The sequence below is a fragment of the Caretta caretta genome, chromosome 1 (assembly GCF_965140235.1).
Source record: "Caretta caretta isolate rCarCar2 chromosome 1, rCarCar1.hap1, whole genome shotgun sequence".
Taxonomy (NCBI): Eukaryota; Metazoa; Chordata; order Testudines; family Cheloniidae; genus Caretta; species Caretta caretta.
The window spans coordinates 284,463,678-284,535,766 of NC_134206.1; positions in this window are offsets into that span (position 1 = coordinate 284,463,678).

Here is a 72,089-nt window from a genome sequence, read left to right on the forward strand (position 1 = left end):
ACATAGGGTAGTTAAAGGGCTAATCACAATGGTTTGAGCCAGTCACTCTGTTCATGCTTTCTACAGCTCTGCCAAAACTCCTCCAGCCTAACATACAAAATATCTTATGCATGTTGTGGTCCTGTACTGGCCAGATTTCAGTACTCGTGCCAACCCATGGCCTTGTTGCTTATACATCTTCTTTACTGTTGGTTATGTTTGCACTACAAAAACATCTCTCCTTTTTTGGAACCTTGTCATGTTCCTTAAAAAAAGGTACGTTTTCATGAATAATTCATGCATAGAAGCTGGACTCATTTGAAAATTGCCTACAGGTGTGTATTCTTGATTTATGTATGTGTGTGGGTTTATGTATTTAATAAACATAAAACTTTGTAAAGATTATGGTCCAGCAGGCCATAAATTCTATTCATCCTGCAAGACAGGAAATCTCCTGCAGGATAAACAGCACATTCTAAACTTGTTTTTTACAAAGCCAACTTTAAATTAGAAGTTTTCCTACCTGAAATATATGATAACAAGCTATAATACTTGAAATGCATCCACTCTCTTCCTAGTTCCATACATCCAAACTGAAAACTTTTGGAGATACTTGTCAGATTTGATTACCAGTGGTTAATTTAAGGGCCTGGTCCAAAGGGAGACTTCCATTGACTTCAGTGGACATTGAATCAGTCCCTAATATACTTGCTAATCTATAGTAACTTCACCCTTTACATGTGCTGGAAACTTTTGAAATTTTGAGTAGAATTGCTCCACTTGCCCCCACAGGACCCACAGCCTCTCTTCTTCCCCCCCGAGGCCTCGCCCCCACAGCCAGGCCAGCAGCTGGAGCCCGGCCAGGGAGCCCAGGAAGCAGATGGCTCCCGCACCCTGGGCAAGTGGAGGATCCTCGAGAGCAGTCCCCAGCCCATGTCCCCGCCCCTGGGCCCCCAGGGCAGGTGAAGGGTCCATGGCTCCTAACAGCTGCCTGGCTGTCCAGCTCCTATCAGGCTTGGGTTGCACAGGCAGCCGTTGGAAGCCATGAACCCTCCACCTGCCCTGTGCAGGGGGCCCACGGGGTAGGGACACAAGCCTGGGGCTGCTCTCAGCCCCCCACCCCGGGCAGGTGGAGTGTCCACGGCTCTTGGCCCTCTCCAGCTTCTGTCTTGGCCGGGAGCGGGGCCTTGAGTGGAAAGGGTGGGGCAGGGCCACAAAGGGGTTGGGGGCCCCTGCTCCTGCCCCACCCACAGACTTTTGGGAAGGCTTCGCTAGGGCTGTTCCACATTCCAGGTGAGTACCCTCATCATTGGACTAAAAGTTATGAGGGAGCTCCTCCTCAGCCCTCTCCCAAAAACGGTGTCAGTTCCCCTCTCCAAAAGAGGGTTTACAGCTGAAAATCCCAACAGAGGGAGGCACTCCCTGCAGCCTGAATTTAGGCACTGAACTTCCTGAGAGAGGTGAACTTAGGACCCCGCCCTCACCTCTTATTGTCTAACTTAGGTGGAGAGCTACCTAGGGTCCTGGCTTTTGTGAATCCCATTCTTAGGTACCTTCAGTCACTACATAAGGACCCTGAGCACTTAACTCAGGTTTTGTGAATTCTGGTGATTTTTCTAGGTGCCTAAATTTCTTTGTGACGCCAGCCCTCAATTTCTGTTCCTAATCATAGAATCATAGAATATCAGGGTTGGAAGGGACCTCAGGAGGTCATCTAGTCCAACCCCCTGCTCAAAGCAGGACCAATCCCCAACTAAATCATCCCAGCCAGGGCTTTGTCTAGCCTGACCTTAAAAACTTCTAAGGAAGGAGATTCCACCACCTCCCTAGGTAACCCATTCCAATGTTTCACCACCCTCCTAGTGAAAATTTTTTCTAATATCCAACCTAAACCTCCCCCACTGCAACTTGAGACCATTACTCCTTGTTCTGTCATCTGCTACCACTGAGAACAGTCTAGATCCATCCTCTTTGGAACCCCCTTTCAGGTAGTTGAAAGCAGCTATCAAATCCCCCTCATTCTTCTCTTCCGCAGACTAAACAATCCCAGTTCCCTCAGCCTCTCCTCATAAGTCATGTGTTCCAGTCTCCTAATCATTTTTGTTGCCCTCTGCTGGACGTTTTCCAATTTTTCCACATCCTTCTTGTAGTGTGGGGCCCAAAACTGGACACAGAACTCCAGATGAGGCCTTACCAATGTCGAATAGAGGGGAATGATCACGTCCCTCAGTCTGCTGGCAATGCCCCTACATATACATCCCAAAATGCCATTGGCCTTCTTGGCAACAACGGCACACTGTTGACTCATAATCCAGCTTCTCGTCCACTGTAACCCCTAGGTCCTTTTCTGCAGAACTGCTGCCTAGCCATTCGGTCCCTAGTCTGTAGCGGTGCATGAGATTCTTCCATTCTAAGTGCAGGACTCTGCACTTGTCCTTGTTGAACCTCATCAGATTTCTTTTGGCCCAATCCACTGATTTGTCTACGTCCCTCTGTGTCTTATCGCTACCCTCCAGTGTATCTGCCTCTCCTCCCAGTTTAATGTCATCTGCAAACTTGCTGAGGGTGCAATGCACACCATCCTCCAGATCATTTATGAAGATATTGAACAAAACTCACCCGAGGATTGACCCTTGAGGCACTCCACTTGATACCGGCTGCCAACTAGACATGGAGCCATTGATCACTACCCGTTGAGCCCAACAATCTAGCCAGCTTTCTATCCACCTTATCATCTATTCATCCAGCCCATACTTCTTTAACTTACTGGCAAGAATACTGTGGGAGACCATGTCAAAAGCTTTGCTAAAGTCAAGGAACAACACGACTACTGCTTTCACCTCATCCACAGAGCCAGTTATCTCGTCATAGAAAGCAATTAGATTAGTCAGGCATGACTTGCCCTTGGTAAATCCATGCTGACTGTTCCTGATCACTTTCCTCTAAGTGCTTCAGAACTGATTCCTTGAGGACTTGCTCCATGATTTTTCCAGGGACTGAGGTGAGGCTGACTGGCCTGTGGTTCCCAGTATCCTCATTCTTCCCTTTTTTAAAGATGGGCACTACATTAGCCTTTTTCCAGTCATCCGGGACCTCCCCCGATTGCCATGAGTTTTCAAAGATAATGGCCAATGGCTCTGCAGCCACATCTGCCAACTCCTTTAGCGCTCTCGGATGCAGTGCATGGCCCCATGGACTTGTGCTCCTCCAGCTTTTCTAAATAGTCCTGAGCCACTTCTTTCTTCACCTCCTCCCCATGCTGTGCTGCCCAGTGCAGCAGTCTGGGAGCTGACCTTGTTCGTGAAGACAGAGACAAAAAAAAGCATTGAGTACTAATAGATGTATGTCTCAATCCTGTCATCTAATATATGACTTTATACAATGCCTGGCCCTACAAACAAAACATGTGCTCACCTTTTCCCAGGGCACTACACCCATGTGTAAAATTCAGCACATTGATGTTTGCAGTGTCCGGGCCATAGTTTGGTACAAACAGCTACTTGTTCATGAACGGATGTCAAAGTAACTGTTTTTGCAAGGTACTGTACACAGTTAAGTGCAGCCCAATATCAGATGGCGTGATATGAGCCCTTATGGTTAAAATTTCTACTTGGAGTACAGAAGACCAGTTTGGAATTGATGTAATGACCATCGGTTTTCTCCATTTAAATAACCTCCAAATTTTGTGAAACAAAACTTCGTAGAATCCAACCATATTAGTTCATCAGTATGAATCCATTGCATTTATTTTTTTCCTGCTTATGCATGTATGCTGCTCTCTGGGGAGTTTGCTAACAAAAATTTTTGCAATGCAGATTCATTTTCTTAGCAGCCATAATATTCAAAGCAACCAGCTGTTAGTCGTGGTCATGCCTTCATGCACAAAATCAATCTTTATGTAATTAACTATCCAACCTAAAGCTTTGAGAATACACTTAAACCTTTGAAATTAAAGCTAAGCCCACGTCTTGTGTGGAGAATAGGGTGTACAAGACCAAACTTGCAGCATGTGAAAATCAATCTTCATTCAAAACACCATATACTACTAAAAGCAGTGGAAATCACTCATAATCCATGTACTCCAAACACAGCATCTTATTGATCAAGTATTTTCATAGTTACATTGGATTTCTGCCACTATGTAATAGACACATTTTTTGCAAGGTGAGGGCTATATGCTATTAATTTTTTTAAAACATATATTGGATGAGAAACAAAATCCAGCTCAAACAGTTTATTTTTGCCTTTGCTATGTACATTTTAAGACAATGCTATTATCTGTGAATTAACTATACATTCAAAAAACAGACAAGGAAAGAAAAGAAAATGGCCAAATTTACCTTTCCTGGGGAAATGGTGACGCTTTTCAAATCTCTGGTTTCTGTTTTGTTTGGCTGGTTTTTTTCCTCTATTTCTTCTCCACTTTCTTCTTCTTATCTATCTTTTATTCCCTGTTCCATAACTTTGTGCAGACTCAGTTTACCAAACTATCTCATCTGTGTACTTATCTATCCATATGTATTCCGTTCTAAACCCCTAATTAAAACATTCTCATGCATCAATCACAATAACGAACATAAATTAATACACTTCTGACTCTTATCTGTCCAGTTCCCAGCATATCTTTTCCTTGCTCTTGCTTTTTCATCCAGCTGTTCTTATCTTACAACAAAAAGAAAAGGAGTACTTGTGGCACCTTTGAGACTAACCAATTTATTTGAGCATGAGCTTTCGTGAGCTACAGCTCACTTCATCGGATGCATACTGTGGAAACTACAGAAGACATTATATACACAGAGACCATGAAACAATACCTCCTCCCACCCCACTCTCCTGCTGGTAATAGCTTATCTAAAGTGATCATCAAGTTGGGCCATTTCCAGCACAAATCCAGGTTTTGGGAAATAAGGTAAGGAAATAAGGAAAAAAACAAGGGGAAATTGCATAAGGTAGCCTATTTCCCCATGTTTTTTTCTACCCCCCCCCCCCCCCCCCCGACGTTCTGGTTAAACTTGGATTTGTGCTGGAATTGGCCCACCTTGATTATCATGCACATTGTAGGGAGAGTGGTCACTTTGGATGAGCTATTACCAGCAGGAGAGTGAGTTTGTGTGTGTATGGGGGTGGGGGGGTGAGAAAACCTGTATTTGTGCTGGAAATGGCCCACCTTGATTATCATGCACATTGTAGGGAGAGTGGTCGCTTTGGATGAGCTATTACCAGCAGGAGAGTGAGTTTGTGTGTGTGGTTTTTGGAGGGGGGGGGGGTGAGAAAACCTGGATTTGTGCTGGAAATGGCCCACCTTGATTATCATACACATTTTAAAGAGAGTGGTCACTTTGGATGGGCTATCACCAGCAGGAGAGTGAGTTTGTGTGTGTGTGGGGGGGGGGCGCGGAGGGTGAGAAAACCTGGATTTGTGCTGGAAATGGCCCAACTTGATGATCACTTTAGATAAGCTATTACCAGCAGGAGAGTGGGGTGGGAGGAGGTATTGTTTCATGGTCTCTGTGTATATAATGTCTTCTGTAGTTTCCACAGTATGCATCCGATGAAGTGAGCTGTAGCTCACGAAAGCTCATGCTCAAATAAATTGGTTAGTCTCAAAGGTGCCACAAGTACTCCTTTTCTTTTTGCGAATACAGACTAACACGGCTGTTGCTCTGAAACCTGTCTTACAACAGTTGTTCTTCTTCTTACTCGTCTGTTTTTGTGGCCTTGCATTTTAACCTGTTAGCTAGCTCTTGGCTGATTAATATATCTTTTCTTTATTTAGATTACACCTGGCCATTACTTACTGGAGAAATAACTCCCTCTTGACTCTCTGTCCCCCAGGTGTCTGCACAGACCAAGAATTTTACAGCTAAGAGACAGAAATCAGTTTTCAAATTTACACAACCTTAAAACTATCTCAGCAAAGTCTGGAATGCTGTATCAGCAGAAACACATACAACAAGCAAAAGTTCCTTTGTTTTCTTATAGTATATGTAATATTCATTTCTCTAACATTATTTACTATGTATTTGACTAACACAATTCATTACACATTCTTTAATTCATATAACGATACGTATGAATTATTCATCTACCTAGAGTTTAAAAAATTTGCTCATATTACTGCCACCCCATCCCCATTTTCCTTCCTTCTTCACATCTGTTTCTTTCATTACCTGTTATGTCTTGTTATAATCTAAGACTGTAAACTCTTTGGGGCAGAGGTCTGACATTTTTCTATATGTCTGTAAAGTGCCTAGCACCATGGGGTCCATACATAGTTTGGGCCTGTAGGTGCTATTGTAAGTAAATAATACTAACAATTAAATATTAGAGATAGACTGATTGTGACAGAAAGTGAAGTCCTCTTTTTCCTGTAGATAACAAATAGATCTCGACTCTGATCTAGAGGAAAAGTCTTTAGGGATCAGAAGCTAGTTCAATCTGCTCTTCCAGTTAATCTTCAGCTTCTCTGCTAAGGGAGCCAATTCTGATGGTTTTAGGGTAGCGGGTACTGGTCCACGAAGATCTAGACTGAGACAGCCAACTCAGATCAGCAGGTCAGAAATGCATGGTAGCACAAAAGGTTATTTATCAGGATGGGGTTCAATCGATCAAAGGAAAATGGTATCTTTGAGAAACAATGTAATGAAACACGGGACTATTAGGATCCAGAGCATGAACAAGTATAATTATTGCTATGGGCCAAAATTTCCAAACCCTAAAGTCAGGCTCCTAACTCCATATTTAAGAACATCAATAAAAGTGAGGCTGATCTTCAAGTTGCTGAGCACCAGCAGCTCCCATGGCATTGAGTGGGATTTGAGGGTGTTCACGGCCTCTGACAATCAGGTCACTTTTTATTTAGGTGCCTAAATGTGCACTTAGGAACTTAACTTGGGGCACCAAGGCTTGGAGGTTTTGACCATTGTTCTCATAGTGTGGGGCTATGAACTCTACCAGATGACAGGCTCTTATGGCCACAGAATGAAATTGAAAACCCTTACTACTGGGCCCTATGTTGATGAAATCACCGAAAAGAAGGCTGAATTGGTGATAGTTCGGACATTTCAGGGCCAAATCATGGCTTTCCTGTATGGCATGCCAGAGGAAGAGTGGGTGCAGGGAATCCCTTTCCTCCTAGTACATACATATACAGCATAGCCGTAAATTCTCTGGAGAATGCTGGGCTGGGCTGCACCAGGAAGAAGAGGAGACTCTGACTAGCACATGAGACATGTCTTGGTTGGTCTGTGACCGTTGCCTGTGGGTACAGAGTGACACTGAAGAGCAAGTAAGCTCTCTCATCTTTCAATACCTCCTGGGAAACCCTTGTGTGAGTAGCTTTGTTCTTCCCAGTGCCGCTCAGGCAGGCAGAGCCCTAATAGTACCCTTCTGCCTGTAAAACCTTTCCAGTACACTTAAGGGTATGTCTACACTACGAAATTAGGTTGATTTTATAGAAGTCAATCTTTAGAAAGCAATTTTATACATTCAATTGTGTATGTCCCCACAAAGCGCAGTAGGTCAGCGGAGTGCAGTCTCAATACCGTGGCTAGCATCGACTCACGGAGTGGTGCACTGTGGGTAGCTATCCCACAGTCCCCGCTGCCCATTGGAATTCTGGGTTAAGCTCCTAATGCCTGATGGGGGAAAAACATTGTTGCAGGTAGTTTTGGGTACATGTCATCAGTCTCCCCTTCCTCCCTCCCTCCTTGAAAGCAATGGCAAACAATCATTTTGCACCTTTTTTCCTGGGTTACCCATGCAGACGCCATAGCACGGCAAGCATGGAGCCTGCTCAGCTCCATGCTGCTGTTGTGAGCATTGTAAACACCTCACACATTATCCTGCAGTCTGTGCAGAACCTGGCTAGGAGAAGCCAGCACAAGGACGACTGCGAGGAGGACATGGACACAGATGTTCCTGAAAGCATGGGATGTGGCAATTGGGACATCATGGTGGCAGTGGTGCAGGTTGATACAGTGGAATGCCAATTCTGGGCCCGGCAAACAAGCACAGACTGGTGGGACCGCATAGTGTTGCAGGTATGGGATGATTCCCAGTGGCTCCGAAACTTTCGCATGTGTAAGGCCACATTCATGGAACTTTGTGAGTTGCTTTCCCCTGCCCTGAAGCACAGGAATACCAAGATGAGACCTGCTCTGACAGCTGAGAAGCGAGTGGTGATAGCCCTGTGGAAGCTTGCAACACCTGACTGCTACCAGTCAGTTGGGAATCAATTCAGAGTGGGCAAATCTACTGTGGGGGCTGCTGTGATCCAAGTAGCAAAGGCAATCAGTGACCTGCTAACAATGGTAGTGACTCTGGGAAATATGCAGGTCATAGTGGATGGCTTTGCTGCAATGGGGTTAACTGTGGTGGGGTGATAGACGGATGCATATCCCTATCTTGGCACCGGACCACCTTGCCAACCAGTACATAAACCACAAGGGGTACTTCTCAATGGTGCTGCAAGCACTGGTGGATCACAAGGGACATTTCACTGACATCAATGTGGGATGGCCGGGAAGGTGCATGACGCTCGCATCTTTAGGAACTCCAGTCTGTGTGAACAGCTGCAAGAAGGGACTTACTTCCCAGACCAGAAAATTATTGTTGGGGATGTTGAAATGCCAATAGTTATCCTTGGGGAGCCAGCCTACCCCTTTCTCCCATTGCTCACAAAGCCGTACACAGGCAGCCTGGACAGTAGTCAGGAGCTGTTCAACTATAGGCTGAGCAAGTGCAGAATGGTGGTAGAATGTGCCTTTGGACATTTAAAAGCTCATTGGCGCTGTTTGCTGACTAGGTCAGACCTCAGTGCAACCAATATTCCCATTGTTATTGCTGGTTGCTGTGTGCTCCATAATATCTTTGAGAGTAAGGGGGAGACGTTTATGGCGGGGTGGCCAATTTTGAACAGCCAGACACCAGGGCAATTAGAAGAGCACAGGTAGGCGCGCTGTGCATCAGAGATGCTTTGAAAAACAGTTACATGACTGGCCAGGCTATAGTGTGACAGTTGTGTGTGTTTCTCCTTGATGCAAAACCGCCCCCTTTGTTGAATTTACTTCCCTGTAAGCCAATCCCCCTCCACCCTTTGACCACAGCTGGCAAAGGAAATAACGTCACTATTGTTTTGAATCCATGCATTCTTTATTTATTAAAAAAAAAAAAAAGGGAGATCACTGACAAGGTAGCCTGGGTGGGGTGCAGGAGGAGGGAAAAGGACAAGGCCACATTGCGTATTATATCCATGCTACAAATCAAAGCTGTTTGAGTGACAGCCTTCTGTTGCTTGGGCCATCATCTGTAGTGGAGTGGCTGGGTGCCCTGAGCCTCTCCCTGCGTTCTTGGGTGTCTGGGTGAGGAGGACATGGAACTTGGCAAGGAGGGCAGGCAGTTATACAATAGATGTAGCAGCGGTATGTGCTTTTGTTGCCTTTCCTGCAGGTCCAGACGCCTGATCTTGGCCGTTTGCTACCCCATTAGCTTCAGCATCTCCTCCTGCGTGTTCTGATCACACTCACTGAATGCTTTCCTGGCCTCTGCCACCGAATGCCTCCATGCATTAAGCTGCGCCCTATCAGTGTGGGAGGACTGCATGAGCTCGGAAAACATGTCATCGCAAGTGCAGGGGCTTTTTTTGTTTTTTGTTTTGCCTTCTAATCTGCAATAACCTCAGGGACGGAGTTGATACGGGGAGCATAGAAACATTTGCACCTGCAGGGGGGATAAAAAGGGAGAGTAAAATTTAAGAAGATATATTTCTGAGAACAAAAGGGAGACTTTTTCACAGTTAATCAAGCAATTCATAGCAGACAGCACATGTGCTTTAGGTGCAAGGTCTCATTTTGCCTTTTATATTGAACACCTGACAGTATGGTGATACATCACACACAGCTGGGCAACAGAATTCGGTTTCTAGGCAGCCATGGTAAGCCAAAGGATATGCGGGGTTGGCTTCTTCCACCGTCATAATATGTGGGAATGGTTTCAAACTGCAGCGCCCTTCTTTCCCATAGCAAGCAATGCCAGTTGGGTTTGTCGTTTAAAAGTAGGGGCTGTGGTTTTGGATTGGAAGTACAGCACACCCCTCCCCCCACTGAGTGGTTATTCTCCGGGATGATCCCTTTTAGCCAAGTGCAAACAGCCCAGGATGAACGGGGTCCTTTTACTGTTCCCTTACAAAAATTCCCCTATTTCAAGCAGGTGACCATGAATGATATCACTTTTCTGAGGCTGACACAGAAAGATAAAGACCGAATGTTCCATGAATGCGACCAAAACCCAGGACCATTCGCTGCCATGCTTTGTGCTGCAGTGATTCCAGACTACTTGCTATTGGCTTGGCATGGCAAAGTGTCCTACCCTGGAGGACAAAATAAGGCAGCCATCCCCAGAAACCTTCTGCAAAGGCTTTCAGAGTTCCTCCAGGAGAGCTTCATGGAGATGTCCCTGGAGGATTCCTGCTCCATCCTCAGACACATTAACAGACTTTTATCCAATAGCTGTAATGGCCGCGAATGCATCCCAGTTCTTCAGGGCAAATCAAACATTAAACACAATTGCTTTTAACCCTTGTAGTGTAGTTACAAATGTGCACTCATCAGAGGTGCCTTCTCTGCCTTCAGGGTCCGGGAACCCATCTTGCGAGGGTATTGGCTCCAGGGTGATGAAAAGGTCCTGGCTGCCGGGGAGAACGGATTCTCCACTTGCCTGCTGCGCATTCTCCTCCTCCTCCTCCACAAAATCCTCCTCCATGTTGCATGAGACTCCCCCCTTGCAGGTATCCATGGACAGTGGTGGGGTAGTGGTAGGGTCCCCCCTTAGAATGGCGTGCAGCTGATCATAGAAGCGGCATGTATGGGGCTCTGACCCAGAGCGACCGTTTGCCTCCTTTGTCTTTTGGTAGGCTTGCCTGAGCTCCTTAACTTTCACGCGGTACTGCTGTGTGTCCCTATTGTAGCCTTTCTCCACCATGCCCTGTGCGATTTTGGCATATATATTAGCATTTCTTCTTTTTGATCGGAGTTCTGCCTGCACGGATTCTTCTCCCCATACAACAATCAGATCCAGAGTCTCCCATTCAATCCATGCTGGAGCTCGTTTGTGATTCTGGGACTGCATGGTCACCTGTGTTGCTGAGCTCACCACGCTGATCAAACAGGAAATGAAATTCAAAATTTCCCTGGGCTTTTCCCGTGTACCTGGCTAGTGCATTGGAGTTGAAAGTGCTGTCCAGAACAATCACATTGGAGCACTCTGGGGTAGCTCCCAGAGGCCAATACCATCGAATTGCACAATGCTACATCTGCACTACCCCAAATTCAACCCAAGAGGGTCAATTTTAGCGCTACTCCCCTCAGGGGGGAGGAGTACTGTAGTCAATTTTAAGAGCCCTTTAGTCAACGAAATGGGGTTGGTTGTGTAGCCACATTGCTTATAAAATCGACCTAATGCAGCTAAATTCAACCTAACCTCGTAGTCTAGACCAGGGCTTAGTAAATCAGACATAAGCTTAGAGCCAGCTCTAGCTTCTTGGGTTGCAATAATACTTAGGCAACACAAAGTCACATTGCATACTTCGCAGGATAGGGAAGGAGCTGTAGAATCCAGATATCTATTACATGCCCTGATTAAGAGTATGACCCCAGATAAACTCCATTCATTTTCTCAGCAACTCATATGTCAATCTTGAAAATCAATATGTAACACTGAATTCAGAGTAAGTTTGGGAAATATTGATGTCACTGCCAGACTTTTGGTGCCACAATATTAATGTGAGCTCTGAATCTAATTAGAGGCATACACAGCAGAAAATTGACAAAGACAAGGTTAAAGTATTACCTGGTGCCTCTACAGAGGAATTGGGTGATGTGCTTTGGATTCCTGATCTAATACTCTCTGGGTAATTTAAAGAATGCAATTATGAAATAAACTAGTAAAATTTTATCTTTAATTGAAGAAAGTGGGAACTAGCATATTCTGAAACCTCTACCATATTATCAGAACAAAAATGTACATTACAAGGTAATAGCACCCTCTTGTCTAGAAGTAAAAATTATTTTTACTTATTAAATTTGACTTCTTTTTTCCCTATAAATTATCCAGTTCATTCTATCAATTGAAGCTTTCATTTGCTGTCATCTTATTCATCCCTTCTTCAATCCTCCCCAGTATCTGCTTTCCTTTTTTTCAACGCCATCCTTACTTCTCCTGTTTTTATACTCTCCTTTACTTTCATACCCACTATACTTACTGCATATATTTTAAATTCTTCTTTTAAAATTTACTTAGTTATCCCAGATATCCACCACTTTAAATTCATGGGAGCAGAATTTGGCTCAATGTCCCTTCACTTTAAATAATTCTTAACATAAGTAAATAACAAGCTATTGTTTTACTTGGTAATTTTAATTGCTGATGCAAAGTGGTTTTTCTCTGGGGGTAGAATTACTGGTACAACATAGCACCAAATCCTACCAGCTGTATAGGGCTCTGGTGCCCTGAAGGAAACAAAGCTGTAAGGAGATACTGTATATTCTCTAGAGTATGAATACCTTATGCTGTTACAGTAAGTGGGATATGAGGAAATTCAGTTATAAATGGACGCTTGTTTTTTTTTCATTGACCATAATAAAGACATTTGTGATAAAACCAGTGGTATAAGCAAACATGTATATCCAAAAAAACCTGTTTGTGCCTAACACGTGGCAGACAATGGGACAAATTCATCCCTGCAGTAAACACCCTTCAGTCAAAGGAGTTAATTCAACAAAGGCTCTGAGCTATTATTCAAGCACAGGCATCTTTACATTAAGTAACAATCACTCTTGTAATGCTTCCCAAGGTCAATGCGCCTTTGCCTTATCAGCCATATTGATATGAGTCACATAAGCCACTGCAGCTTGGGGAGAGCTTTGACTACCTTTTCTGCTCTGTTATTTTAAGGATTTGCACCCCTCTTCCTTCTGCTGCTGCAAAAATTCTAATAAAAATGTTGATAAAAGAGCAGCCATGATAGAATTAGAACCCAAGAGGCCAAATTCCTTCTTCAGTTACGTACGCACAACCCCCATGACTTCAGTGGGTTTGCATTTATGTATCTGAGGTTCAGTTTTTCCCACTAGGATACACAGGTTGCTTCTACATTGCAATTAGACACCCATGCCAGCTGACTCAGGCTCACAGGGCTTGGGCTAAGGGTCTGTTTAAGTGTTGTGTAGACATTTGGGTTCAGGCTTCAGCCCAAGCTCTGAGGCCCTCCCACCTCACAGGGTCCTAGAGCCTAACCTCCACTCCGAGCCTGAACTTCTACACCTCAATTAAACAGCCCCACAAGCCCGAGTCGGCTGGCATGGGCCAGCTGTGGGTTTTTAATTGCAGTGTAGCCATACCCACAGCCTTCGCCCACTCCCCCCCACACACACACCACCACTCAGTGGCATATGCAAGGTTGAATTAGCCACAACTGAGCTGTTCTTATTCCCTGAATGGAATAGAAATAAAATACCATATTCTGGACCTACTGGCCACTGTATTAAGGTGCCTGGGAGAGCTACACAGCTCGGTAGCTGCAGAGACTTCTGCAGATTCTGAAGGGAGTAAGTAGTCCTCAAAGCAGCCATGTAGCTATTACAGACCTGCTTAATGCTGGCCTGTTCCAAAAAGCAGATTTCATGATGGTTCTCCATGCTAACCGCTTCATCACTGGAGCAGACCTTTTTGGGTTGCTAGATCTATGGATCACCCTCTACCTTGCAACAGGAATACCCTGTTCTCCTCAATAGCCATATGTAGATTTGCACATTTCCATATAAATGTCTTAAATTCCTTAATAAAACAGCCCCCACTATTCATCTGGCAGACAATTCCCCAGGATAGTTACCCTTTGTGTATTTACGCTCATTTATATATGGTAATAAAATCCTCTCAAGTGCCCTTTTCTAGATCATCTTTTAACACTTATATTAACGCCTTTAGGTACAGGAAATATTACTGTACATTTTGGGTGAAATTGTACTCACCCCAGCTTTGCAATGCCCATTGATTTCAGTGGACCATGCATTCATGCAGCCAAAAGCAGAATTAGGCACTGTATGTTTTGCTGCACCACTGAAAACTACAGGGTCTTATTGTGTAAGGCAAAACAGTATGCAGTCCTCCTAAAGAACTGTGGGCCTTGCCTTTTAAAGGGAACTTTGAGCCCATCTTTTTTTTTTTGCAGCTGTAATTAATGGTGGCCACACCCTTCTATGTAGCCATTCAACTACCTGATTTAACAATATTATCTGATACTTGGACATCTGTATGGTAGGGTTTCTGTTCACAGGTAATTAGAGGTCCAATTATGCATCTGAAGAAAAATGTTAGTCCTACAAACATGGCCTTGTATAGACAAAGTTCTTGCTGTGGGATGATACTAATATGAAAACAGAGTTAGGATGTATTTTATTCATCACAAAGGCTGCTGTGTTACAATAGTGCCAGGCTATACTAGGATGGGCTGTCACCAATCAAAGAGGAAAAGAGCAGCAGGCCTGACCCAGAAACACTTTGTAGTTTGTCAGGATTTAATAAAAGAACAAAGGAAAACGATTCCCTATACCCACATGGGTCACATTCCCCGTGTTAAAACACAAGTACTAAGCCAGATTCCCTCTCTGTGGCTGAAATCCTAGTCTGATTGATGTTAATGGCAACCCCCCTGTTACCTTCAGTAGTACCAGGATTTCTCCCTAGATGTTTAACTTGACACAATTTCTCTAGTTTCAGACATTTTAAATTAGAATTTGCCACCATTCCCACTAATGTTCTTTCTCTTTGTTTTATTTCATACCATTGCCATAGACTATGATCATGACGCACAATAGCAATACCTTACTTGAACAGGGCCTCAACTCTGTTAAAGGAGATTATATAGTCTCCATGTTAAACATCAGCCTCTACAGTAATGGAGATGGTAGATTTCTAGTGTGTTCCATTTCTTTTCTCTGCTACAGAATACGATGGATGACAAGCTACGTGATAGGTTTCAGAGTAACAGCCGTATTAGTCTGTATTCGCAAAAAGAAAAGGAGTACTTGTGGCACCTTAGAGACTAACCAATTTATTTGAGCATAAGCTTTCGTGAGCTACAGCTCACTTCATCGGATGCATACTGTGGATATGCATACAAGCTACATGATAGTCTCTTTCATGGGTGGAATCATAAAATAGCCATACTCCTTGGTTTTATGGACAGTGCTTTTGGTATTTTATAGCTGGCAATATATTAAGAGACTGGAGAATGGCAGATGGTTACCTTACTGCTCATTGCAGGTACAGAATTCTCTTTATGTTGTAGAAATAGGCTCTTTAAATCCAGAAATCCATGTAATTTGTAAAAGGATCAGAGGAAATGATTTGACAGTCATGGTAGGTGTACAATTGTTACATAGCATGTATATTCTCTGTCTGTGTGTGTTCACATTGTATATTTATCTGAAATTTAATCAAATAGTTTGAAAAATTGCCTCTGAAATGTATCCAAATTCCATGGCAAAGGGCTATGAAATTACCTTCATTGCTCAGGCAGGCAACTTTGGTGCGGTTATTACTGAGTTCACACCGCAGATGGGCAGGCTTGTTGCATAGAACAAATGGGAATTGTCTTCATTCCAATCATTTAATTGGCCATCCCCAGGTAGTACCAGTTAGGGCAAGACATATTCCTACATAATAAATATTGAGTCAGGAGAATGATTAACAGGCTTTCTACATGTTTTTCTTTCCTCTAAAAACTGACTGGTCTCATTGGAATGCGTTCCTTTCCCCTTATCCTCTATCTCTTCAAAGAGAAAAATTCTCCCCTTCTTCCCCTCTTGCAGTGAGTAGTAATGCCCCTTGATCAGGGCTTGGAAGATAACCATGTGGGGTAAATATCTTTTGATGATATTGACAGGAGATTCTGCAGAATGTCTGAGTGCAGAATAAGTCCAAGAGGTCAGAATCAGAGATTTGCAATCTAATCGAAGATAGGATTTCTCCCCAGCCCTTTATAAGAGGAGTGTCCATTCCCTTTTGTCTTCTTTTATTTATTAAAATGGTTTCCTTAAATGTAATAGAATGACTATTCCCTTCTCTTTCAGTGTGAGCCAGGTTCTTGACTATAGTTGAGAGGATGGGTGGAAACATGTCATGACTGGGAGATTGAAAAGCCTCAATGATAGTATTGCCATGTTTTGAAATGCAGTGTTTTGAAATGCAGCAAGCCAAATTCTGCTCTGTTACACGATTGCAAGTTTCATTGTTTGCAATGAAAGCAGATTCTTCTCATTGACTTTTGATCTTGGATGGTCTCAATGTCTGAAAAGAAACAAACAGCAGGGGAGAGGGAGACAGGAACACAAACTATAGTTCTTCTCTCTGATACATGAGTTCAAGACCCACTGAACTCCACAGGAATTACATCCATGTGACTGAGCAGAAATAAGCACTCAGTCGTTAATTTCCTTTGGAAAAACAGAGGAAATAATGGATTATCACTGCCCGCACACACTGTACCATAAAGCTTGTTTCTCTTACCCCACAGATCTCTGCTGTCCCTCTCATCTGTGTCAGGTGTATGATAATCAGGCATCGCCCTTTCAAGCACAGACTCATTTTTTCATTTTGATTTCATTTCATTTCTTTTGGAATGAATGTGTAATTAACAATGTGTGTGCCTGGGCAGGAGCATGCTACCATCCCCATTACTTGTTATTGCTGAACACTGGAGTGCAGCGGAGGTAGCATTAACCTACAACATTATAAATTATCCACATCGCAACTAAGAGTATAATTACACTACTGTTATGCACCCTGGCAGCAGATGGTGCAGTAGAGCTGCAAACCATCGTCATCGAATGACCGAACGACCGCTTCCATTGCCACTCTGCTCTCCTGCTCTCCTGCCAGTACATAAACTGAAAGGGGTACTTTTCAATGGTGCTGCAAGCACTGGAGAATCACAAGGGACGTTTCACCAACATCAACGTGGAATGGCCGGGAAAGGTACATGATGCTCGCATCTTCAGGAACTCTGGTCTGTTTGAATGGCTGCAGCAAGGGACCTACTTCCCAGACCAGAAAATAATGGCTGGGGATGTTGAAATGCCTATAGTTATCCTTGGGAACCCAGCCTATCCGTTAATGCCCTGGCTAATGCCTAATGCAAAGTACTCCATTCAGGAAGGAACAGTCAGTTACACACATACAAAATGGGAAATGACTGCTTAGGAAGGAAGCCATACACAGGCACCCTGGACAGTAGTCAGGAGCTGTTCAACTATAGGCTGAGCAAGTGCAGAATGATGGTAGAATGTGCATTTGGACGTTTAAAGGTGCGCTGGCGCAGTTTACTGACTCAGTTAGACCTCAACGAAACCAATATTCCCATTGTTATTACTGCTTGCCGTGTGCTCCACAATATCTGTGAGAGTAAGAGGGAGACATTTATGGCAGGGTGCAAGGTTGAGGCAAATCTCCTGGCTGGTGATTATGCACAGCCCAACACCAGGGGGTTTAAAAAAGCACAGCAGGGTGCGCTACGCATCAGAGAAGCTTTGAAAACCAGTTTCATGACTGGCCAGGCTACAGTGTGAAAGTTGTTTTTCTCCTTGATGAAAACCCGCATGCTTGGTTCACTCTTCTTCCCTGTAAGCCAAACACTCTCCCCTACCCTCCCCACTTCAATCACTGCTTGCAGAGGCAATAAAGTCATTGTTGTTTCACATTCATGCAGTCTTTATTAATTCGTCACACAAATAGGGGGATAACTGCCAGGGTATTCTGGGTAGGGTGGTGGACGAGGGGAGGAGGGAAGGACAATGCCACACTGCACTTCAAAACTTATCGATTGCCAGCCTTCTGTTGCTTGTGAAGTCCTCTGGGGTGGAGTGGTTGGGTCCCCGGAGTGCCCCCCCTCCCCCCCTTTCTTGGGCATCTGGGTGAGGAGGCTATGGAATTTGGGGAGGAGGGCGGTTGGTTACACAGGGGCTGTAGCGGCAGTCTGTGCTCCTGCTGCCTTTCCTGCACCTCAACCATACGCCGGAGCATATCAGTCTGATCCTCCAGTAGCCTCAGCATTGCATCCTGCCTCCTCTCATCACACTGCCACCACCACTCCTCTTGCTCCAGCCATCTATCCTCTCGAGCGTCCCTCCTGTCCTCGCGTTCATTTTGTGCTTTCCTGGACTCTGACATTGTCTGCCTCCACACATTCTGCTGGGCTCTTTCCGTGCAGGAGGACTGCATGAGCTCAGAGAACATTTCATCGCAAGTGCGTTTTTTTCACCTTCTTATCTGTGCTAGCCTCTGGGATGGAGATAATAGGGGGAGCGTTGAAACATTTGCAGCTGCAGGAGGAAAAAAAGGAAGAGTAGTGGGAATGGTTTCAAACAGCAGTGCTCTCATTTCCCATACCAAGCACCCGTTGGGTTGGCCATTTAAAATGGATTGGCCATTTAAAAGGAGGGGCTGTGGTTTTCAGGTTAACATGCAGCACAAACCCAACTAACCCCCCCACATGCCCAATTCTCTGGGATGATCACTTCACCCCTCTCCCCACCGCGTGGCTAACAGCAGGAAGATTTCTTTTCAGCCACAGGCACACAGCCCAGCAGGAACAGCCACCTCTGAATGTCTCCTTAATAAAATTCCCCTATTTCAACCAGGTGACCATGAATGATATTACTCTCCTGAGGATAACACAGAGAGATAAAGAACGGATGTTGCTTGAATGCCAGCAAACACTGGGACCATATGCTACCATGTTTTCTTATGCAATGATTCCAGACTACGTGCTACTGGCCTGGTGTGGTAAAGTGTCCTACCATGGAGGAGGCAATAAGGCTGCCCTCCCCAGGAACCTTTTGCAAAGGCTTTGGGAGTATCTCCAGGAGAGCTTCATGGAGATGTCCCTGGAGGATTTCCGCTCCATCCTCAGACACGTTAACAGACTTTTCCAGTAGCTGTACTGGCCACGAATGCATCCCAAGTCTTCAGGGCAAATTAATCATTAAACACGCTTACTTTTTATAAACCATGTATTATATTTACAAAGGTACACTCACCAGAGGTGCCTCCTCTGCCTTCAAGGTCCGGGAGCCCGGGTTGGGACGGTATTGTCTCCAGGGTGATAAACAGTTCCTGGCTGTCGGGGAGAACGGTTTCTCCACTTGCCTGCTGTGTGCTATCTTCAACCTCCTCCTCATCATTATCTTCCTTGTCCCCCAAAATCCTCATCCCTGTTGCGTGAGACTCCTTTGCAGGAGTCCACATAAAGGGGTGGGTAATTGTAGGGGCACCCCTACAATTGCATGCAGCTCATCACAGAAGCGGCATATCTGGGGTTCTGACCCGGAGCGGCCATTTGCCTCTTTGGTTTTTTGATAGGCTTGTCTGAGCTCCTTAAGTTTCACGCAGCACTGCTGTGGGTCCCTGTTATAGCCTCTGTCCTTCATGCCCTTGGAGATTTTTTTCAAATATGCTGGCATTTCATCTTTTGGAACGGAGTTCTAATAGCACGGATTCGTCTCCCCATACAGCGATCAGATCCAGTACTTCCCATTCAGTCCATGCTGGAGCTCTTTTGTGATTCTGGGACTCCGTGGTCACCTGTGCAGATGAGCTCTGCATGTCACCTGTGCTGATCAGCTTGCCACGCTGGCCAAACAAGAAATGAAATTCAAAAGTTTGTGGGCCCTTTTTCCTGTTTACCTGGCCAGTGCATCTGAGTTAAGAGTGCTGTCCAGAGCAGTCATGATGGAGCACTCTGGGATAGCTCCTGGAGGCCAATACCGTTGAATTGCATCCACACCACCCCCAAATTCGACCCAGCGATGTCGATTTTAGCGCTAATCCCCTCGTCGGGGGGGAGTACAGAAATCAATTTTAAGAGCCCTCTTAGTCGACAAAAATGGCTTCGTCATGTGGACGGGTGCAGGGTTAAAACAATCTAACACTGCTAAATTTGACCTAAACTCATAGTGTAGACCAGGGGTAAGGAGCAAGGGACAAGGAGGAACCCTAAACAGCAAGTATCTTGATAAACTGTAGTACTAAATTCTGTCCTTAATTACATCCGTGCAAGCAACCTGGCCCTGGCTTACTACACAGGTAGGAAGAGCCCCAGCTGCTAAAGTATTTTGCAAATTGGCTGTGTATAAGAGCTCCAAGGTTACTTCTGCTGGTTCATTTTATCAGAAGCAATCGTTTCTGTAGCAGTGACCTTCATTATTACTAGCTAGCCTAAACAACAGAGCTACCATTTTGGTGGGATGGGGGCATGTTTCTCCCCCTCTATGTTGATTTCAGTGCTGTTGGTTATTCCTCCCTAGATTTGTTTCTTAAATACATCTATGGCCACAAACTTAAGGGAATAGTGTCTGCAGAAAGTAGCACTAGTTTAAGACAATACCTGCTGATACTGCCATTGGTATTCCCCAAATTGCACAATATTGCATGTGTGAGCAGAGATATTCCCCAGAGAGAAACACACCAACACCCCAATCCTTAAAAACACTACAAAGTTCAAACAGTGAAAGGCACATTTTGGCAACCCCTAGAATTTTTTTTTTTTTTTTTGCAGTAGTAGTTGGAACAGCAGGAAGATAATCTTTATACTGAAATACAATGATAGGCAATTAGGAACACAGAAAAGGAAATATGCCACTATTACTGTTTCTCAATGTTCTTCTCGGTTTAACTATACATACCAGAAATTTAGTACGTGTATGTCTGTGTACAGTGTGTATAAGTACATATATGTGATTCTTGTTGCTGGTAAATTCTCTCCTTGTTTCAGCTATTAATATGTTGAGCATGATGAAGATTCCCTCTAGTGTTAATAGACTGTCACTGTTTTTGAAAACGAAACTCCAGTATGCTTCGGTCTTTTCTTCGGTCATACTGAAGATCCACATGCAGAGCTTTTTTGTGAGCCTTAAGTCCATTTTTGTTATTATTTATTATGATTATTGTTTATATACATTTAAAAAGCCCCCACCGCTGTAGTGCCTGGGAACAATTTATATAAATCAGGGCAGAGATCCATTTGCCTTACCTTTTGTTTTTACCTTCTTGAATATCTTAGAAATCGATCATCTGTTTGGTGAAATAAAGTCTTATAAAGAAGCAGGCTGAAATCCTGGCTCCACTGAAGTATCGGACAAAATTTCCATTGAAGTCAGTGGAACCAGGATTTCACGCCTAGACCTTTTCTGCTATTGAAAAATGCAAGAGAGTTACATGGTGCTGTTTTCAAAAAACATTCCTTATGCCAGGGTTTCTCAAACTAGCGGTCATAACCCCTCAGAGGGTCGCAAGGTTATTACATGGGGGGTCGCGAGCTGTCAGCCTCCTCCCCAAACTCCACTTCACCACCATGACTTATAATAGTGTTAAATTAAAATCACTTTTTTATACTTATAAGGGGGACACAATCAGAGGCGTGCTATGTGAAAGGGGTCACCAGTACAAAAGTTTAAGAACCACCGCCTTTTGCTATTTATTTTGCTGTGTTTTCTGTCTATCTACTTATGTGGTCTCCATCACAGTAGAATATTGGCTTTCAATCTCAGGGGAACAGATGTCTCATAGACTTTAAGGCCAGAAAGGACCATCATGGTCATCTAGTGTGACCTGCTGCACATTGCAGGCCACAGAACCTCACCTACCCATTCCTGTAATTGACCCCTAACCTCTGGCTAAGTTACTGAAGTCCCCAAATCATGATTTAAAAACTTCAAGTTACAGAGAATCCATCATTTACACTCATTTAAACCTGCAAGTGACCTGTGCCCCATGCTGCAGAGGAAGGTGGAAAACCCCCAGGGTCTCTGCCAGTCTGACCAGTGGGAAAATCCTTCCTGACCCCAAATATGGCCATCAGTTGAACGTTGAGAGCGTTGGCAAGACCCACCAGCCAGACACCTGGGAAAGAATTCTCTGTAGTAACTCAGAGCCATCTCCATCTAATGCCCTATCTGTGGTTGTGGGGGATTTTAGTCACAGATTGCCTACAATGGTATGTGGCCTATCTCATCATACAATCCCCTCCATAAAGTTATCAAGCTCAGTCTTGAAGCCAGTTAGATTTTTTGTTCCCACTAGTCTCAGTGGAAGACTGTTTCAGAACTTCACTCCTCTGATGATTAGAAACCTTTGCCTAATTTCAAGCCTAAACTTGTTGATGGGCAGTTTATATCCATTTGTTCTTGTGTCACCATAGGCTCTTAACTTAAATAACTCCTCTTCTTCCTGGTATTTATCCCTCTGATGTATTTATAGAGAGTAACCATATCTCCCCTCATCCTTCATTTGGTTAGGCTAAACAAGCCAACCTCCCTGAGTCTCCTCTCATAAGGTAGGTTTTCCATTCCTCTGATCATCCTAGTAGCCCTTCTCTGCATATGTTCCAGTTTGAATTAAACTTTCTTAAACATGGGAGACCAGAATTGCACACAGTATTCCAAATGAGGTCTCACCAGTGCCATACTTCCCTATCTGTGCTGGAAATACCTCACCTGATGTGTCCTAGAATTGAATTAACCATTTTCATGGCCACATCACATTAGTCATCCTGTGATCAACCAATACCCCCAGGTCTCTCTCCTCCTCTGTTGCTTCCAACTGATTCGTCTCCAGCTTATAGTAAAATTTCTTGTTGTTAGTCACTTTGTGCATGATCCTGCACTTTGCACTATTAAATTTCATCCCATTTCTATTACTCCAGTTTTCAAGGTCCCCAGATCTTGTATAATATTCTGGTCCTCCTTCATATTGGCAATTCCTGTCAACTTTATGTCATCCACAAATTTTATTTGCACACTCCCACTTTTTGTGCCAAGGTCATGAATGAAAATGATAAGTAAGATTGGTCCCAAGACTGATCCCAAAGGAACTCCACTAGTAACCTCCTTCCAGCCTGACAGTTCACCTTTCAGAATGACCCACTGTAGTGTCCCCTTTAACCAGTTCCTTATCCACCTTTCAATTCTCATATTAATCCCCATCTTCTCCAATTTACAAATAAGTTCTCATGTGGAACTGCATCAGATGTCTTGCTGAAATCCAGGTAGATTACATCTACTGCATTTCCTTTGTCTAAAAAATCAGTTATCTTCTCAAAGATGGAAATCAGGTTGGTCTGGCACAATCTACCTATTGTAAAACCATGTTGTATTTTATCCCACTTACTATCTCTATGTCCTTAACTACTTTCTCTTTCAAAATTTTGTTCCAAGACATTGCATACAATTGAGGTCAAACTAACAGGCCTGTAGTTTCCTGGATCATGTTTTTTCCCCTCTTTCTTACAAGTAGGTACTATCTTAGCAATTCTCCAGTTATAGGGTACAATCCCTGAGTTTACAAATTCATTAAAAGTGATTAATCACTTCTCTGATGTTCTGATGCTAGATGGGAGGAAGGTTCCATCTAGCGCTGGGCAGAATTTTTCAGACAAATAATTTATTTGCTCAAAATTGCAGTTTCTGTCAACTCAAAACTATTAACAAATTTGACCCAATTAGGTTCAGCTGGAAAAATCATTTTTTCTGGGGAAGCTTCAGGAAACATATTGGGGTCTGTCCCTTTAGCCCAGTGGTTGGGTATTGGCCTGGGATGTGAGAGCCCCAACTTTGAAGCCCTGTTTTGGAACAGAGACTTGGACTCCAGTCTCTCCCCTCACAGTTGACCATCTTAACTACCCAGCTATAGGCTATTCTGTGGGAGGCTGCTCTTACTCTTTTCTGTTGAAGAGGTTCCATTTTGTGTAAATACTTAAATATTCATTGGGGCAGGGAGGGACAGAGAATGACTCTCTAGCCTGATGTTGGAGGCACTCCCCTGGGAATGGGAGATATGGTTTGAGATGGCGAGCAGAATAGCTCATAGCGTGGTGGTTAGGGTACTCCCCTGGTGAGAGGAGACCTGAGTTCAAGTCTCTGGCACACTGACTACTTAAATAATTTATACAAGGTGGAACAGCTTCAACAGGCACGTCTGAGAGCAATCCTCCTCAGAATAGCCTATTGCACAGTGGATAGGATGCTCCCTGAAGAGAGGGGAGAGCTGAGTTCAAGGGAGCATTCTGCATTACAGTGATTTTTGCTTATATAATGTCCATTGTCAGTATGCAAGATTTGTGTATTCAATTCCTATGCAAAAATGTACTCTTGAGAGTGTTCAGTGAAAATAAAACTTGTTGAGCTGCTTTACTCTGACCCAGTTTTAAGCTTTATGATCAGTGCAGATGATGAATGACTTTCCAAATGTCAGCAACTGAGATGCTGCAGCTGCAATGAGCCATTAAAAAAAGCAAACCAAATTTTCTTCTCTAAAGATGCCATATTGATTGCATCCCTTACACTTGGGTCTCAGTCCTCCATGGTGAGACAGGACAGAACTTCCCTAGCGCTCAAAGTCTGGGGTCCTTTGAGAAACAGAGAATTAAGCCCGGTCACGAGGTAGTCATACCTCCAACTATGTCAGGCAAGGAAAGGGTTAATTCTTTTGAAAGGTAACCAGGCAGCAGGCCTTTCCCACCATAGAGAAGCTACTTAGGCTGCTGGTTGGAAATGATTCACACCTGGGTTCATCAAGGTAGCTGTATAAGCAGGAAGGAAGGAATCCTTCCCCTGCCCCCAAATCCAAGTAGAGAAAGCCGGGCGGTATGAAGATCCTGGGAAACTGAGTCCTCAGCCACAGCCCAAGTCTGTACCTTTTCTTTTCCTCCCAGTCCAAAGGAATACTTGACCCAGACATAGAAACACAGTGGTTATGGGAAACGGGATGTTTTATTCCCCTGCAAAGGCCTGTGCGTCTTGCCAGAGACTCTTAAGGTAAGACTGTTTGTGTTTGCTTTCTAATTTGGTTTCCCCTGGGTGATGTGAGACTGTGGGGTTTGGCAGTGGACTTTCTCCTTAACCAAGCTGAGGAGAGCCCTGCTCCTGATTGACCTAGCCACATCTGAGAGAGACTCACTGCTTTCAGATGTGTGCATTGAAGAGACAATGTTTGGTTATGGTTTCCCCCACTGGGGCTGCTGGTTTCCAACACTGCAGTCCCAAGCTACCCTCAAACAAACCCCATTCTGACAATGATGTCAGTTCCTCAATGCCTCCTGCCTTGAACATTCCAGGCCAATTCCTTTCTGACCTTGCTCTGGTAAAGAGCTCTTCTAGATCCCTTTGCAAGGATCTGCTCCAGGACCTGACTGTATGCAAGCCTAGCTGTCCTGCTGTACAGCCCTTATATTGTCCCAGTGAGAGCACCTTGTAGCCCTGCCTCTGGCTCGTAGCAGCCTGTAAAGTATTTCCCCCAAATCTCCCACAACCTGTGTGTATAGAGATTTGAAAAGTCTCGAGTACATGACCATGCCTCTTTTGTTACTCCATGATCAAAAAATTTGAGCTTGTGAAGACTCTGCTCCAATTCTTCAGTCTAAGCAGGAAATCAGTCCTTCTGGTACACTAGGAGAAAAGAAGAATATTTACCTGCAACTACTATTTTGAGGACACTGTTAGACTGCATTTCTGCACATCTGCTTGCCTTCCTGGAGAGCTAGGAAGAGGAGTAATATTTTTTCAGTGACTTTTTTTTCCCCCGGTGATCTCCTCCTTCAATATTCTTTGGGTGTCTGTTGCATTGAGAATTTGCTGAGCTCTGTTTCTTGCTCATCCAGGAAACCAAATAGGAGGCACTAACAGTTGGTCTCTGAATGAGGTTGAATTACCAGTGTCTCAGAGTGTTAAAAATCAGAGGACCCCTAGCACGAGGAGGAGCCCAGCTGATGCTTGCCATTTCCCATCATGTAATATAACACACAAGCAGGTAATGCAGGAAGCAGCATGTTACAGTGCTTTACAAGTGAAGTAGGATAAACAGTTTAATCTACTTGAATGAAATGAGCTGTGATTTCAGTTTGTCTGTACTTAGGTATAGATAATGCCAAATCATTATAAAATACGTTGATTGGAGAATACTATATATAGCAGGGGTGGCCAAACTTACTGACCCTCTGACCTGCATACGACAATCTTCAGAAGGTCGAGAGCCAGGGGGCCCCTACCGGGGCTCGGGGCTTCAGCCCCTACACCCCCATCCCCACTGGGCAGGCAGAAGCGATATGTGTAGGGGCACATGGACATGCCCCCCCACCCCAGTTTTTTCCCAGGGTTTGCGGCCCTGCTCAGTCAGACGATGCGTGGCCAGGCCTCCTCCCTGCATGGCAGCTGCTGGAGCCAGCAAGCTTGGAGCTGCAACCCTGGGAAGAGGCAGCGGCAAACAGCTGGGACCTGCAGGGGGAATCACTGCTTTTGATGCTGCCTCTCCCCATGGAGCTAAAGCAGCAGCCCCTCCCTGCAGCTCCCAGCTGTTTGCCACTGGCTCTCCAAGCAGAGCTAACACCTGGGAGCTGCAGGGAGGGGCCACTGAGGGTAAGAAGGGGGACGTGCCTGGGAGGGCATGACTCAAGCTGTTTGGGGGGCACACCTTTAAATTGTGCACCCCACTCTCAATAGGCACCAGTTGTCTCTGGCAGAAGCCCCAGCTTCCGCCCCTCCCCCAGTCTGCTAGGCAGAGAATGGCGGGGGGTGGGGCTCTGCGGGCCTCACTTTAACTGTAGAAGAGCCACATGTGGCTTGTGAGCTGTGGTTTCGCCACCCCGATATACAGTGTCTGTTACTGCAGAATGTTTTTAAATAGCTGAACAGACAGAAAAGCCTAGGCAACAAAAGGGCATATACATTTAAACATATGTCTCTTGATGGTTTCAGAATGCATATTTGTCATTATTTCAAATATTCAAAAATATGTGGGGCAGAAGGGAGGAAAAACAAGTATGGACAGAATGTAAATGAAAGCTCATGCTGTGGCTATAGAAAACTACTGATATTGTGTCGTCTGAAAGCTTAGCAATGAAATATAGATGTATCTGAGAAATGTGGGGTTTATTTCTCCTTCCTACCCCATGAATACTATTGTGACTATATCAGTAAGTTGTCTGTGTTCCCCTCTTTCTAAACCTGTGTTTGAGTAAAGGAAATAAGAACATAAGGATATCACTCTTCAAGAAGGTTCCATGTTTGTTTGTTTTTTCCCCCGGTGATCTCCTCCTTCAATATTCTTTGGGTGTCTGTTGCATTGAGAATTTGCTGAGCTCTGTTTCTTGCTCATCCAGGAAACCAAATAGGAGGCACTAACAGTTGGTCTCTGAATGAGGTTGAATTACCAGTGTCTCAGAGTGTTAAAAATCAGAGGACCCCTAGCACGAGGAGGAGCGCAGCTGATGCTTCCCATTTCCCATCATGTAATATAACACACAAGCAGGTAATGCAGGAAGCAGCATGTTACAGTGCTTTACAAGTGAAGTAGGATAAACAGTTTAATCTACTTGAATGAAATGAGCTGCGATTTCAGTTTGTCTGTATGAGGTTGGAATCTGGTACAATCATGTATAATCTGTCTATTTAGCTGCATTTTGTCTGGAACTCTAGAAACAATTCTCTTGGGAGATGGTAATACATAGACTTTCTGTCTCCAAAATCCCGTCCAGTTTCCCAGCCTGTATGAGAAACAATAGCAAATGTAGAACTCCATACTGTGTCGTCATACATAGGAGACTTGTCTAAAATCATCACTCAAGGAGGGATGGTCAGGGAATGAATATTTCCTAGGGTTGTAATAATTACTTGTTTCCAGAGTACCTTGGGCTGTGTCTCTACTAATTTTTTTGGCTTGTACTGGTATAGCTGATATACCCTGATTTGAAACTGGGGATCACTGATGTCCCGCTTTGCACCAGTGCAGCACTTCTGCATGTCTATTGTCTGTATTCATTGACACTAGTGGTAGAATTTTATACCCGCTTTTCTCCAATGCAAGCTACTATGCAAGGTGTAGGACAATGGAGCATCAGGTCTAGCATCTGTGTAGGGGGAGGTATATGGAAAATGGCTGCTGTTGAACAGCACAGGCATATATCTGCCCTAACCTTTCCCCCTGCAAAAAGCCACACAGAAGAATAAAACAATTACTTACCTGAAAATGAAGCTCCAGATCCAAAGAACTCTCTTCTTGTTTGCTGGCATTTGTCAGCCATGACAAAGCGACTGTTTCAAATGAACTCTTGGAATATCAAGTTTCTTTCAGGAAACTTCCATTGAATTTGCTGTATTAATGGGTGAGGGGAAGGGAAAAAGGATGGAGAAAGTAGCTTTTCTTTTTAAAACAGTAAGGTCTTAGCCTGGTTCCTTGATTTAAAACCATAAACTAATTAGTAGGTAGGGCTTTGGGCTTCACTTCTGCATCAGGAGGGGTTGGAGTGGGTGGTCGGGGCAGGGAGTTAAGCAGATACTTATACAGTTTTTTTATGCAATATGAATTTAGGCTATACCTCAAAGAATCACTACATTGACGCCCCCTAAAATCTTAATCACTGTGGACAAGAATCTCTTCCATTTAGAGAAAGACAATAAGCAAGGAAAACAAAAAAATGAGAGCCCAAAACCAAAGCAAAACAAAATTAGAAGGAAAACTTAAATAGTAACAAACACAAGTAAGGGAAAATGCACAGAAAAGGAGAAACTAATAACTATGTATCCTTGCTGGTTTTAGAAATACGGAACAAAAGAATAAAATGACTCATTGTTCTATGTTACTATCACCAGCAAGTGGTATACAGCTAGTAAAGTCTCCTATCTCACAGGATTTAATTCATACCAATTTTCAGGACAGTATAGAATAAATCTTAAATTAGACAAATATGGTTAAATACTGTTATGGTTTTTAAAAAATCCTATACACCTGTCTTCCTTCGTTCTCCTTGCACATGGGACACGGATAGTTGCTTACTAAGTACAGGTTTCAGAGTAGCAGCCGTGTTAGTCTGTATTCGCAAAAAGAAAAGGAGTACTTGTGGCACCTTAGAGACTATTGTTAGTCTCTAAGGTGCCACAAGTACTCCTTTTCTTTTTACTAAGTACAGTTCCCAGCACAAAGAGCATGGCCTTTAGACACTGCCATAGTCTAAGTTAATGCCGGTACAAACATAGCTAAGGAGAAACATACAGATAAACCTCCTATTTTATCTGAGGACATCTAATATTTTAGAACAAGAAAACAAACAAACATACTTTACCTCTTCAAGCTATTGCAGATGAGTGTCAATGCTGGTATAGTGTCTAAAGCAATGAAAATATGTTATCTTCAAAATATTTTCACTAAACCTAGTCCATAAAAATATACAAAAAAGTATGTATTTTATACCAGTTTGAATGAACTCCCCACTAAAGATGTGCCCCAGTGCTAGATTAGTTTGTGATTTGTTTTATTTTGATTTTTGGAAATGTATTGTTTTCTAAATCCACACATAAAATAACTGCATTGTTGGGATCTTCATGACTTCTCTGGTATTTGGTTTATAATGTTTCCTTGTGTAGTCGTTCATTGGTTTGGCTGGAGTGCTAATGCTTTTTTTTTTCCTGTTCTTAAAATCAATTTACTCATTTTTGGCTCTCCATTTTCTCATAACTCAAGGCTTTATGGCAAACAAAGGCAGACAGAGATTATGGGCCTATTACAGGAAGGGTGGGTGAGGTTCTCTGGCCTGCAATGTGCAGGAGGTCAGACTAGATGATCATGATGGTCCCTTCTGGCCTTAAAGTCTATGAGTCTATATATAAGGAGAGAGAGAAACCTCAGGACTTCATTTGATTGTGTTCTGCCTTTTCATAAGAGAATATTTTTTGTTACTCAAGGCCACTGTTTTTCCAATGCCAGTTCTGCGCTGGTCACATGAACGACCCTTTGTTTCCAAGGAGTCAGGCAGGCCTTGAAGGAAAACAAAGGCAAGCTGTCCTTTTCCATCTGTTCAGTCTATCTACACTTGTACTGGCTAAAGCTTCTGCTGGCCCTTTCAGCTTTCTCTGAGAAAACAGAGCAGTCTGTGCTGTCCTCAAGCTATAAACATGTAAATATGTTTTCATTTGGAACCCCCTTGTTGGCTTAATTCAGAATTCATGGCAGACCAACTCCATGAAAAAGAACATAAGAAAATGACACGCCTTGCTCTGCTCACCTGCTCAGCAAGAATTGAACTGATTACAGTTTGCATTACCCAAGGGTACTATAGGCCAGAGCCATGGCTTCCATTTATCTTACAACAGTATTTTGGAACAGTCAACAGAATAATCACCTTGTTTTACTCATGTAATCTATGATTTTTCTATTAACTCACTTGAGTCATCCGCAATGATAACATTGTATTTGCATTGTAAGAGTGCCTAGAAGTTCCACCTGATATTGGGGCCCCAGGGTGCTAGATCTTGTACACTTAGACAAGAGAAACAGGAGGTAGTAGTAGACACTTTTCCCAGATGGGGAAATGAGACACAAATAAAATGTCTTGCCTAAGGTCAAATAGACAGACCCAGGTTCCGACCAAAGACTAAGTCCCGGTCTGATGTCTTAAACACACAACTATCCTTTGTCTCTAAATCACTACTGGAATCTAGCTCTCTCACACAATGGAGGGTATTTCTCAGTAGCCTATTAGATGACTTTAAAGATCATCTTCCTTCATAGTCACTTTAAACTGTGAGCAGAAGACGAGACAGAGCTGCTGAAACAAAATTCAAAAGATCTGCACGTTGGGAAAGTATGAACTAATTGGGCTGTTTAAGGACAAGGACTGCAAAGACCTTGTTGACTTTGCAAAATGGATTCTATCTACTCTTTATAAGCAATTATTTCAAAGGATGACTTCAGGGAGGCTATATTCAGTCACAGGGCTTTGATCCTAGAATGTAGCAGGAAAGATAAGATAATCTCAAAGATATTTTAGATACAAGAATAGTGTTTGTATCTAACGATCTTCTGCAGAATGTCTCTGGAGTCTTAAGAAATACCCTTATTTGACTAAAAAGAAAAGGAGTACTTGTAGCACCTTAGAGACTAACCAATTTAATAAAATAATAATTTATAAATAATATTAATAAAATAAATTGGTTAGTCTCTAAGGTGCTACAAGTACTCCTTTTCTTTTTGCGAATACAGACTAACACGGCTGTTACTCTGAAACCTTATTTGACTATAGTGCTCAACTGCTAGTGCTGCTTGCGTATGCTGCAGGTGTCTGTTGTAGACATAAAAGGCAGCATACAACAAAATGTGTCCACCAGTGGATGAGTAATAAACGGATAGATTAAACCTGCTGCTATCACCCTAGTGATTTTTTTTTTTGAAGCAACCTACAGGCTCAAAAAGTTATAATGGGAATGCAGTTCTTTGTCACTCCAAGTAAATCATTTATATCTTCCTCTCACAATCTATTCTGTGTCCTAAATACAATCCACTCAACATGTGGCTGCACTTTGTAGGTCAGACAAAAAAATCTGAGAATGGAGTTTCACCCAAAACACTCATAATTTAAGTCATGTTGGAACTTCTAGACCAAGACCAGGGAGTATACAAAATCCTAGTTTGGCCCAAAATAGATCCCACTACATGTCTTGTCTCTTATGTGGGCCACTTGAGAAGATGGTACATTTGCTATTAGCTGACCTTTGTTGGAGTCTCTCATATTGTCATTGACTGACTGAGCAGAGAGAGTCTTGTCTTAAAAGACTGAAGAGCCCATGATGCTGGCAGACCAGTTGCCTGATCATGCCACAATTGAACACTGACAAATATGTAGCAGGAATCAGGTAAAAATAGGTATTAGGGTTCTAAGAATGTGTTTAGACATTAGCATAGGCGTGTGCAGCACATTTCATTAGGGTGTGCACCCAGGGAGCCCTGCCCTAATCCCGCCCCCACCCCGCCCCCATCCACTCCCTCCCACTTCCCACCCCCTGACTGCCCCCCTCTGCTTCTTGTCCCCTGACTGTCCCCTCCTGGGACCCTGCCCCTAACTGCCTCCCAGGACCCCACCCCCTATCTAAGCCTCCCTGCTCCTTGTCCCCTGACTGCCCCCTCCTGAGGACCCCCACACACACTGTAACCACCTCCCTAGGACCCTACCCCCTACCTGTCCCCTGACTGCCCCGACCCTTATCCACACCCCTGCCCCCAGACAGACCCCCCGGGACTCCCACACCTATCTAACCACTCCCCACCCCCTGACAGGACCCCCCAGAACTCCAGACCCATCCAACTCCCCCTGCTCCCTAACTGTCCCGACCCCTCTCCACACCTCTGACCTATCCAACCCCCCCCACTCCTTGTCCCCTGACCACCCCTCCAGAGACCACCCCACCCTCTAATCACCCCCCAGGACTCCACCAACTATCCAACCCCCCTGTCCCGACTGCCCTGCCCCCTAGCCACACCCCACCCCCTGACAGGCCCCCTGGGACTCCTATGACCTATCCAACCCCCCGGCCCAGCCCCCTTACCACACCACTGCTCAGAACAGAGTCCTCACCAAATCCCACCTTGTCAGGGTTCCCTCCCCACTCTGAACTCTAGGGTGCAGACGTGGGGACCCGCATGAAAGACCCCCCTAAACTTATTCTACCAGCTTAGGTTAAAAACTCCTCAGGCACAAATTCTCCCTTGTACCTTGGGTTTAAGTAACGCTGCCACCACCAAGTGATTTTAACAAAGAACCAGGGGAAAGGACCACTTGGAGTTCCTCTTCCCCCAGCAATCCCTCCAAGCCCCTACACCCCCTTTCCTGGGGAGACTTGAGAATAATATCCTAACCAATTGGTTACAAAATGATCAAAGACCCAAACCCCTGGGTCTTGGAACAATGGAAAAATCAGTCAGGTTCTTAAAAGAAGGATTTTATTTAAAGAAAAGGTAAAAGAATCACCTCTATAAAATCAGGATGGTAAATACTTTACAGGGTAATCAGATTCAAAACACAGGATTCCCCTCTAGGCAAAACTTTAAAGTTACAAAAAAACGTGATAAACCTCCCTCAAGCAAAGGACAAATTCACAAGTTGAAAACAAAAGGTAATCTAACGCGCCTTGCCTTATTTACTTACTCTTTTTGTAATATCAGAGATTTGTACAGGATGGTTTAGAGGACAAGGAGTTTTTTTGACCTGATGCCCCTCTGCTTTCCCCAGAGAACACCCCACAAAGTCTTCCGCCTCCCTTCAAGATTTGAAAGTATCTTCTTTCCCCATTGGTCCTTTTGGTCAGGTGCCAACCAGGTTATTTGAGCTTCTTAACCCGTTACAGGTCAGGAGGAATTCTAGGCTACCCTTGGCTGTATGGTTATAACACTCCCTGGACATCCCCTTGACCAATGACGTGATGGCACTTACGGGGCGGGTACAAAGAGCACAAACCAAGCTGGAGCGCAGGGGTGGAAGAGCGCTATGACTGACGTAAGTCAACAAAGGTCACATGTAGCGCTGGGGAGGCAAGGGGTGGCAGGTTTGTAGAAATTTTGGTGGTGCCCAGAACTTGCCCCCACCCAAACTCCACCCCAACAAACTCTGTCCCCCACCTGCCCAAGGCTCTGGGAGGGAGTTTGGGTGGAGGGAGGTCTGGAATGCAGGCCCGAGGCTAGGTCAGGGGATTGGGGTGCAGGGTGCAGGCTCCTGGAAGGAGTTTGGGGATGGGAGGGGGTGCAGAGGTGTGGGGTGTGGCTGCAGATGAGGGGTTTGGGTGTGGGAGGGGCTCAGGGTGAGAGTAAGGGTGTGGGGGGTGAGGGCTCTGTCTGGGGCTGGGGGGTTTGGGGTGTTAGAGAGGTTCAGGGCTGGGGCAGAGGGTTGGAGTGTGGGGGGATGAGGGCTCTGGCTGGGACTGGGGATGAGGAGTTTGTGGTGTTGGAGGGGCTGAGGGTTGGTGTGTGGGGGGATGAGGGCTCTGGCTGGAGATGAGGGGGTTGTGGTGTTGGAGGGGGCTCAGGGCTGGGGCGGAAGGTTAGGGTGCGGGGGATGAGGGCTCTGGTTGGGACTGGAGATGGGGGGTTTAGGGTGTTGGAGGGGCTCAGGGCTAGGGTAGAGGGTTGAGGGTGCAGTGGTGGGGTGAAATCTCTGGCTGCGGGTGTGGACTCTGGGGTGGGGCAGGGCTGGGGATGAGTTTGGGGTTCAGGCAGGCTGCTCCGGGACAGGGGCCAGAGAGGAGGACTCCCCCCAGCCCTTTCCCTGCTGGCAGCAGCAAGCTCTGGGAGAGGAGGCCCCCTTTCTCGCCACCCCCCTCAGCAGCCCACTCACCCCCACCACTGTCACGTCATGTGCTCCTAGGGCCCCTCTCAGGTCCAGGAATCTCCCTTGCCTCCCCTGTGGTGGGTGGCGGCGGGTGCTGCGTGCGCCTCCTCCCCTGCTGTTGCCCCTGACTGTAGCCTCACTGAGGGGGAGGGACGGGGCTGCCTCCTTGTCCAGAGTGGGGCAGGAGCGGTGACTGCGGGCGGGGGGGCCACCTGTGCTGGTGGCGGGTCCCGCCGGAAAAGGGAAGGGCCTGAGGTGGAAGGGCAGGCTCAGAGTCGGTGTGCCCTGGCAGTGGAGCTGGGGGGGTACTAGGATCCGGCGGCAGCAGTTGCTGCAGGGAGGCAGCTTGGAGCTGCTCGGAAGAGGCAGAGACGCTCTGCTCCAGGGCCCGGGGAGGTGTGTGGGGGGCAGCAAGAGGGGGCTGGGGGGGGCGGCAGGGGCGACGGGAGGAGACGGACACCCGGCCCCAAATATTGGTGGAGCTGGGCTCCTGGGCCGACTCCGCTCACCCCGCGCCACTGGGGGCAGCAGCGATGTAAACACGGCTCCGCCGCCATCGCTGCCTGCAACTGCTGCAGCCTCCTCCTCTTCCTCCTCCCCACCCCCCAAGCCTCCAGTGGGGGAGGGGGAGGAGCAGCATTAGGAGCTCAGGGCATTAGGGTGTGCCTGGCCACGCTCCGTGTGCACGCCTATGGATGTTACTGAATGCTTGTGAGTTGCTGCATGCATCCCTCTCGCTTCCAGCATCTTTATCCCATATTGTAAGGTAATATTTAAGCATTTGTATTGTGACTGCGAAAATCACCAGACAGGAGAGAGACATTAACTAGTGTAAAGTGTGGGTCTCCAACAGAAGGTGTTACATCCCATCCCATAGGCACCAGATGGACTATTTTGGCACACTGAAGAGAACCAACAGACTTTGTTCCACTCCTCCCCCTCTCCTCCTCCTCCCCTCCCCCCCCCAATGAAAAGGAGTCGTGCAAGTGAATTCCTCCCATCAACTGAGTTCACAGCTCAGAGTATATGGGGAAGGGGGGAAAAATCCCTAACAAGAAAGAACTATATCTCTATGCTGTTGGACTTTGGGGGAAGGCAAAATTTTCTCGACATAAGCAAGAGAACCCCAGCTGCTTAGCCTGGGTTAGCCCTAAAAGACATCTAGAACTAATTTATTATAGAAGCTTCTACCACCTTTTGAAACCTAAGATTGTAACTCATTTGGGTTTGTATATTTACCGGCTTTAACCTTGTAAATAACTCTCATTTCCTTTTCCTATTAATAAATCTGTACCATAGGATTGGCTACAAGCATTGTCTTTGAGATTTTAAAGTGCAATTGATTTGCGGTAAGTGACTGGTCCCTTGGGACTGGGAGCAACCTGAATATTGCTGTCATATCTCATGTAAGGGACCACCTATCACAAAGGTAGGTTTACCAGGGTGATGAGACAGACTGGATTACCCAAGGGGACTGTCTGTAACTCCATGTTAAGGCTGTTACAGTGCCAGAGAAGTTTGACTTGATAGTTGGGTGGTGAAATCTAAGTATAGAACTCACAACGAATTAGGGGTTTGTGCCCTGCTTCCTAACAGTCGGCTCTGAGGTTGGTACTCATACTCTTGGGCTATGGCAGGACTGCTTGACAACAACCTAAACTTATTTAGGACAAATTCATGCTCCTACATACACAGTCTTTATGAATGTTTAGCACTTAGGGAAGGGTTAGTTTTACACTCTTAGCTCACAAACATACAGGGGTGTTTAAAGGGCTCGAAGTGAGGGATCTCTTGAGTTGGTTCCATGCTGGTAGATATGTTAGGGTTACTGGTTCTAGGACAGAGTGGCTGATTAATTGCTTTGTTTAATCTAAAGCAGTTAAGGCACTCACTTCCCCTTATGTGTATTCAATTATACCATCCCCCACCATTTCCTGTGTTACGGCATATTGAATGTAAGCAAAGAGAGAAGAGTTTCTGGTTCATCACTGAGCTTTATATACAGAGTACTAATTCTCATACTCATAATAATGAGAACAAAATGGGGATTCTGTCTGGAATTCACACTTTCTTCTAAGGGGGCTCTTCCTAAAAATGGTTACAAATTCCCTTAACACAGGTGCCAGTTATCAGAAATGTAAAACATGGCAGCTTTGTAATCAACAGATCTGATTACCGTAGAGAGTTCTTAATTTTTACTCCTGTTAGCAATTCAGAGCCAACAAAATGGTGAGAGAGTGAGCTGGATTCTATTTGACCTAGTTCAAGAACATTGTATTCATTCACAGTTGCACCTATGGAACCACAGTCAAAGGTGGAGAGGAACCAGATTTTGCCTTCACACCTGTACAACTCTACAGATCTAATTGAAGGCAGAATTTGGCTCTCAAATCTTATTACTGGAAGTAATATACAAGCAGGGAAAAACCCAGCTTTGCCATCCGATGCCAAGTCGAAAAATGAATACAACCAAATAACTTCTGATCTACAGTCACTGAGAGACAAATACTGAATCCAACACTGGCATTTCTACATTCACTTTTCAGTGGAACCACATTTTAAAATCGGCATTGTGAGGGCATAAATGTGTCTCTGCTATTTGGCCTGTGAAACAGGAATTGTGGTCCTTGATAGAATATAAGAAAAATGATGGGAAAGATTATGATTATATCAAGTATTTTGTTCAGTAGGAATTGCAAATTCTGCCACTGTGAGTGGAACTTAGGGGACTCCAGACCTATTTAGCTATTTGACTTTTTTGAACAGCAGGAAGAACTTCATGTGGTAATTTTAAAAGCAAAAACTGCACATTGTCTTAGAACTTTTAGGTTTTTTTTATTTTTAAATAAAATAAAATCTCAATGAAAAGTCATTTTGAATGGAAAAATCAAAACGTTTCATTTAAAAAGCCAAACATTTTGTGATTTGTTTGGTTTTTTTTCAAAAAAATATGAAGGCTTTTGGCAAAATCTACATGAATTCAGGAAATGTTTTGGTGTTGCCCAGTCTGCATGTTTTGCTGAATGAAGTCTTGGGCAAAAAATTTCACTTAGCTCTATTCCTGTGTGACCTTCGACAAGTGATTTAATCTGTCTGTGTCTCAGTTCCCCATCTATAAAATAGTGATGATACTTGTGATGGGTTCAGTCAGAGACCCCCTTGGGACTGTCACCTGATGTGCTGAAGTTACCTCTGAGCCCATTTTCCCTGCCAGCTTGGGACTTCCAGAACCCTGCTTTGTTGAGCCAGACATACTAGCCTGCTGCAACACAGACCGAGGTCTGGTCCACACCCCCAAAGTTGCAGACTTTAACGAAAAACTGCTCAGCAGGTCACCTATCTCCAGCACCCAGACACCCAGTTCTCATTGGGATCCAAACCCCAAATAAATCCATTTTATTCTATATAAAGCTTATATAGGGTAAACTCATAAATTGTCTACCCTCTATAACTGATAGAGAGAGAGATGCACAGCTGTTTGCTCCCCCAGGTATTAATCACTTACTCTGGGTTAATTAATAAAGAAAAGTGACTTTATTAAGTATAAAAAGGGATTTAAGTGGTTTCAAGTAATAACAGACAGAACAAAGTAAGTTACCAAGCAAAATAAAGCAAAAACACACAAGTCTAAGCCTAAAAATTAAGAAACTGATTACAGATAATATTTCACCCTCAGATGTTCCAATAAGCTTCTTTCACAGACTAGACTCCTTCCTAGTCTGGGCCCAATCCTTTCCCCGGTACAGTCCTTGTTAGTTCCAGCAGACCTCTTAGGTGGAAAACAGGGGCTTTCTCATGACTGGTCCCCTTTGTTCTGTTCCATCCCCTTTTATAGCTTTGGCACAAGGTGGGAATATTTTGTCTCTGGGTCCCCACCCCTCCTTCTAAATGGAAAAGTACCAGATATAAGATGGATTCCAGTATCATGTGACATGGTCACATGTCCTGTGAGACCTCATTCTTCCTAGCCCACACATACACAGGAAGGCTTGCAGGTAAATAAGCCCATTCACAACCAATTCCTAGTCAATGGGAGCCATCAAGATTCTAAGCCACCATTAATGGCCCACACTTTGCATAATTACAATTGGACCTCAGAGTTATACTTCATATTTCTAGCTTCAGATACAAAAATGATACATGCATACAAATAGGATGAACACACTCAGTAGATTATAAACTTTGTAATGATGCCTTACAAGAGACCTTTTGCATAAAGCATATTCCGGTTACATCATATTCACATTTAGAAGCATATTTTCATAAAGCATATGGAGTGCAACGTCACAATACTTTTCCATTTAGACTGTAAACTCTTCAGGGCAAGGACTGTCTCTTACTATGTATTTGTACAGCACCTAGTACAATGAGTTCTGATTTTAAAAACTGGGAACTCCATAGGTGCTACTGTAATACAAATAACAAATTAAAACTGTTCTCTAACCCTTTATTCTGGCTTCCTTGGTTGACCTGAGCCTGTTTGGATTTGGCAGTGGACTCCCCTCTTTGGACTGAGTTGAGGAAGGCTCCATTCTGAAAGAAACGTGCATTAAAGAGAAGGGGATTGATCCAACAGTATTGAAGGCAATGGAGTTATGACAATTTACACAGCTGAGAAATTGCTCCAAAGATTTTTCTCTTGTGTTTTACCATCTCTTTCTGGTGATAAAGCCCAGATCACTTCTGTGAATCATTGAAATAACTGACTGCCTCACAGTCCACTCTATATGCACAGGAGAGAGAATCATCTTGAATTCTTAGCACCAAAAAAGCCCATGTACTCTCCCTCTAAACTGGGGAGTAAGACATGGGGGTGACAACTTGTATGTTATGAACTGGTAAACTGACTTGGAAATATCTGCTATGACCTCCCTTCTCTGCAATGGGAAGGTTTGTTGGAACATAGCAGAGAAAGAACTGTTGTGTGTGATCATTGTATTACAATCCTCACTACATGCTGTTGGTCCAGATTGGTGACTGTATCGTAGAAAAGAGAGATTGAACTGACATGTGAGAGAAGCTTCCGAAAGTAAAAGAGGAGAAAGAACGGAAGGATAAAAAGACGAAGAAGAGTAGTAGGAAATGGATCATAGGGAAATAAATAAACAGGTCAGAAAAGTATGATTAGTACAGGGGAAAGAAAAACTAATAGCTGTGCCATGCATGGTAAGCTTTAAAGTCTTATATCTCTCACTACATCATTCAATTGTACAAAACCTGTTCATCTAGTTATGCACTTTTACTTTGCTGCAGTTATACACTGCTCTTATCTTATTACCACATGCTTCCATAGTTATTCTGACATATACAGTAGCTATTGTTCAAGGGTAGCAAATAGCATCTAATTACTGAATACTGCAGCATAAATGTGTCAAATTATGTGTGATTCAAATCTAGCTTCAATCATAGCAGTTGAGTATGAGTGTGCTGCTTGTAGTTACATGAACAAGCACAATTTTCTAATTTTAATATTCTTATGAGAAAGGTGGTGTATTTCTTTCCTTTAAATACGTGCAGTTAACAAAAAAGCTTGTCTCTTGCTCAAGTGTGTGTGTTTGGGATTTTTTTGGTACCCAAAAGATCAAAGAAACCATGTACTAAGCCAGAAACAAGTGAATGCCCCCAACATTCACTTCTGAAGACCTGGATTTATACTAAAGGGTTAGGAATGTTTTCATTTGTAGCAGTTTTCTGGCGACTTGGCATTTTCCTTCAGGAAACCAATGACTGAAATTCTGGCATAGGTAACAAGTGAAAATAAACCTGATGGTATCAACTTAGTCACTTTCTTGACATTAATCCAGTCAAGATAAAATCACATCCTGTTTCTAAAAGGGTGTCATTAACAGGGAGGGTTTGGGGGTTTTTTAATCAAAGCTGAAGAAACACCTTGAAAGATGAAGAAACAGCTTGACAGAGTCCTTTTTAAACAACCTTCAGAACTGAGAGAACCATTTCTGAAAGTCTGTTTAAATTCCTGTAAACATCTGAGCAACCCAGGGAAGAGCATGCTAAGGGATGGATAATAAAAATCAATACAGGCTTAAAATAAAGGACAATAGCAAAAGGGGGAGAAAAGAGAGGGAAATGGATGCTACAGTAATTGCTGTAACTCTGGTAATATTTTGTCATTTTCATCTGGCTCAGTTTGCTGTTTTTCTCCTGTGATGAAAATCCTACTTAGGGAGATATTTAAGTCTTTTCCAACAAAGGGATAGTGATGAGTGGAAAATGGAATTGGATAATGATAAGAAATTGGTCTGTTCTTTCTTGTAAAATAATTGAGAATAATGGCATTAAACTGGTTACGTGCTTATACTCTGGGTTGTGGTTAGCGTGACCACATGTCCAGATATTAGGGGCTTTGACTTATTTAGGCAACCTTCTCTCCTTCCCCCCCTTGCCGGGAAAAAAAGTGTCTGGATGTTTCACATTTGCTATCTGATCACCCTCGTAGTGGTGAACAATGTCTAACAGAAATCTGAATGAGGGATCTGGCTGTACATAATCATTGTCCTGAGATATGCAGAAGAGTAGTTGGGCTACCTTATAAAAGTATATTTATCTTGTGTGAAGTGGCAAGCATATTAACATTTCAGAAACTGACTACGGTGACCATAGCAGGCTACCCCACTGTCAATAATAATAATAGATCTAGCACTTATATTGTACCTTTTTTTCATCCATGCATCTGAAAGTACTTTACAAAGTACTTTACAGTATCATTACAACAATTATCTAAGCAAATACCAAACAAGCAGTTTTTAAATTACATTTTACAGTTACCCAGGAATGGGATCACCCTAAATGTCAGCATCTAATCACTGCACTCAAAGGCATGGCAGCAAAAAGGATGAGAGTGGGAACTAGGCATAAATAAAATAGACTTGGCAAAGAGAATGGGAAGGGCTGTGTATTTGTTAGCTCAGCTCTGTGGAGCATATGGAGCACACAAAGCTGTGGTTAACAGAGAATACTAAAAGTAAGAGATTGAACAGACTTATGAGGTTATTCAGAGAAGACCATTCCCCGCCAGTGCAGGGTTGCTCCCTACACTGTGTTCTCCAGCTCTTTGTTCAGTCTGATTTTTAAATAGTCGAGTATTTAGTTACTAGGTAACTACTCTACAATCTCATAGATCTTTGCTGTTAGGACAATTTTTTTGACATTCAGTCTAAATTTTCCTTTGCTTAGCTTCACCCCATTGCTTCTAGCTATATCTTTTTGACCCATGTTAGGCAGCAGCTGTCCTTCTTTTTGATGCTTAAATCCTTCAGATATTTAAGGGCACAGTCCAGCAAAATGCTGAGTGCCTTTTGTTCCACCCTGCACGATGGAATCTAAAGTGACTCTGGGGATAAAGAACATTCCATTTTCTTCTTAGGAAAAGGACAGATGTTCCAAAGACACAATCTTTGTTTGTAGTCCTATGGATTTCAGGCCAACTGCTGTCCCATTGATTTCTCCTCCCCATCCTCCTGTTGCAATACTGTATGTGCCTGACCTGTGTGGGTGCAAACCCTGAGGGTATGTTTATATGACATTCCCCAGGAAGCAACCTGAACTGCTGTGTCCCCTTAGCTCTCTAGTCTGGGATACCTTTTTATACTGCTTCGCTAGTGAACAACAAACCCCTCCAGGCTCTGTTCACTCGCAGCCAGCAGTATACAAAGTCACTCCCAGCCGAGTACATGAATGGATACAGGGTGATGCCCGCATATCCCTCAGTCTGAGCCTTGCCCCCAGAAATGTGCATCTTGTACCGTTCAGTAGCCCATTAGCCCATACAAGCTCATAAATAAGTCCATCATTCCAACAAAGGGTAACGAATATGCACCAGCCTTGTTGTCTCAAGTGGAGGCTTCCCAAACACTTCAGCCAACCACACTGGTTTAAATAAAACAATAAATAAGTTTATTAACTAGAGAGAGATTTTAAGTGATTTTAAAAGTGGTAAGACATAAAAGTCAGAGTTGGTTACAAAAGAAATAAAAAGATAATTCCTAAACTTTACCAAGGCTAATAAGTTTAAAAGCAAAAGTTTCTCTCGCCCCAAAATTTTCAATAGTCTGTACTGGCTGGAAAACCTCCAGGCCAGGACCACTACCCCCAGTGCAATGATGCATGTATGTCTTTCAAGTGATCTTGCTGCCATGAGTAGAGATGAGGGAGGAGAGCTGATGAGGAGGTCACTGTCTCTCCTTTTTATACTCTGATCCTTTGTACTGGAAAAATCTTTGCTGGGTTATGGGTCAGGCAGCTCCATGGTCTATGTGAGTTGCCAACTGTCCTTCAGGTGAATTGTAAATTTCCTGTTTACAGCTCCCCTGCTGGTGAATCCCTGATTAAGCAAGAAATGTCCTTTTAGCACTTAGCTGGAGTGCTAGTTCTGGGTAACAATCCTATAGTACAACCTCATAGCTCCATATACAATGTTGATACACACATTATAACAGGACAATGATGTTCAGTAGATTGAGTTTTCAAATGATACCTCAAAAGGCATACTTTGTATGAAATGCATCATAACCATATAAAAGTGGTGAACATGGGGTCTAGGATGTCGTGGGTACAGGAGGTCACAGTTTACACTACAGTGCTGCAGCTACACTGTTGTAGCACCACAGTATAGATGTTTCCTACATTCATGGAAGGGGGCTTTCCGTTGATGTGGGTAATCCACCTTTCTGAGAGGTGATAGCTAGTGTGAAGGAAGAATTCTTCGGTCGACTGAGGCACATCTACACTGGGGGTTAGGTTGATCTAACTACAGTTCTGAGGGTGTGAAATTTGTTTGCAGTCCTGAGCCATGTAGCTAGGTCATTTTTAAGTGTAGACCAGGCCTCTGCTATGCATGTATCCTGAGGTCTATCTATGTGAGATGGATGTACACAAAATTGCACCATGAAAATCTGGCCCCATGTGAATAAGATGATCCGGCTTTGGCCTCTGATGCTTACTGAAACTGTTTATTAGAGTCTTATGTATTCATAGATATAATGGGCTAGATCCTTGGGTGCAGCCAAACTGAACTTGGTGCAATACCCGAGGAGAGAGGCAAAGGTTGTGTTATGCCATTTTGACACTCCCCCCAACCCTGGGAACAACTGGGGCCTGGTTTAACCTCAGAGACAGTTAGAGCAATCCTGAAGCACCTCTAACTTGTTCAGGCACCAAGGTGCTGTGTGTTCTGGCCATGCCCTCTCTCTCCCCTGCAGTGCTCTCCACACTGGGAGTGGGGAGGAGACCAGGAGCAGGTGGGGTAGGATTAACTGCGCTTTAGTTATTTCATTTATCATTCCTTTTTTTTTTTTCTACCAGAGTGGAACAAAGTGGGGACAGCAGCAATAACTGTCTCTTTCTGTGTTTTCTCTTCTCTAAATCAGCATTTCTCAAATGTGGCCACCATGGCCACAGTGGCCACAAGGGGCTTTTCTTGCAGCCACACCCTCCTGGGCAGTGATGGGGGGCGGGGCAAAGCAGTGGTCTCTCTCCCAGGGCCACCAGCAGGGGTTAGACCCTGTCCTCTTCCCCCCCCCCTCCCCCCGGAGACACAAATGCTGGAGGAGCAGGCAGTTAGTGAGTTCCCCACATTCCTGGGGATGGTAGGGTCGGGCTCTAGCCCTGGGGTGGTGGGCAGCAAGCTCTGGCCCCACAGAATTCACACCCCCAACACCCTTGGTTCCTGCTGGCCTATCATGCATTCCCCGCATCCCCTATTTCACCTGTACTGACCTCCCCATCTAAGGCTTAATTTGTCCCTGGGCTTGCCAGGACTGAGTAAGTCTGCTGCTGTGAAAACTGATATTTGTATGTTTGTTAATATCACTTTTCACAGCAGCAAATTTACTAGCTAGCAAGTCCAAAAAAAAAAAAGCAACCAAAAAAGCAAAAGAAACAACAAAAAAGAGAAGAACCTACAGAGCACCTTATTTGTGTTTCTATTCTGTTTAGGTCCAGTAAAGAATAGAGACAACTGTACATTATTTTTATTATTGAGTCTGCAAAAAGATTCAATAAATTACAATGATTTGAACATGTATGTGTGCATATTTATTTGTTTTTCCTAAAGTTAATTAAGTATCTTAATAAAAATTTGTCAGCACGGCCACTAGCAAGAGTTGGTGGCCGCACTTTGAGGCCACAAAAAATTTTGTTGAGAACCCCTGCTCTAGACTGCATATTCATTTCCCTTCTAGGTCATTTAATCTCTGTGGCAATGCTTTGGAATCTTTCTACTTTCTCAATACCCACTTAAGTTCAGTAATCTAGCATCATCCTTGCTAGTGCTTACCTGCCTAACACTAACTGTCTCCCTTATTTCACATATAATGTGTTGGCTTTTTGCACTGATGTTTGTGAGTGGTAAAGTGTACCACTTTCGCTTTCTCGCAACCAGCAGTAGATTAAAACACAATATTAACCCGTGAAGCATGTGTGGTCTCCAGGGGAAAGAATTTTGCCGGTGTGTTCAACAAGAAAGCACGGTCATGCCATTAATTATTCAATGGCCTAATATCCTGCCTCCCAAGGAGCTTAGGATACTATGGAGTTATCAGAGCTGTATGGTGGATTTCTCAAATATGGCTTAATATGATCATTTATGGCCACTCTGCAGTTCTAGCAGAAAAGGTTCAGGTGTATGACATCTTGCAAAAGCAATCTCTAAAGCCCTGCATGCGTGCACTGTGGGAAGGGGGGAATAAAGGGATAGGGATCAGACCAAGGGATAATGCCTAAATCATAAAAAGGTCCACCATGTGACTCATAATTGCCAGAAAAAATTGACTCAAATTGCTAGTAACTCTTTGTCACCTTTTTACCACACATTTTCCTGACTTAATATGGATGGAAAGGATGGTTCTACTTGAGTACCTTTTTTCATGTATATCAAATGCTTTTTGCCTTCATCTTCCAATATTTTCAGTTTCTAGTAACGGAAGCGTTTCCTGTGTTTTAGCTCTCTGTGTATATATATGCTCCTACCATGGGAGATAAAGTGTAATGACTTATTTCACAATAAGTTTGCAATATCCATAGCCTCAGAAAAGCATTCCATTGACAACAGCAAATATAACCACAAATGACTAGTCTATGAATCTGCTTCTGTATGCCGTAAGGGAACTCAGACTGAACTTCCCTTCTTTTTTAGAAAGAATGAGGTGAGCTTTTAACCAAGGACCTATCCAGTCGTGGTAAACAAACCAATTAGCTGTTCCCAGTAGATCAGTTGTAATAGACCATTGACATTTTGATGCTAAGCTGCCAATTCAGAAGTCTATCAGTTGAACTTCTTAAAATATTAAATTGTCAGTGCATGTGTGAACTATCCCAATTTTTAAAGTACTTTAGGTCAAGTCCCTTTCTTTCAATCACCACATCTCCTCCTTAACTACTATACAAAACTGTTAAAAACAATTGCGTGGAAAGTGTCGGAATGAAGAGCCAGTTGCCGATGCTGCAATGGCCAGAGCTGAGACATCAGTGCAGTGGCAGCAATAGGGACTGAGGCGTATGTGTGCTATTGTGATGACAATAACTATTGTAGCCGCTGCATCTCCTTTGCTCACTTGAACCCCTGGTGTAGAAATGCCCTTACATACGTGCACAGTCCCACTGACTGTAAGATGCTGAGGATCCTGAACTCTCACTAAAGTCAGGGAACGCTGAGGGCTCCTAGCACCTCCCAGGAGGCACACAGCCCTTTGCAGGATTAGGTCTCAATAGAGCGGTCAACCTTTCTACCAGAGAAGGACAAATAATTTTTTTGTTCCTGTCAGGTCACTCACTCAATTGCAGTCAGAAAACTTACTCTTTCAATCATGCCATAGAGGTATTTTTGTATTGTTTTTGTTTTCAGGAGCAACCTCTACATTTCTACATCTATATTTTAAAGCAACAAGCCTCACTACTGGTCATCACCAAGGACAGAAACTCTGATCCTCAGCATAAAAAATACAGACCTCTGCCACTTATGGAATCGCTCCATTAACCGGTAGCAATAGCAAGCTCTTACCCTCTGTGGGCCAGGCATGTCTAGAGAAAGACACGATCACATCTGCTTAGCCAGCTGTTACATAGAATTCAAAGCAGATTTATTCCAACCAAGCACGTATGGAGCACTGGAGAGGCATAAATGGACTTGGAAACAGAAGGAAACACAGGGGTCTGACCACCCCATCTGGTGCTCAACGTACTTTTGCCAAAATAGGTAGAAATTACGTTAAATTATCCCAGAGTATAAATTGCATCAAAGAAGATGGTCCCTTAGTGGAGCCAGGATGGGCATAATGTGGTGCATATGGTTTCTTTGCTTTTTGGGGGAGCTGTAAGTACAGTGTATATGGCCTTCCAAAGGGTAGCCAAGTTCAAATCTTATTTCCTGTAATCCCTTCCAAAAGCTGCATAAAAATGATGAAATTACAGCGACACAAGGCTTTTTTAATTTTCCCCTCTGCTACTCTGCATGTGAGACAGCAAGGAGATTTTGGTGCCAATGTGATTTCCTGAGAGGACTTAGAATATTTGCCGGATATACCGGTGATTGATGTAATATAACTTATTCTGTCATGGAGCAGACATGCCAAACCTGCCAAAAAAAAAAAAAATGCAGAAATTGGGCTTGTGTTTGGCTTCTTGCTTGTTGCTGCTTTTTTTTTAATCGGCTCCAGGCAAGCAAGGGCAAAGGGGGGAGAGAGTCGGGGTGAACGACGGGCCCACCACAGTCCCAGCGGGGGGATCTAGTCACATGGAGCATTGGGGTTCTTAGGGATTGGCTTGTTTTGGCCTTGTTTTGAAATGGCATTCGCTTGATTTTTGGCTTATTGTGAAAGTCAGGGTGCTTATTTACCATGTGAAAATTGGCAACTGTGTCATGGAGATCTTATTAATATGGCAGTGATGACATGCTGTGATGTTTTAGGGATCAACCAGACCAGTCAGGGATTCTGTCACCGCTTTTATGCTGTGCTGCTATTGTTCAGTTCCCTGATATCAACAGCCTGCCCACAAGTACAAGGTCTCACCTTGGCTTTCACCAGCCTAGTTACTCCTTGCAGGGTGACACCAACAGCCCTTCTAGTCCTGAGTTTCCCCAAATCTGTCTTCCCTGAGTTCTCAAGTATCAGATAGTCTGACTGTTCCCTTCTGGTTTGTCACCTTCAAAGGCACGAAACCAGCCCCACAGATCAGTTCACTTTGGCACACACACATTCCATGCAATTTGCACTACAGAGACCTGTTTTGGGTAAAAATAAATGAAGGGTTTAGTTAATAGGAAAAACCACAGATTCCGAGACAAAAATAGTAAGGGAGAGCAAACATAGACAAGTTACTCCGAAAATAAACATAGAGACAACCTCAGGCATTACAATTTCATAATAGATATAACTTTTCTAATACAAATTAGTGATTTTCTTTTGAATAGTGTTCCACCATATCCCTTAGCTCAGTGGTTCTCAACTCTGGTCCACCGTTTGTTCAGGGAAAGCCCCTGGCACGCCAGTCTGGTTTGTTTACCTGCCACATTCGCAGGTTTTGCCGATCGCGGCTCCCACTGGCCGCGGTTCACCGATCCAGGCCAATGGAGGCTGCAGAAAGTGGCGCGGGCCAAGGGACATGCTGGCCGCCCTTCCCACAGCCCCCATTGGCCTGGAGTGGCGAACCACAGCCAGTGGGAGCCGCAATAGGCCAAACCTGTGGACGTGGCAGGTAAACAAACCGGACTGGCACGCCAGGGGCTTTCCCTGAACAAGCGCTGGACTACAGTTGAGAACCACTGCCTTAGCTACAGGGTGGGGGGGGGGGGTCCAGCATCCAGGGAGAGCTTCCTGCCCAGGGACAGCGCCTTGGTTTCTGAACAGATTTCCCTTCAAATCCCTTCCATTTAAAATGGGTTTGCAGGTTTGACTTTTTTCCACCCTTCGGTCACTATAGATATTCAATGTGGGGAAAGTCCCAGTTGCCTCAATATCTTTCCATTTAACTCTAATGGCCCATCTGGGTTGGACAAGGAATAATTAGTTTAGTCTGGTTTTGCGTAAACACCTGCCTTAAGAAGTGCCTCTCGCTCACTGTGCTGGTGTGAGGTCGAACTGAAGTTTATGAGCACAGTTCTACATCTATATAAGTTCATACCCGTAGCCTGCGTACATATCTCATACTGATTATTAAGTTTAGAACATTACAGGCTTTAGTAAAAGACCTTGACTTGGTTCAGCTGCTCTATCATGGGGCCTAAACCTTCTGTTCTCCACTTGGGGTGTCTGGATCCTGATTGTCACCCATGCATATAGGAGAGCCTGCCTGCTGTGGGAGGCATGCCATTCAGGTGTATCAAACTGAGAGTGAAAGCACTGTCTCCATTACAGAGTAATCTCTGAATTAGGGCTTGTCTACACTACACATTATGCCAGTATAATTTATGTCGCTCAGGGGTGTGAATAAGCCACACCCCTGAACAACGTAAATTATGATGACCTAAACACCAGTGTGCACTGCCGTGCTATGTTGGTGGGAGTTTCTCCCGCCGACAGAGCTACCGCCTTGCTGGAAGGTGGTTTTATTATGCTGACGGGAGAGCTCTCTCCCGTCAGCATCCTCACCAGACACGCTACAATGGCACAGCTGCATCGGTACAGCTGTTCACTGTGATCCCTGTTCACTTCACTATGTTGCTAAATTAAATTAATTAACTGAAACCCTACGCTGTATCTCCAGCATCAATAAAAACCCATTCCAGATCTGGCAGGCATGCACAGACACAGCTAAAACAATATAATACATACAGCGCTACTACAAATGAAATATACTGGTAGATTTTGGTATTTTTGGCCAGGAATCATGAATTTAATTAATTAATTCATTAATTTAATGAATTTAAGGAATCATGAATTTAATGCAGAAACGAATCACAAAAGATTAATATTTACTAACGGGGCTATTGTCTCCCCTGGGATTCAGGACTACATTCTCAATATACAGGAGCAGAGTACATGCATCTTTCTAACTGATTAAGCCCAAGTAAAGAGGAGTCAAAGTCCTGGGAATAGAGAGGGGGTCGGATCAAACAAAGAAAACTAAGTCAAATCGGGGAATTCAGTATTGAAAATGTCAAGCAGAGAGGATGTGAGTAATCACCAATTTGTTTTGTTTGTTTTTTTTCAGATTCATTCCAAGTTTGCTTAACTTTGTACTCACATGTAGCTGACAATGTGTTGACTAATTTGACTTTAAGATTAATGCCATGATAGGCAAGTGTTTCCACTCTTGTTCCCAGTAGCCATTTCATCTGATTTGTGAATGTTTTGGCTGGAGTGTAATAAATAACAGGTGGGGACCTGAGGATATCATCATGATCAAAGATGGCCCTCACTTAGTGGAACTCACCGGATGAGGCCCAGGGAAATACCCCATTTTCTACTTTTTTGTAAAAATTTTCCCCCCAAAGAGAATCAGTACCCAAGAGCTGGCCCAACAATGAAGGGAAAAAAGATGTTTTGTAATATCTACCATATGGATAAGAATAGGTACAAGTCAGTAATCTTTCTTTGTATTCATTCTGTTCTAGTACACAGGCTGGAGGACGAGGTGGAGGTAATTTTACTGGTAGGCTATATTTGTACAGTAATACGTGACTCAAGACAAAGGCAGTCTTTGTCTATTGTTTCCTTTGATTTGCATTCCAAAAGGTACCAAATATGAAAACATTATTCATTGGGACTTGAAATCAGTCATAGTGACCTTTGTTTGCTGCTTCAAATCCTGACTGTGACTGTTTAAAATACTGCCTCCTATTCTTGCAATAACCTCCCTCTTTGCTTCAAAAAGACCACATAATCCACTAAAACACTGGCATGCATAGTATTCATAAGTCAGAGCTCCTTTTTGCACTGCCAAGTTCTCTATGCCCATCATCTGTTTTCAAAAGTGAAAGACTGGATCTACTTAAGCATAAATACAAACCAGAGCAAGAGATTTGAAAGGGTCAGATCTTGGTAGACACTTCTGGGAGATAATCTGTGAAATATTCATCCTTTACATTGCTACATCGTACACTTCTTGTCTTCTGAGGTCTGAAATATTTCCACTAACCTCTCTTCTGACTATAATAATCATTCCCCTCCAAATACATTGTGCTGTCCACCAGCAAAGCTGCATGTATGTCTTCAGGACAGTAATGATAGCTGATGGATCCATCTCTTTAACCAAGCCTGTTATATAGCTCAGGATTGCACTGTTTCCTCTGGGATGTCTGTGAGTTTGCATTATCTGTTCAGATTCAGGAGTGTGAAGGGAGTCAAGGCTGCTGCCACGTGAGCCAGTTCATCAATGTCAGCCCCAGAAATCCATTTCCTTTTTCTTTCCTAAATGTGTCCTATGTAAAATAGACTGGTGGCCTCAGTTACCGTCTGATTCCTAGCAGTCACACATCAGAAAACAGTGCCAGTGTTGGCAGTCTGAGCAGACAGTCAAAAGAAGGAACAGGGATAGGGAGTGAACTATTTTCTGTTCCCTAGGGCTGTGTTTACAATGAGAAATTTAGGATTTTGCCACAATTGCAACTTCACTTGGTTTGCACCTCTGCTGGTGGTAGTGTAACCCTTCTGCCCATCAGAGTTGGCAGCAACAAGGGCCGGGTTCAATATCTAGGGGATCCATTCCAATAACACAATGCAAACTGGCTCGAGCCCCCACCCAGTGATCTGGGACAAATATATACCACCCCCGCTGGGCGCCTCCAAGAGGCAATACTTCCCCTCTCGCAAGCACATAGTCTGAGTGTAGCAAAAGCCTTTTAATAACAGAGAGAAACAATGTGGCATTATGTTGGGGAAACACCACCAACAGGATTCATAACACAACCCATGAGCAAAAAAAAAAAAGAACCCACCCCAGGCAAATTGGGGCATGCCCTTTTCCCTTTGGTTCTTGAGTCCAGCAACCCCAAATCACCCAAAGTCCCAAAAGTCCAATGCCCCAAAAGTCTCTGTCCCTGGTCAGGGCAGCCCCAGAGTTCGAAAGTTTATCTGTGGAGCTTTACCTCCCAACCTGGGTGGAAATGGGACGGGGGTAAGAGGCACCTTACATGATCTGAAGCTGACCGCTCCATAGAGGCGCTCCGCTCCGCCAGCCGCCCCACAAACTCCTTCGCTCAGCTGCGCTCCGCTCCGCCAGCCGCCCCACAAACTCCTTCGCTCAGCTCCACGGCCCACAAGCAGCTCCTGCCATCCACAAACTGCTCTGCGTCGAACTGCTTCACCAGCCGTCCCGCAACCTGCTCCACAATATATCTTCAGGCTCCCCCACTACTTAACACAACACTCAGTGATTTCAGCTCTTAGGTGAATTCAGCTTGTAGTAGGGGAGCCCCAGTGCTGGTACACTGTCAGCCCAAAGTGAGCTCAGCAGCCTATAACTAGACTTCTAATGAAATCAAAATTAGCTCTGATATTCCACAGTGGAGAGAGGAGGAAGTGCAATTAGCATGTAAGGCCCTCACCAAGGGGCCCATGCCACCAAGTATTAATACTTGTCCCCAGCCTCTCTCCCCTCACACAGTTTTGGAACCCATGACCCTTGCCTAGCGAGTGCTACTTAGTTGATGGTGAATCCCTCCATCATAACAAAAGGCCACGTACAGTTCCAAGCACAGTTCCCATAATCAGGGTAATAACAATTTATTCTTCCTGCCCCAGTAACAGAGACACTGGGGATCCCACAGCAGCCAAAGTGACCATTTGGGCAGCTATGGGCATATGCTAAGCGGGGTGGGTGTGCCTATGCAAATGAGATCGGCCCCTGAAGTTCTTTTCCACAACTTGCCACACCTCACCACCAGATGTCAGGGTGGAGCTCATCCTGACACTGCTTACAGTAGTAACATGGAGATTGCTGTGTAGACAGCATCTGGATGTTTCAGCATCATGTTTCCTCACTCTGAGGAGGATTACCATGTCTGCAGCTGCAATAGTAGACCTAAATTTGCAATTGGAGATGTGGCCTAGAAATTAAATGTTAATTGTTTGCAGATGGGAGAGAAGTTAAATGTTAGGTGATAGTAGTAGAGATTTTATGCCACACAGGGGAAAATAAAAATTCCTTTCCAATTGATCATTAGGTGCTTGATGGGACATAATACAGAGCAATGCTGCTTTAGTCTTACGGTCTCTTTCAGGAGAAGTCTGTAAAGTGAAGCAAATTTGGTGGAGATCACTTCTGGAAGAAGATTGAAAAGTCATTCTTAGCTTTGTTTCCTAATTTCCCCCAAAGTGCCCAGAAAGTATGCAGCGATCGACCTCTACCCCATTCTTGGATTCTGTGGCTGCCTTTCAGAACACTTGACACAGCAACTCTGGTGATGGTCCTGCTTACCATGTGCCTTCATTTACCATGTGCCTTCATTTACCATGTGCCTTCATTTCGCAGTGTAGAATGGGCCATTACTATTTCCCCAAACCGAGCTAAGGCCTTGTTTATCTTGGACAGCCAAGGCTTTAACATAGTTGGAGAAATAATGTCCCATTTACACTACAAAGTGGAACCATATTGTAGGCCCAGGTTTCCTGGCGTGGCTGCAGTGTAAACAAGCCCTTAGTGTGTTGGAAGTCGCAGGATAGTTCCCATAAGTGTGCCACCTGATGATTTCTCTCATTTATTTTTATAGAGCTGAGTTGAAAGGCCTGCTCTGATTAGACATTCGTTAGTCCAGAAATATATTGTTCTGTAACTTGAATTATAACTCTTACCTGTGGAATCCATCGTCTGATAACTCTCTCTGCCTTACAATTTGTGGGACCTTTAGCTTCCAAAGAGGGGAATTCAGGCCAAGAGCAGCCTATCCTTCAGGCCCTGTTACTAGAAGTGGGGATCTGATGGTTGTCCTTATTTTGTTCCATTGCTGGAGGGAAAAGTAGAGCCAGCCCGTGAATTCAGAAGTTTTAAACTGTGGGTATGTCTACATTACAATTAAACACCTGTGGCTGGCCCATGCCAGCTGACTTGGGCTTGGCCTAAGGGGCTGTTTAATTGCAATGCAAACATTGAGGAGTGGGCTGGAGCCCAGGCTCTAGGAATCTGTGAGGTGGGAGGGTTCCAGAGCTCAGGCTGCCGCCTGGACTTGAACATTTACACCGAATTAAACAGCTCCTGAGCCAGAGCCCAAGTCAGTTGGCACGGACCAGCTGTGGGTTTTTAATTGCAGTGTAGACATACCCGATGGGTCACTAAGTGGCTACTTGCTTGTGCTTAAGGCTGGCCTGGGTTAAGCTGTAATTAGAAGATGAGTATCTCCTGATTGCTTGTGATTCTGGCTGTTGATTTATACAATACCTTTAAATTAGTACCTAATATGGAATTATCACACAGTGATACATACAATGTATAATTTATGTCTTATTAACTGAAAGATTCATGGCAAGAAAAAGTAGTAATGTCAGTAAATGGGTGAGTATATTCTGGTGGAATGACCCCTTTGAAGAGGCAAACGGTTCTTAAAAGGCTGGTTGTGCTTTGCTAGTGGGCATTTAAGGGCAGTGGATATCTCATTTTTCTGCTGGATGTTTCAAGCTTGTCAGATGACAGACTGGCTAAGAGCCATCTGAGCTGTTCCCCTCTGTGCACCACACAGTTGTGGGCACTTCCCATAGAGCATTACTATACGTACTCTTTTGACATTGCTCCTCACAAAATGGGTTGTGTCATATTCTGCAGGCTGACATCTTTTGGTGGGCAAGGAGGGGTGTATGTGAACAACTTGTCTGTGTCATGCTCTGCTGGCTTGACTTGTTTGTTATTGTGATGTCCTGTTGTGTGTTGGCCTTGAAACAGAATGCCTGAAGTCAGAGAGTGCTCTCATATTAAATACAGAGATACCTCAAGGATTCTTAATGGGTTTCCTGGGTCCCAGCTGCAATTCATCCCCTCTACTGGCCTCCAGCCAAGCCTATAAACTGCATGTCTTCCTTTCCTCTTTCGTTGTGCTGTTCGTTTTGTCACATACTCTGTGTCCACAGATGTCAAGTGTAAAATGGCGTGTGGTGTTAATGCTTTAATGCTGGCACAGACTTACTTCCGGAAGAAGATATGCCCCTAGCAGTGTTGTCTTGCAGGCTACACATCTAAATTTATCATGGCCTGGTTATTCAAACAGGGCAAAAGCCTGTGATCTGGCATGATGCCATCCAAAGAGTCAGTCAACAGACCATCTAGGAGTATCAAGTGTGGCTGTTAAAAGACAGGAATCCCAGCCAGGAATGTCTGCACTCCTGTGTCTGTGGAGGTTGTGTTCTTGGCTGGAGGATTACTCATAACTCTCTTTGTAATGTCACTACGTATGTGCTATTTTTCTATGAAATATACAAATGAGATCACTAGCAAGGTTGTTTCTATACCTTTCCTCATAAAATGTTGTTTTTGAGGGAATATATATGCAGTTACATTACATTTCCTAATGAACAGCTCAGAACAAACAATGGTCTACAAAGTGCTAGAATTATTTTGGTGCATACCTGAAGAAAAAAGGAAAAATTAATTTCCACTCAGTTTGTTGGTGCTATATTTTGTTAATGGTAGATCTGGTCCTTTTTATATTTTTGGCCAAAAATTTATTTCTGGGCAACGTTTTTATTGAAAAAGTTATCGATTTTTATTTTGAAATTTTTCATTTATACATGTCTTCAAAATAGGACATTTTCTTATGACTCTTTTAAAAAGTTTATTTTTCAAAAAATCCTACCGTATGGTCATCTTAGTAGCAGGAGGGATTTAAAAAATTGGAATTCAAAATGTTTGCAGGTGAAAACTGCAAGATTTGGTCTGTAATTTACAAAATTTTATCTGTGCTAATCCTGGGATTTCAAGCTGCATTTTTATGAATCAAACTGTTGCAGTGCAAATCTGTGTGCTAATTATAGTGTAATGATTGATTGTGTATTATCTGACTTAGTAAATAGCTCTGATCAAACATGTTTATTTGCTAAAGTATTAAATCATACAAAAATAAGTACTTGACCATAGTATTTAAATTGTGTAGCTAATCACATGTCAAATAGTGTAGGCACATCCTTGGCACTTCCCAGTCATTTCTAATAGTGTTTGAGTCCCAATTGGCTAATGAGTTGTCTTCTAATGCACCATTTTTTGCTGTCTGATTAGTGTTCTTTTCTCTCCAGTGGAATTTTTGCTACATGAAAATCCAATAAGCTAAAATATACTTATGGGGCTGCTCCATTTACATCTGGCAACTTTCCATTCTCTTTTTACAGATGTCTGGGTCTCTATGTATTGTCAGTCATCATGTATGAAAAGTTCAAGGGTATAATATTTTTGTTTTCTTAAATGTTCACAGGCAAACTCAGGCCTATTCCTATTTAACTATTTCCCCAAATTTAATTTATTTTAATCATGATCACTGAATTCATTCCTAGAAAAAAGGTTACTCATAATTCTCCTTGTAATGTCATTATATACGTGCTATTTTTCTATAAATATAGAAATGAATTCAAGTACCATCAGAACTTTAAAAAAAAGTTCAAAATTAACAACATATGGGGATTTTTCTTCTTAAATTTCTCAGCATCAAAACATTTACCTGTTACTCATGGTTCAGACTAGAAATCCAGCTCCAGATGGACTTCTTTAAAACGCTTAAATCTTCAGAAGGATTCATCTGTATGCTTGTCTCTGCTTCCAGACTTGTGCTTTACTGTCCATAATTATGCATAGTTGGTCACTCTGGAAACTCAGTACTAAATTGGTTTTACAGTAGGAAAAATTCACTCTGCGTTCATGGGGGAGTTAATTACAATTAGGGCTGTTCAGCGATTAAAAAAATTAATCATGATTAATTGCACTGTTAAACAATAATAGAACACCATTTATTTAAATATTTTTGTATATTATCTACATTTTCAAATATATTGATTTCAATTACCACACAGAATACAAAGCATACAGTGCTCACTTTATATTCATTTTTATTACAAATATTTGCACTGTAAAAACAAAAGAAATAGTATTTTTCAATTCACCTGATACAAGTACTGTAGTGCAATCTCTTTATCATGAAATTTAAACTTACAAATCGAAAATAATGCACAAAAATAACTGCATTCAAAAATAAAACAATGTAAAACTTTAGAGCCTACAAGTCCACTCAGTCCTACTTCTTGTTCAGCCAATTGCTAAGACAAACAAGTTTGTTTACATTTGCAGGAGATAATGCTGCCTGCTTCTTGTTTACAGTATCACCTGAAAGTGAGAACAGGCGTTCGCATGGTACTGTTGTAGCCAGCGTCATAAGATATTTATGTGTGAGATGCCCTAAAGATTCATATGTCCCTTCCTGCTTCAACTACCATTCCAGAGGACACGAGTCGATGCTGATAATGGGTTCTGCTCGATAACCATCCAAACCAGTGCAGACTGCCATATGTTAATTTTCATCATCTGAGTCAGATGCCACTAGCAGAAGGTTGATTTTCTTTTTTGGTGGGTCAGGTTCTGTAATTTCCACATTGGAGTGTTGCTCTTTTAAGACTTCTGAAAGCATGCTCCACACCTCGTCCCACTCAGATTTTGGAAGGCACTTCAGATTCTTAAACTTTGGGTCAAGTGATGTAACTATCTTTAGAAATCTCACATTGGTATCTTCTTTGTGGGTCATCATTTGAGACTGCTATAACACAAAATATATGGCAGAATTCAGGTAAAACAGAGTAGGAGACCTACAATTCTCACCCAAGGAGTTCAGTCACAAATTTAATTAACACTTTTTTTTTTAATGGAAGCATGTCCTCTGGAATGGTGGCCGACTCATGAAGGGATATACGAATGTTTAGCATAACTGGCATGTAAATACGTTGCAATGCCAGCTACAAAAGTGCCATGTGAATGCCTGTTCTCACTTTCAGGTGACATTGTAAATAAGAAGCAGGCAGCTCCGTAAATGTAAACCAGCTTGTTTGTCTTTGCGATTGGCTAAACAATAGGTAGGACTGAGTGGACTTGTATGCTCTAAAGTTTTACATTATTTTATTTACAAATGCAGTTATATGACAAAAAAATCTACATTTGTAAGCTGCACTTACATGATAAAGAGATTTCACTAAGGTACTTGTATGAGGTGAATTGAAAAATTTGTATTTTTTTTGCCATTTTTACAGTACAAATATTTGTGATAAAAATAATATAAAGTGAGCCCTGTCAACTTTGTATACAATGTTGTAATTGAAATCAATATTTTTGAAAATGCAGAAAATCCAAAAATATTTAATTTCAAATGGTATTCAATTGTTTAACAGTGCGATTAAAACTGCTATTAATTGCAATTTTTTAAAATCATGAGTAGAGGTTTTTTTGTTTTGTTTTTTTGTTTTAGTAAATCGCAAGTTAACTGCGATTAATCAACAGCCCTAATTACAATTTTTAAAAGTTCTGTTCTTGGAAGGCAGAAGTCACTTGAGAGAAACAGGAACTGCTTTGAATAATGAAAGAAATTGTCACACTCTGGAGGACCAAATCTCCTCACAGATATGTAGGCAATTCCCACTGATTTCTAATGGAGTTGCACATGTATCCAATGTTGTCCCTCGTACCTTACAATCTGAAAATACACACAGCAAACATAAAGAAAATGAAAATGCTGAGCCTCCATGGTTACACTCTCTTCGGCTTTAACTAAGAAGAAAATATAGCACAAGCATAGGTAGTATATACCAAAATGACAGAAAGAGAGCGAAGTCAGTCAGTTTTGATTAGACTGTGTTCATGTATAGGTTTCTGCTGTTGCTTCTTGTTAATTTTATTTCTGAAAAATTGGCCATAGTTCTGATTTTTTTTTAAGTGCCTCAGTTTTTGGGTAATCAACAAGTGATATCTTGGGTTTGTTTTTTTTCAGGCCTGTTCAGTACTCATGCCAGCTGTAATCAATGAGAATTATGAGCTTGCAGAACCTCTTCTAATCAGACTAAAACTGTCTCAAGTTGGACAGTTAGGTTATGTCTACACTGCAGCTGGGAGTGTGCTTCTCAACGCAGGTGGACAAACCAGCACTAGTTCTGCTCTAGCTAGCACACTAAAAATAGAAGTATAGTAGCGGCAGTACGGGATGCAGGTCAGGCTAGCCACCCAATTACATACCCAGGGGATCAGGCATGAATGTACTGGGGCAGCTAGCCCAAGCCGCTGCCCATCCCGCCATGACTACACTGCTGTTCTTAGAGCATTAGAGTAGTGCATAGCTCTGTACCTATGCTGGGAAGCACCCTGCAAGCTGCAGTGGAGACATACCCCTAAAAATAGCTTAAGGGTTTGTCTACAGTTACTGCTCCTGGGGGAATACTGCACCAAAATTATTAAAAATTCTGTGCACAATATTTTAAAATTCTGCATATTTTATTTGTCAAAATGACACAAAATAATCACACCAGTTTCAATTATTTCAGTAATTTATTTCAAGATACTTGTCAGCAAATGTGTCAACAACACAGACAATGAAAAAGATTCCCCCAGGAGTAGAGAGTTAAAGAAACTCCTACTACAACCCAGTTCCACTTGGGGGGAGGGGTGTGCTAGAGAGGGCTGTGTGGGGACCCCCTTCCCCCAGAGCCCAGAAACAGGATCCCCTGGCTCCACAAAGCCCAGCTGTGCCCCCCCCCCGCCCACACGTGTCCCCCCCACTTCTCCCGAGAGCCCAGCCATATAATCCGCTCTGCTCAGCTTTGTCCCACTGATGGACGTGGTGAAGCCCTGCCCTTCCTCACCCTTTGCCAGAGCTGGGTCTCCTGGGCCCACTCCCATCCCTGGGCAGATGAGGATCAAGCCCTGCAGCCAGAGGATACAGAGCCTCCACCGCCACTGGGCCGGGCACTCAGCTCACTGCACGCTGGAGAACCAGGCTCTGCAGAGTCCAGCAGCCCCAGTTGGCAGCCAGCAGCTCTGCAGCCCCAGTTCTGTGAGGAAAACATGAAATTCTGTGCAGAACATTAATTCTGCTCAAATTCTGCATTGCAGAGTGATGCCGAATTACCCCCAGCAATAAAGACTTACAGAGATGCAGCAGCACAGCTGAATTGGCGGAGCTGCACTGCTGTGGCACGCAGTAAAGACATTACCTACGCCGACAGGAGAGCTTCTCTTGTTGGTGTAGATACTCCACCTCTCTGATAGGCGGTAGCTATGTTGATAGGATAAGTTCCCACATCAACACAGTGCTGTCTACACCAGGAGTTCGGTTACTATAACTACATAGCTCAGAGGTGTGGATTTTCCACACTCCTGAGAGACATAGTTATAACGACTTATATTGGTAGTGCAGACCTAACCTCAGACTCTTAATGCCTCTATTTTTGAAAACATTAGCCTCTATACAGACAATAATCCGTAAGAGTGCTATTGACAAGGATCAGAAATGCTCATCTGCTTCTACAGCATGGAGGCGACCAAAGGAGCAGAAAATGCCCATATATAAGAGGAGGAAAGGGAATGAAGCCTAAGTTCCCAGGTTCCCCATCTTGTCCTGAACACACAGAAACACAAACTAATACCGTATGGTTGGCGTTTCATGAGTATTCAATGCAGAGAGGGTATCCCAGAGAGAAGCAGCCCCTTCACCCAGCATGCTTTCCTGACAGAGAGACTTAAAATCTATGGCTAGCTGACACAGAGGAGATGGTTGCTTTATTTATATAGCAGCCAAAAATATATTGGGTATTTCCTAATCTGACCAGTACTGACTCCCCACAAAGGGAGTTGGAATGTGCAGCTGTGGTGAAGGAGCTGATCCCTTAGGAACTGCCCTGACAAAGGGGAGAGGAATCTTAAAGAGCGTCCCTCCTTATGGATGTCTACAGGGGTGGAATTAGACTTATATGTAGATTCATGGGCTCTGTGGAGGTTGGGAGCTATGTGCCCCTAATTGCTGCCTGTGTGAGGAGCGGCTGCAAACTTCTCCCCGCAGAGGGGAGTATGAATCAGTAGTTCTGAAAGACTCAACCTCCGTGTCCTGACCCCTTTTTGGTTCCTGATGATTTTTCTACAGTGGGGTGTAAGGATAAGGCCTTTTCCTGTAGCCATATTGTAAGGTCTGAGGCCTTTGTCTGTGGCCCATATTAGGAGAGCAGCAGCCATGAGCTAAGAAGCAGAAAGTCATATCCTCACATTCCATCTAAATTACATTAAAACAATGTAATATTTGGCTGTTAAAAAGGCGATCCTGTCCTAAGAGTACCTACCATCACCAGATAAAGAAACAGACCTTAAGATTGTTAGAATGCTATCAAACAAAGTTTTCTTTATCTGGCAAGGAATCACTTATCAATAGTTGGGGTTGTGAAATCTTCATTTCTTTATTGTTTTGTCTTTATGGTCCCCACTTCCCTATTGTTTATCTGTATGGTCTCTGTCTGGTTCTTTGATTGTTTCTGTCTGTTGCATAACTAATTTTGCTAGGTGTAAATCAATTAACCAACTATACCCCACCACCTTAAAGGATTGTTTTACAATATGTTAGGATTGGTTAGAAAATCGTTTAGTAATATTTTAGTGAAATGATTGGGTAAGGTACAGCTAAGCAAGACTCCAGTTTCACTATATAAATTGGGGTCCAAAAGGAAGTTCTTTGGAACCAACTCCAGGACACAGCCCCAAGATCAGAGCTGCCAGACCTTAACACTCTGCCAATCATATCGTGCAGAAGCTGAAGTCCCTCAGATGACCTGATCCTGATTGGCCATCAAGAAACGTTCATCTGCCTTATTGGGAGTGGTGAGCATTGTATGTGTATGTGCATTCTGTTTTGATGATTGATTGTTAATAAATACAGGTTAAGTAGGATATTATTGTGTAAGGCTCTTTCACTGGTAAAAGACCCCGCAAACTCGCAGAGTATAAGGTTACGTCCTGAGCCCACGGAAGGGTGAGGGTGGGTGCCTAAATTAACAGTTACGCCTGAGCCCTAGGAACAGGGTAAGGATGGATGTCCCTAAAGCAGTGGTGGGCAACCTATGGCCTGCAGGCCACACGTGGCCCGTCAGGGCAATCTGCTGGAGGGTCACCAGACAGTTTGTTTACATTTGCATGGCCACCCGCAGCTCCCCGTGGCAGCAGTTCGCCATTCCTGGCCAATGAGAGCTTCGGGAAGCGGAGCAGGCCACAAGGATGTGCTGGCCACTGCTTCTTGCAGCTCCCATTGGCCAGGAACGGCAAACCGCAGCTACTGGGAGCTGTTGGCAGCCGTGCAAATATAAGCAAACTTTCTGGCAGCCCGCCAGCAGATTATCCTGCCGTGCCACATGCGGCCCGCAGGCCACAGGTTGCCCACCACTGCCCTACAGTGTGTGAGTAACCAAGAATTTGGTGTGGTTAACAAGGAGAGCATTTAGATCATTGTCTTTTAAATGTTCTGTGGATTTAAGGGTTATTTATAGCAACACTTATTGTATGAAATAGTATACTGTCATTTATAGCATATACTCTCTGTGGCCTGAGCAGTGCAGGGTAATGTAATCTCTGTCTCTGTTTGCATTGTTTCCTTTTCTTGTCCTTTGCTTTGTCAGAAGATACTCATTGGGGAGTCATAAATGTTTCTGAATTTGTAAAAGCTTGTGTGTGGCATGGGGTCAAGGATAGGTGAACAAAACCATTTTCCTGTCTGCTCTAGTTCTTTCACAAATGTCTCTGTGAACAGTGTTGCAGTCGATGGGGTGGAAGTGCCAGGAATATCAGGTATGCTTCTTTGCCAACAAAATGAACATCGTGTCAGGCTGTCTGGTCTGGAGTGGCTCACAACAGTGAGTGCCTGTCACCGTGCCTCCGTGGGTCACATCTAAGAATACCAGATTCAGGATAAAGTGCTGAGATATAGGGCAGACTCACCCAAACTGGTGGTTATTCTATCATTAGATTATACCAGGCTGGTAACAAAAGTGAACTTCTGTGTCACCATACTAGTTAACAAGAAGTTAGAGATGCAGTCTCCTTAGGCATTCCAGCCCTTGTCTCACCACCCAGACACTGGATTCTATGACGAGTGGTTACTGAAAACCAGTTTTGTCATACAAAGGGTCCTCTAATCTCAAGAGATCAGCCACATAGCCAAGTCAATATATAACTCGGATCTTACCCAGTAACCATGCTGCTGCCAATCCTTTAGTAACTAAGTTTATTAAGAAAAGAGTTAATAATGGTTAATAGATCATATACAAACAAATAATTGAAAAGTCCTTGGGTATCAGGTTTATAGCAGTGATGGAATAAACTGAAGGCTTGTAAATTCTCTGGTAACTTCCAAAAGATTGGAAGGTCCTCAGCCCATAGTTCAAAATGCTCCTCTTTTGTTGTAAGTCCATAGTCCAGAGAATCAGGGCAGGAAAAAAGGCAAAATGGAGATATCTTTGGGGTCTTTTATACCCTTTGCCATATGACTGGAAATTTACTGGCTCAAACAAAGGTCACAGCCAGGTGACTGGCCCAAGAAGGAGTCCAGGGTCACATGAGCATATCACATGTCCTTACATGCTTTAATAACTCACAGGGACAGCCATTGCCCATATTCTTGCTTAGGCATCTACAGGAAGAGCTATCTGGAGAGTTGATTTTTCTTAGTGGCCCATCAAACTTTTAATAGTCCATTCACAATGGGCTGGTGAGACTGGATGTAAACTATCTTGTGGGTGTTACCCCAGGAACAACCACATATTAGATACAGATACCTAGCCAATATTCATAACTTCAGATACAGTGATGATACATGGATTTATCGAGGATAATCATACTTGATTGTAAGTTTCTCATTGACCCCTTACACTTCATATAAGATTTGTTGCAATTGTAGAACAGTGGTAGCAACAATTATACATATGGTCCTTCTCAGTCAGACAGTATCACAACCCCACATTGGTGGTGTATTCTGCAATTAGATTTCACCATGCCAGTCACAAATATAAACTCCTGGATCACTATACCAATCTTACCATGGAGAGAGATCCAGTCCCCTTAGACACTCCAGCCTATCTTGCCACTCAGTCAAACTGGACTTTGTGATAAAGTCACACAAACCCAAAATCACATCACATCAGGTTTCTCCCAGTCCCAAGAGACCAGTCACTTACCCCAGATCAACTGGTACTCCAGATCTTACACCAAAGACAAGGCTGGCAGCCAATTCTACAGTAAGCTTATTAAAGGTTTATTAGCTAAGAAAAAGAATGGGAGTTATTGAGAGGTTAACGCAGGTAAGAGATATGTACAGGTGAATCACAGTTTATAACTCCAAATAATGGCAGTGATATAATAAACTGAGAGTTTCCTAAAGTCTTTTCAGGATACCCAGATTGTCTGAGGATCTCCGCTTTGCATTTGGTATACTTCCCTGTAAGAGTCCAAACAGTTCAAAGATGAAGGATCTTTCTTTGTATCCCTTCTTATATCTTCTCACAAAAGACAAGCTGACAGCCTCTCTACCCATGTAGGCTTTTCCGATGATGATGATGATGAGTTAGGAATGTACTTAGTCTTTTGACCTCCGACCATCATCCATAATGGCCATTTGCTTTGAAATTAGCATTTTCTGTTAGTCCTTCATTAGCATTTCATAAGATTTTTTTATGAGTTATTTAGTTAGATAGGTATGCACAATATAAATGTTTACCATTACATTGTATCAGGAGCAGATAAATGAAAACAATACAAATAACATTCCACTAGTTTTCATGAAGTTTAAACATCTGAATACACACGTATACATTTAACACTTTGAGCTATACTAACACACAAGCAAATTGGTCTGTGACCCTGACCTGACCTGATCTGCCAGCATCTTACATAGCATCATTCATTGAACAAAGAATATTTCCAGGACCTGAAAGACTAATGCAATACGTAAGTACCCAGCGAACTTTACTCCAGTATGCACTTAACCGTCTCATGAGTGCTGATTTTAAGACCTTCCATGGTAGTTATCTGAGATGGGTGTCTGAGCTGAGCTGGTAGTTAGCTGACAACTTCAGAAGTAGGGACAAAAAATTCTCCCATAATTTAGTAGCAAAGCATGTGAACTCTCTGACTTGACTTTCATCTCCTCCGGTGCTATTTGAAGGAATATCCCTACAAGCTGGGATCTGTGCCTAATGAGATGATATTTTACTCTTGATTAAATGAGTTATTTTTGAAGTTTATAAGGAATTTAGTCTCCACTGAAATATCTGGGATAATATGGCTTTTGTTGCTATCCCTTTTTAAGTAGAAGTCACAGATTATATTAAGAATGTGTGAAAGTTATTCAAGCTCTTTTCAACCATTTTCTGAAAGATAAATTGAAGGGAGAAAATTGAAGGGAGAAAATTAACTGCCACAATGCACGAATTCAACTCATGCTGTGGTTGCAAGAGCAACTGGCAGTAAGCGAGAGTGAATGTAGTAATGACTAGGGCATATCCTCTGGGGCTACAGCTCAAGTCCAGTCGTACCCCAAAGTCTTGATGGAATCAGAGCTATACGTTTCAACTTCTAGTTTTCCCTGGGGGTGTTCCACCCCTGTTCCACCCAGAGGCCCTACCCCCCATCCCATATGTTCCCACCCCTCCCTCTCCCTGCAGCCCCTGCCTACCCCCCGCTCATCAGGGGCATTGCCAAACAGCTGATCAGTGGCAGCACTGCCAACAGCTGTGGCTGGTGGGTGCTGAGCACCCACAATTTTTTTTCAATGGGTGCTCCAGCCCTGGAGCACCCAGAGAGTTGGCACCTATGGATTTCAAGGCCAGAAAGGACCATTATGATAACTAAGTCTGACCTCCAAATGTAAAAATACCAGAAATGTCACCTCTGCCATCAGGACTTCCCAAGACAAATTCAGGCCCCTGGCACAATAAGTGGGGGAAATCCAATCTACTCCATGGCCACAAAGCCACTTGAAGAGTAACCAGTGACAGATGCCACAAGCATCCCAGGAGAAGATTTCAGTATCTCCCAGATGTGAGTGCCTGACACACTGATGGCACACGCTGTGATTCTAAGGTGTCTCATTCTGTTGATTCCCTTCTTTTGGCAGTACTGCCAACTCCTAAAACATGATCTCTGGAAGAAAGAGGTGCTAAGGTGATGCCCATGGCATTTTACTACCTTTGCATTTCTTATTTCAAGGCCTTATCCTGCACTTTGAAAAACAGTTAGGATTGTTGATATAACCTTATCAACATCAATCTCCTTTACCCGACCCAATCTTATTTAGATACTGGATCATTCATTCCACTATGCCAGCTAGGTGAAATGTGATGAAGACAGGCAGCTGGGTATCCTCCACATACTGAAGATGTCACTCATTGTCTTGCTCTCCTAGTGGCCACATACAGGGGCTGGAAGACGACTCCTCTTACAAAACATTTGGGGAAGAAAAGCAATTGCCCATGATTACTCTGGGTCCTCTTGCAAAAGGAGCAGGGCCACTTGAGTGACACCAGCCACTTTGCCAACAATTTCCTTTGTCAAAGGCATCTGATAGATGCAAAACACTCAATATATCTGACAATGTGGGGCTGCTTGGTAATGAGTACCCCCAAAATATGCTTTATTTTGTATTTTACTTCTGAGATGGCATGTTTGTCTGCTCGTGTCTGGCATTCCATTTCAATATACTCCCTGAGAGGTAGGTACAGTCCTGAGACTGATTGCTTCATTGTTCAGGCAGTTAGACCCATTCAGCCTTAATGGCCGGCCAACTGGGGAAAAAAACAGTCTGAGGCAAAAGTCATACCTGGGCCCTGTAATACTCCCTTGGTGACATAGCGTTACCAGCCAAACCCCAGTGTGGCTGCAACTGTGCCAATGGAAGAATGACTGATGTCATTCAGGGAGGTCATGTATGCAGGCCTCCACTAGAGGGCTCTGCTGGCATAGGTCTATCAGCCAAGGCTCTACAGTCTAGACCAGGGGTTCTCAAACTGGGGGTCAGGACCCCTCAGGGGGTCGTGAGGTTATTATATGGGGGGGTCGTGAGCTGTCAGCCTCCACCCCAAACCCCACTTTGCCTCCAGAATTTATAATGGTGTTAAATATATTTTAAAGTGTTTTTAATTTATAAGCGGGGGGGGAGGCGCACTCAGAGGCTTGCTATGTGAAAGGGGTCACCAGTACAAAAGTTTGAGAACCACTGGTCTAGACAAGCCCAGACTCTGAGAAAAAGTGGAACCAGGCTGGGTCCCAAGAGCTCCTTGGCTTCCTAACCGAATGTAAGTTGATTCTGTTCTGGTCCTGTAACACAAGAGGGAAGACCATCTAACTTGGTTTGTAGTGAAACATAAAGATTAGATGAGGTTCAATATGTACGTAGGCTCTTTGTTTAGTGAAATCTTTCTCTAAAGCTTTGTTCCTACAGCTGAATAAAACACTTGGGTTTAGGAAGACTGTTGGTCAATGGCACTGGTCACAGGTCCCCAAAGATCAGATCCAGCAGGTGCTCAAACCCCTGTCAGTCCTGCAGGGTAATAAGTGGTTGGCACAGATGGGGTGTTTGTGATCCAAGGACCCTGTGATGCCCACTGGCAGAGGGCACAGAGGGGTGCATAGGGTTGTACATGGATCTCTGAGATCAAAAGGAGGTATGTGAGGTCTCTACTGAGAGCCAGTACCCTACTGGGTGTCATAATCATTGCAAAATATATGTAGGGGTAATATCTATGGTGCTATTGATCAGTAATTACAATTATGTTCTTAATGTCTTAGAGTTAAGGCTGGTTGCCAGGAGGTAATGTACCTTGGAAATATCCCCTTCAGGCAGGAGGTAACAGACACTTATCTCCTTGTCTGGCCATTTGTGTACTGTATGCCTCACACTCTGTGCCTATTGGCACACTGAGCCAGGTGCAAATGGAGAGGTTGCAAAATCTACAAGAGCAGGAATCCACAGAAAGAAACAAACTACAGAGGGGTGCTCTGTTAATGATGAAAAACAAAGGACTGGTCTGTAATGCAAAGAGACACACACACACACACAATCCTTCATGTAGCAGGCAAACTGACAATGTGCCTGTCTCTTGAAAGGAGGGTCACAGTCAGCCTGGTTGTAAAGCATTGCACAATTTTGAGGGGAGAAATACTTTATTAGACATGAGAGTATCTTGTTCTCTAAGATTAGGCTCTAGAATACATGTTTATAAAATAAAATCATATGTGACCATTTGTTTCCAATGCTTCTACTTGCTGCCGTTTCAATCTCTGTGCTTTGTTAAAGAAACTTCCACTTGATTTCACCATAAACAAATCTAAGTGCTGTGATGATCTGAGGTGGAACTGGTAAGCTGGGGGGCACTGTTTCTTTGGAAGCCGTGAATTTGTGAATACTGGCAGGGGACTGGGGGCTACACACTGTAAGGAGATGCTTGGAGGGTTTGAGGGTTGCGGTGTGCCAATTGCTAACTTGTAGAGTGACAGTGGGGCCTGTGAGGCCTAGAGGGGAGTGCTTGTGTTGCCTGTGGCTAGTGGAGTTGGGGGAGCTCACCCCCCAGCAGGCACAGACAGGCTTCCTCACAAAAAGGGCAGGTGGTAGTGAGGTGCCTCACAACCCTGGGTACCCCCACGAAGCATCAGAGTCTTTCCGAGATTCTGGTCTGAATGTGAGAATTAAAAGATTCAGCCTGAGACAGATATGGGCAAAGAGGCCCAAGACCTGAGCTCCGTGCTGTCAGAGATCAGAGAGGGGACAGGGATATAGCTAGCCCTGTAATCTTGACAATATCTACTGCTATATGGGATCACAAGGCTGTACATTTTCTGACCCCAACCCAAGGCTGAAAGCTAACTGTATTGGAACAAAGAAAACTGAAAACTCAGCTACAATAATTGACCAGTCACAACTTTCTTCAACAATTATCCCAAAAAAGTGAGATTGGATACAATTTGATAGTTAGCAAGATCTTAATTGTTAAGTCAGCTTCTTTAAACAACTGGAATCACTCCTTATTTATTCCCCTTTCTGAAAAGACCTTGATCATCTTAAATAATGGGTCCACTATCTCCCCACTCATAGGCGCCAACTTCCAGTTTTCCCTGAGGGTTATCCATCCCCACTCCGCCCCATGGCCCTGCCCCTGCTGCACCCCCTTCTCCCATGGCCCTGCCTTTACTCCACCTCTTTCTGCCCTCACTGCACTCCCTCCCCTGAGGCCCTGCTGCCAGTCAGCTGTTTGGCGGCACCCCCAATTAGTTCATTGGGGGTGCTGCTGAACAGCTGATCGATAGTGGCCCCTTCAGATAACTGTGGCCAGTGATGCTGAGCACCCACTATTTTTTTTTCTGTGGGTGCTTTAGCCCTGGAGCACTTATGTCCCCACTGGCCTTCACCAGCCACGCAAGACCTGAACCAATTCATAGACTGTAACCTGTAGCATTTCCAGAACTTCAGAACCTTAGAGAGTGACAATGACTGGCTGAAATTCAAGCAATCCAAGCATGTGTGTATAAAGAGTATGAACACCCTGTTACAGAAAGACATATTAGTCTGGATCCAAGCAATGCTTTATTTTTCCATTAAAACTCCTAATGGTGAGAGAGAGCCAGTTCTGTAACTGAGCAGAGGTAGCCTGCATTAGCTGGTTTGACTGCAACATGGAACAGGTCTGCTTGCAGATTCTGAAGTGGCAGTAAAGAAACATTTCTTTCCCTCTGGCCTTGAACAGTATAAAGACTTCAAAACTTCTTGTGACACTATTGGTCTGACTTGGGATGAAATTTCTGCCACCTGTGCTTTTGCCAACTCCCCATCTGCTTCATCTTTTAATTATGGTCACTGATGAGAGCAAAGCCAGGGACTGGCTATTTAGGGACCACGAAACTGAAGGCTGAGTGCACAATTATAAATTCTTACCAGGTCATGGAGTAGTGGCCTGCCAAAGGAATGATATTTTCCCTCTGACTTCTGGACATTTTGAAGGCTCCATTTGACCTACTTTGAGGGTGACTGCAGGATATTGCTATTTGTCAGCAAACCACTGGAGAACTAGCCATGGTGTTTGCATCCCTTTGACTTTTAAGTTTGAATGACAGCCAGACTGTAGTATGTTGCCTGGTTTCCACCAAAAACCATGATTTTGGCCCCAGTTTTCTCAAAATTCAACTCTGGCTCACTGAAAGGGCAACAAGCTTGCAACAAGATCTGAATTGGTAATAAAACCTGAAGTCAGGGGATCTTTGTCTAATATGGAGTTTCTTTGTGAAAGTTCTAGAGGACTCGTACTAGTAAGCAGTGTTATCTTCTGTCTAACTGGGAAAAAAAGTCTGAAACATAACTTTCTTTTTGTTTGCAAGCAGAAGAGATGCCACTGATACGTCCTGGAATACAGACTGCAAAACCAAAGATGAACTGTTAGTGTTGCTAAGACAGGGGGAAGAGTCACTTTTTTCCCAACATTGTAAGGAAGTTCCCCTTGTTCAAAAAATGTAATCATATTATCCGTAGAGCAACTCAGTGCCTGTCTCTCCACAGCAGAACTTCTTCCTACAGCCTTCCCCTACCTTCTTCCTGTCTGACTTTCTGCTAATTTATAGAAAGCATACACAAACATTTTCACATCTTTTTCCCCATCCCATTTTTTCTGTATAAATCATATTTAATTCTTTGTTAAATATTCTTGTTATAGATGGAGTTACTCGCTTCACCACTCATCCAGCTCGGGTCATATTCTGGCCTTCAGGAGAGTTTCATCCAGTTGATTCATGTGGATTATTAAATTCCAAAGATGTATATTCTTATTAAATCAGTTTAGGGCTCTTCTCATCAGAACTATGATCCTTTTCAACAGGTTTATCTCCTCCTTTTACTGAGGTTACAAGGATTACAGCAGTTAAGTGGAACAAGATAAAGATGCTGCCTGTTTCGGCTGTACCTTGTACCTTGATCTTCCTCAACCATGCAAAATCTCAAATTACAGCTACATCCACTGAAAACAGCTGGTGATATCCAGTCTTTTTCCTTGTCCAGTTTTATCAGGACTGGGTCTCCCGCTCTTATTCTTGTGAAAGTTGGTCTGTGTTCTGACAGCTAAAATAGCCTGGAGACTTAGAGCAGACATAGAAGAAGAGGGCCACTTAGGATGAGATTTACTTCCATAGCTGGCAGCATTATTCTATCTGTCAACTCATAAGCAGCTGAGCTAAACTTACTCTGGTGACCAGTGTGCCCAGAATATTCTTAACTCTTAAAATTGCTCATTTGACCTATGCTGTGTCTGTTGCTGACTTCCATTATTTCCTGTCTCCTGCATTAAAGAAACTCAAGGGTGCTGGAAAAGAAATGCTTAAACACAGTGATTAAGGTGGATATTTTCAATTCTACTTGGAGTTTTCACAGTGCAATTTTCAGTAATGTAAAGAGCCGTGTGGGGAAAGGTCTATAAATAATGTTGATATTCATATATTTTAAGATCAGGAAGAACCATTAGATCATCTAATCTGACCTCCTGCATCATAGGTCATTCTCTTTCACTGAGTTACCCCTGTATTGATCCCAATAACTTTGACTAAAGCACATCTCCCAGAAAGCATACAGACTTGATCTGAAGAAATCAGGAGAGAGAGAGAGAATTCATCACTTCCCTTGCTAGTTTGTTCTAATGGTTTATCACCCTCACTATTAAAAATGTGTGCCTTATTTTGAATTTGTCTGGCTTCAGCTTCCAGTCATTGGTTCTTATTATGCCGTTCTCTGCTACATTAAAGCCCCCTTTAATGCTTTGTATATTCTCCCCATTAAGGTACTTGGACACTGTAATCAAATGATCTCTCAAATTTCTTTTTGATAAGCTAACCAGTTTTAAATATCCCACTGTAAGGCATTTACTCTAATCATTGAATCATTTTTGTGGTTTTTCTGCATCCTCTCTAAAATGTGAACACCAGTGCTATACACAGTATACCAGCTTCGGTCTCACCATTGCCATACGTAGAGGTATAATCACCACCCAGCTCCTATTCACTAGTCCCTTCCTTACATATCCACAGATCACATTAGCCCTTTTGGACACGGTGTTGCACGGGGGGCTCATGTTGAGTTGTTTATCCAATACGATCCTTAGGTCCTTCTCAGAGTCATTGCTTTCCGGGATACAGTCCCTGTTCTGTAGTTATGACCTGTATTCCTTGTTGCTAGATGTATGACCTTGCATCTGGCTATTTTAAAATGCATTTTATTTGAATGGACCCAGTTTACCAAGTGATCCATATCATTCTGTATGACTACCCTGTCATCATTACTTACCACTATGCCAATCTTTGTGCAAATTTTATCAGCAGTATTTTTATATTTACCTCCAAATAAATGATAAAAATATCGAACAGCACCGGGTCAAGTACTGATCCCCGCAGAACCACAATGGGAGAAAACCTATTTGACAATTCTGATTTACCATTCACAACTACTTTTTGAGATTTGTCAGTTAACCAGCTCTTAATCCATTTAATATTTGCTTTAATAATACTGTAGTACTAATTTATAATATTGTATAGTACTAAGTCAAATGCCTTACAAAAGTCTAAGTATGATAATCTACACAGTTACATTTATCAGCCAAACTTGTAATCTCCTCAAAGAATGACATCAGATCTGTGTCACAATACAGTACCTATTTTCCATAAAACTATGCTGGCTGGCATTAGTTATATTTTCATTATTTAATTCTTAATTGAAGCCTATAGCATCTTTTCCATTATTGTGCATGGAATTCATGTCTAGATAACCAGCCTATAATTACCCAGGTCATCCTGCTTGTCCTTTTTTAATATTGGCACAATATTAGCATTCTTCCGGTCTTCTGAAATTTCCCTGTTGTTCAAAAATTTATTAAAATTATCAGTGGACCAAAGATCTCCTCAGCCAACTCTTTCAGGATTCATAAGTGCAAGTTATCCGGGCCTGCTGACTTCAAAATGA